Genomic DNA, 69,720 nt, shown 5'->3' with positions numbered 1-69,720 from the left:
TTTTTCCCACTTGCCTGCCTCAGCCTGGACCCCAAGTGATCCACTTTCCCCTCAGAAGCAACTAGGTTTCCCCACAGTTAACTTCAGCCTGGTTTTGGTTTTGTGGGTTTTTTTCCAATTACATTTGTTTTCATGCCATTTTGTGTCCTAGACTTTGACCATGACGTTTTGTTCTTCCTTACTTCCAGTCTTAGGGATGGTTTTAGCTCCAAGGCTACTGTCCTGCTGTGAGATCTCAGAGCAGAGAGGACATTTTTATGAGAGGAGACAGTGCACGATCCTTTCCCTCTCAGCACATTCTATGAACATGCACTGGGATGGGACCCAAAAAGCCCTGGATCATGAAAAAGTCTCTCCAGGAGTTTGCTGTCTCCCTCCTGCACAACAAAAGTCCCTTCCCTTCTCAGGGCCTCTGTTTTCATGCATATAAAACCTTGAATGTCACTGAAGGGATGCAATGTCTGAATTCATCAATTGCCTTTGGAAGTGCTCTGGGATGCTCTCATGGAAGGCAGAATAGGGAACAGGGCAGGTTGAAAATGAAAGAAACAAAGAGTGATGCTGGTGACCTGTAGCTGCAACCCAGCTTAGTTTCCTCTTCCCAGAGAAGTCCTGCAATGGATACTCCTTGATCTTGATCTGCCTCCCCTGAGTAGCTTAGCTTATGGAAAAGCCATTTGGGGTGGCTGGTGGATTCCCCTCAGCTGTGGCAGAGGTTTTGAGCCAGAAGGTTCTCTTGAGGGCTGCTGGCTTTCGAAACCTCTCCTGAGCTTGTAAGTGTGGAGTAAAACTGCATGCCATGCCAGTGAACAACAAATGATCCTCTGATCCATTTGGGACCCCGTGGGTCGGGGTCAGCCCCTTGCTGAGGAGCTGCTGCTGCTACTCTCCAGGTGCTTTGCTCTCCTGCACTTATACTGATCTCTGCAAATATGTGGCTTATTAAATGATCTGCTGGGTTCGTCTCTCCCTGCGGCTGCAGGCTCTATCATTTGCTTAGTCTGGAGAAAGGGGTCTGGCTGGAAAATTTACTGGAGGAGAAAAAAGTAATGGAGGAGCTGGGCACTCGTGAAGATCGCACTGCCATCCTGAGCGACATGGTCGATGAGGAGATGGCAAAGGTGCAACAAGACTCCATACTGTTCTCCGATGAAATTTTTTTCATTGAGCCACTGCTGAGTAATAGCTGAGAACCTCATCTCCTCTTCCTCCTCCCTCCCCCCTTCCCGTCACCTCCCCCCCCATGTGGTCACTCAGCAGATCCTCAGCTGGCTTGATGTGCTGACAGGGAAGACATCCATTTTCTGATGAGGCTAGAGAGCTCACTACTAAAAGCATTTCTGCCCTGCGGGCTCAAGGCAGGGGTGGGAGCCTGAAAAAGCCAAGGCCTGTCCTTGCCGTGTCCACAGGGACCAGTTATTGTAGGTAGGGGCTACCCTGTGGTGTGTGGGGTTTAGCAGGGGTGCTGGAGCACTGCCAGTTCACATATTGACCTGAAGCATGCAATGGTTCACTGGGAAAAGGAGGCCAAATTCAGCCCAAGGTTAATCATAGAAATGCCAATCCCTTCGTATAACCACGACTTGCACTAAGTTTCTGAGTCTCCCTTCCAGTGTCATCTGCGAGCCTGGACACAAGGCTGGCAGGTTCAAATGGGCTTTTTGGGTTCTGCTGCACACAGGGACAGAAAACCTTTTCCTTTTCTGTTTATGCAAACAAAGCCCCACCTCCTGCCATCAGCCAGAGCCCTGATTCTGAGTACTGGCACAGTGAGAGATGATGAATGCCTAATGTCTGCACAGTGCAAAATCCCTTCTCATCTTGGAGTAAACCCTAGAATAACCCCAACCACCTCTGCTTTCTTTCAAAACAGGTTAAACTAATATTTTTATTTCCAAGGAAGGTGTTAGGATCAGAGTTAGGAAAAGTTGGCTTTCACAAAGTTGTTGGTTAATTGTTGAAATAAAAATTGGTAATTAGGGGATAAAGAAAGTTGTTAATGAGTTGGTTGAGGGTTTCCACAGTTGAGCAATTGTGCATTGATCAGGTTTTAATTGTTGTAATTTATTCAAGGTTAAAAGTCATTAGTTACTGTGTTAATTATATTTATTGTTAATAAAAATCATTATAGGGATTGTGGTACAAAATGGGGAACAGGAGAATGTTCCAGAACCTCTATGAGGTAACCAAAGAGGGAGGTCCCCCGAACCTATGAGGTAATCAAAAGGGAGGGCTTCAGCCGTTATCTACATAAGGGTGGAAAAGAAGGACTTTTACTGGATGTACCCCGGAGCAGTCAGAAGACCCCAGACAACAGCCAAAGGACAAGGAGCCAACCAAAGGACTCTAGACATGGGATAGGCAAGCAGGATGCTCTGGCTGGGCGGGGAAAGGGGCAGCCGGGAGGCGGGCACTAGGGGGATAAAATGTGTCACCTGAGGCTGGGAGAGGAGCCTTTTATTTGCCCCGGCCTGCGTCAAGCTTTCAGTGCTGCTCCCTTTGTCTTGTGTGAGGCAACTAGCCACAAGTGGTCTCTTACTGTCTTTTATTTCTTGTTAATAAGTTTATTTTAAAGCTCAATCCTGAGCCCATTTTTAACAAAGGAGATCGTGTTCTCTTCTTGGTTACTCCTGTGGCCCATCTAAGGCCAAGAGCTGCCAGTGCACAATGGCAGTTACACACCACTGTAGCTGACAGCAGCGTGAAATCACCAAGAGCTTGTGTAAGAGCAGTAGGAATATTGTGGAGAGTGGGAGCTCATCGGCTGAGCATTAAGAGCTCCCAGCGGTGTGTTGAGCTTGGTTTGGTTTCCGCGGGCTCCTTGTGTTGTTCACTCCTGCCTCAACATTGATGCTCTAAATAAAGGTTTACAGGACTGTGGGTAAAAACAAGAAATGTGATATTATAATATAAGTGGTTTGCTGTCTCTTTCTTGTTTTAGGAGGGAGAGATCGGGCCAAATTGTTCGGCCAAAGTCAAGGTGACCTTTAAACCCCAAGAAGTGCTAGAGTATCAAAGTGTGGCTTACTGCAACATATCAGGTACAGCTCCTTTCCCCTGCTCCTCTCGCCCACAGTGAAGCCATGGTGCAAGCCCGAGCCTGTTGGGCTCCCACGTAACTGCTGGGAAGAGTCCGTGGTCAGCGGGGCAGTGCTGGCACATCCCCACTGTCCCTGCAGCTTCCAGGGAGTCTCCTGTGCAAGGCCAGGGCTCAGAGCACCTGTGTCTGGATTACTGATCCCAGAACAACCCAGGCAGTGCAGGGAGAAGCTTTCATGCCATGGCTTTGCCAGCATTTCCTCAAAGGCCAAAGAGCTACAGAGCAGAAGAGCTTTAGTGAATGAGCACTAAGTCCTTCTAGACCACTGACCTCCAGGATGGGTCCATTTTACATGGATCCATCATCAGGCAGTGGGAGCTGAGTTAGAAATGTGCTCCCTGACCCTGGATCACCTCCCACTGCCCAGACATCACCAGACCAGAGGTGGCTGAGGCCCGCAGAGCCTCGGGTGTTTGTGGAAGGACCACCCTTGGCCAGCACCTGCTTCTCTCCTGTGTGGGAATTGTCACCTTACAGCTCTCAGTCTGTGGAAATAGAACACAGTGCTGAGTGTCAGAAGTTGAGGGCTTTGGCAACAGAGTCCTGTGCTGCTGGGCCACCTACAAAACCCAATGTGCCAGGTAGCAATTGCCAAACTCTTTATGAGCTTTGTGCCTTCACTGGATGGATTTCAAAGCTCCTCTAAGTGCATGGGAAGGAACCCATAGAATCACGTTAAGTATGTTAAGGATGGAATGGACTTTAAAGATCCCCTAGTCCCAAGCCTCCTGCCATGGGCAGGGCTATCTGCCACTAGACCAGGTAGCTCCAAGCCCCATCCAGCCTGGCTTTGAACACTTTTGGGGCTGGAACCTCCACAAAGTCCCTGGGCAGCCTGTTCTAGTGTCTCACCACCCTCACAGTAAAAATTTCTTCCTAGTATCTAACCTAAATTTCCTTTTTTTCAGTCTGTACCCATTACTCCTTGTCCTGTCACTACAGGACATCAGAGATGTTTTAAACTCAGTGTCTCGGTTTGAAAGACAGGTGTCTGCTAAGGAAGGCAGAAGCCTCCCTTGGAGTGGCAGATGTAACCCCTTTCCCTCTGAGTTATTATAATTTTGAAATCAAGGGTCTTTAGGCAGAGATGTGGGAAAATAGGAATAACAGTTCTTTACTATATATATATATATATATATATATAACTAGTCAAACAAAACAACAACAACTATGACAGTAACAGCAAACACAAACCCAGTCCCGGCCTTCTCGGCTGTCAGGCTATTTCCCCTCGGGTGCAGTTCCGCTCACAGCCGGCAGGGATCGCTGGCGGCTCCCGGTGAGCAGGGCAGGTGCGATGGTTCCCCCGCGGCTGCAGGGGGCGCTCCGGAGCGAGTTCGGGGAGCACGCGGCTGCTCTGATGCCCTGGGATCCCGGGGAAGGATGGAACAAAGGAGCTTCAGAAACCGGTGGGCAGCTGGTCCCGGGTTCTCGGAAACAGCAGGCTGGACTGGTAGGCTGGAGCGGCAGGTACAAACACAAATCCCGGGTGGAAGACGAGATGTATCCAAAAGGGGAACCCCCCGGGGCTCCAGGCAGGCAGGGTGAGCACGGCTACAGCGTAGCGAAGGCTCGAAGCAGCAGCGGGGCGGGCGGCCACAGCCCAGCCTCCAGCAGGGCAGGGAAAAGCAGCTTTGGGATCCCCGGTGTTGTTCCCAGCAGAAAGGAAAGACGCCGAAAACGGGAACCAGCAGCTCTTCTCTCCGCGGCTTCTCTCTCCAGACGCTGAGAGCGAACTGAACTGCCCGCCAGGTGAGAACAAAAGCCTGGCCGGGCCCTTTTGTCTTTCTTAAGTATGGCTATCTCCTCTCAAGTATGGCCATTTATCTCCTAGCAACATGCTATGGGAAAAAATTCCTTTAACAGAAAAAAACTAGGACTAAACTGAAACCCCAACATTATCCACCCCGAATTTTTTTCCATACTAACATGTTACATGAAACTTAACTTTTTAACCATATAAATACAAGCATCACCTAAATTATATACATATGTACATGCTGATACTGATACAAGTACAGAGCCATGGGTAGTTCACCCTAAAACAAGGTCCCCTTGAGGTATGCATCGGGTCTCTCCATCCCTTTGCATCACCCACCAGGTACAACCTGGTCCCTGAGCAAAAACAACCCCACGGATGGGTTTGTCTTTGCTCAAGGCAGACTTTACCCAAACAGTTTTTCGAAGCATACCTCTCATGTGCACCACTGGAACCTTATCCCCATCTGTTGTTTGTAGGGGTTCGGATTGGGCAGGGCCGGCTCGGCTGGTGGAGCCTCGGGTGTTAACTAACCAGGTGGCTTTTGCTAAATGCACCTCCCAGTTTTTGAAACTCCCCCCACCCAGTGCCTTCAAGGTGGTTTTAAGCAGTCCATTACACCGCTCAACCTTCCCAGCTGCTGGTGCATGGTAAGGGATGTGGTACACCCACTCAATGCCATGTTCTCTAGCCCAGGTGTTTATAAGGCTGTTCTTGAAGTGAGTCCCATTGTCAGATTCAATCCTCTCAGGGGTACCATGCCTCCAAAGGACTTGCTTTTCAAGGCCCAGGATGGTGTTCCGGGCAGTAGCGTGAGGCACAGGGTAGGTCTCCAGCCATCCTGTGGTGGCTTCTACCATTGTGAGCACATGGCGCTTGCCTTGGCGGGTTTGAGGCAGTGTGATGTAATCAACCTGCCAGGCCTCCCCATACTTGTATTTGGACCACCGCCCACCATACCACAGGGGCTTCACCCGCTTGGCCTGCTTGATCGCAGCGCATGTCTCACAGTCATGGATCACCTGGGAGATACTGTCCATGGTTAGATCCACCCCTCGGTCTCGTGCCCACTTATAGGTGGCATCTCTGCCCTGATGGCCTGAGGCATCATGGGCCCATCGAGCTAGGAACAACTCTCCTTTATGTTGCCAATCCAGGTCTATCTGGGACACCTCTATTTTCGCAGCCTGATCTACCTGCTTGTTATTACGATGTTCTTCATTAGCCCGGCTCTTGGGAATGTGAGCATCTACATGACGGACCTTCACAGATAGCTTCTCTACTCGAGCGGCAATGTCTTTCCACTCCTCAGCAGCCCAGATTGGTTTTCCTCTGCGCTGCCATTTTGCCTTATTCCACCTTTCCAGCCAACCCCACAGAGCATTGGCTACCATCCATGAATCAGTGTAAAGGTAGAGCTTTGGCCACTTCTCTCTTTCAGCAATGTCCAGAGCTAATTGAACGGCTTTGAGTTCAGCAAATTGGCTCGATCCACCTTCTCCTTCCGTAGCCTGTGCAACTTGTCGTGTGGGGCTCCATACAGCGGCTTTCCATTTCCGGCTAGCGCCTACAATTCGGCAGGAACCATCAGTGAAGAGGGCATATTGTCTTTCACTCTCTGGTAGCTCGTTGTATGGTGGGGCTTCTTCAGCACGCGTCACCTGCTCCTCTTCTTCTTCAGAAGATAACCCAAAAGTCTCACCTTCTGGCCAGTTCGTAATTATTTCCAAGATCCCAGGGCGACTTGGGTTTCCAATTCGGGCGCGCTGCGTGATGAGGGCGATCCATTTGCTCCAAGTAGCATCAGTGGCGTGATGCGTGGAGGGAACCTTTCCTTTGAACATCCACCCCAGCACCGGTAGTCGGGGTGCCAGGAGGAGTTGTGCCTCAGTTCCAATTACCTCTGAGGCAGCTTGGACTCCTTCATAGGCTGCCAAGATTTCTTTCTCTGTGGGAGTGTAGTTGGCTTCGGACCCTCTGTAGCTTCGGCTCCAGAATCCCAGCGGTCGGCCACGAGTCTCACCAGGCACCTTCTGCCAGAGGCTCCAGGACAGACCATTGTTCCCGGCTGCAGAGTAGAGCACGTTCTTCACCTCTGGTCCTGTCCTGACTGGGCCAAGGGCTACGGCGTGAGCGATTTCCTGCTTGATCTGGGCAAAGGCTTGCTGCTGTTCAGGGCCCCAGTGGAAATCGTTCTTCTTGCGGGTAACCAGGTAAAGAGGACTCACAATCTGGCTGTACTCGGGAATGTGCATCCTCCAGAAACCTATGGCGCCTAGGAAAGCTTGTGTTTCCTTCTTGTTGGTTGGTGGAGACATCGCAGTGATCTTATTGATGACCTCAGTGGGAATCTGACGCCGTCCATCTTGCCACTTCACTCCCAGGAACTGGATCTCTCGGGCAGGCCCCTTGACTTTGCTCTTCTTGATGGCGAAACCAGCTTTTAGGAGAATTTGGATTATTCTCTCTCCTTTCTCAAACACTTCTGTTGCGGTGTTCCCCCACACAATGATGTCATCAATGTACTGCAGATGTTCTGGGGCCTCACCCTTTTCCAGTGCAGCCTGGATCAGTCCATGGCAGATGGTGGGACTGTGCTTCCACCCCTGGGGCAGTCGGTTCCAGGTGTACTGCACACCCCTCCAGGTGAAAGCAAACTGAGGCCTGCACTCTGCTGCCAGAGGAATGGAGAAAAATGCATTGGCAATGTCAATAGTGGCATACCACTTTGCTGCTTTGGACTCCAGCTCATACTGGAGCTCCAACATGTCGGGCACAGCAGCGCTCAGCGGTGGAGTCACTTCATTCAAGGCACGATAGTCCACAGTCAATCTCCATTCCCCATCAGACTTGCGCACAGGCCAAATGGGGCTGTTGAAGGGTGAGTGGGTCTTGCTGACCACCCCTTGGCTCTCCAGCTCACGAATCATCTTGTGGATGGGAATCACAGCATCTCGATTCGTCCGATACTGCCGGCGGTGCACTGTCGAGGTGGCAATTGGCACTCGTTGCTCTTCCACTTTCAGGAGCCCAACTGCAGAAGGATTCTCAGACAGTCCGGACAGGGTGTTCAACTGCCTAATGCCCTCTGCCTCCACAGCAGCAATCCCAAACGCCCACCTGAGTCCCTTTGGGTCTTTGTAATAGCCATTCCTCAGGAAGTCTATGCCCAGAATACACGGGGCCTCTGGGCCGGTCACAATCGGATGCTTTTGCCACTCCTTCCCAGTCAGGCTCACCTCAGCTTCCAAAAGGGTCAACTGCTGTGATCCCCCGGTCACCCCAGCAATGGATACAGGTTCTGCCCCCACATGTCCCGATGGCATTAAAGTACACTGTGCCCCAGTATCAACCAATGCATCATATTTTTGTGGCTCTGATGTGCCAGGCCATCGGATCCACACTGTCCAGAAAACCCGGTTCTCCCGTGCCTCTTCCTGGCTAGAGGCAGGGCCCCTCTAGCCCTGGTTATCATTCTTTCCCTGGGCATACATACTAGAGGTACCTTCGAGGGGATCTGACATATCATCCTCCTGTCTGTAATACCTGGCAGCTCGGTCACGGGAGGCTGAGGCTACTTTCACCTTAGCGGAACCCCCTCGGTTAGTGCCTCCCTCCTTGAGTTCACGCACCCGCGCTGCCAGGACAGAGGTAGGTTTCCCATCCCACCTTCTCATGTCTTCCCCATGCTCACACAGGAAAAACCACAGCTCAGCTCGTGGGGTGTACCCTCTCTCTCTAGCAGGGGGACGACGGGCTCTGACCTGGGGGCCTGTGACTCGCACTGGTGCCACACTGACCTTCCTCATCTCCTCCCTTATCTCCTTTATCTCCTCTTTGAGGTCCTGGACCACAGCAGAGACATGAGTTTTCAGTGGACCATTGACCATACTGTCATAATTCCTGAGCTTGTTGGCAACAGAGCCCACTGTTTCTCGGTTATTGTCAGCATCAATGGTTGCAATGAAGGTGGTGTATTGCGATGGCCCTAGTCTTGCCAGGTTCCACATCATCTGTCCTGTGCACCTGACCTTATCGGGGTCATTACCGTGCTGTCCATCCCTCCCAAAGAGTACCTCTAATACTGCCACCTCTCTTAGCTGTTGGATCCCTTCCTCAAGTGTCTTCCACTGCATTCTATGATGGTACTCCTGCATTCTCTCTTTGTGAATGAACCTTTCTCTCACACTCATTAAGAGCCGGTCCCAGAGAGAAAGGGGTCCTGGCTCCCTCACAAATACCTGGTTCACACCTGGGTCCTGGGTCAACGATCCCAGATACCTTGCCTCACCACTATCCAATTGCACACTTGTGCCCATGAGGTCCCAAACCCGAAGCAGCCAGGTGGTATAAGGCTCACGCCCCCTTCGCACAATGTCATCTCGCATACCACGGAGACTGTCGTACGACAGGGACTCAATGATGATTTCTGGCTCTGGCTCCCCTGCTGGTTGTGAGGGCCCTGGTTCCCCATCATCATTAACTGGTCGTACTGATTTGGTCTTACACTTCCTCCTTTGCACAGGGGCGACTGCTGCTGGCTGTACTTGTCCTTGGGGTTCAGCTGAAACCTGGGCGGTTGTAACATCTGTGGGTTCCACTGCTGCACCATCGGACTCACCCTCTTTGGGGCAGGGAGAGGTTTTTTCACTAGCTGAGGAGGTGTATTCCCTTAGCAATTGGCATATCCCCTGGTGCACCTGGCCCATCTCCTGGCGCACCTGGCCCATCTCCTGGCATATCTCCTTGCGCACCTGGCCCATCTCCTGGCACATCTCCTGCATCCCTTTCGCCAGTACCCCCACCCATTTCGGGTAGTCCATTTCTGAGGTGGGCTGTTGGGCGGTATCAGGCTGTGGGGCAGGGTCTCTAGTGTCTGGGGCTGTGTCAGGCTCTGGGGCTGAATCAGGCTCTGGGGTAGGATCTCTAGTGTCTGGGGCTGTGTCAGGTTCCGGGGCAGGATCAGGCTCTGGGGTAGGAACTCTACTCTCTGGGGCCATGTCAGGTTCTGGGGCAGGGTCAGGCTCCGGGGCAGGATCTCTAGTCTCTGGGGCTGGTGTCTGGGTAGTTATCCAAGCCAATCTCAACTTATCCTTGAATGCTAAATAGAGTAGGCCTACCAGCAGCAGGTGGTTAGTATTCAGAGGGAATCTAAACCCTTCAAAAATTGATGGGGTGGGTCCAAATAACTGGTTGAGGGGTTGGGGGAAAACTTCCCCTGGTGTCATTTCCTCACAGAAGGTACCATTGTTAACATAACCCCAAAAACATGAGCTCAGTGTGTGATAGCCGTTTATCCACGTGCCCACATTCCGGAGGAAGTTAAAAACCCATGAATTCCTCACCTTCTCGACCCATAGCACAAGCTGGATAACAGCAATGGTAGCCTTAGTGAGAGGACCCATATTCAAGTAGGGAGCTGCAAAGGGGAAGAATATAGCCACGGCCACATGCCACCCGAACCAGGGCAAAGTAGACCACATAGTGCTGCCTACCAAGGTTCCTATATCCAACACACAAACTTAAGTTATTCAGGAACTGTTATTCCTTTTTCACCTCTCTCTCTTAATGCCCTCAGGCCCCACGTTGGGCGCCAAGATCTGTCTCGGTTTGAAAGACAGGTGTCTGCTAAGGAAGGCAGAAGCCTCCCTTGGAGTGGCAGATGTAACCCCTTTCCCTCTGAGTTATTATAATTTTGAAATCAAGGGTCTTTAGGCAGAGATGTGGGAAAATAGGAATAACAGTTCTTTACTATATATATATATATATATATATATAACTAGTCAAACAAAACAACAACAACTATGACAGTAACAGCAAACACAAACCCAGTCCCGGCCTTCTCGGCTGTCAGGCTATTTCCCCTCGGGTGCAGTTCCGCTCACAGCCGGCAGGGATCGCTGGCGGCTCCCGGTGAGCAGGGCAGGTGCGATGGTTCCCCCGCGGCTGCAGGGGGCGCTCCGGAGCGAGTTCGGGGAGCACGCGGCTGCTCTGATGCCCTGGGATCCCGGGGAAGGATGGAACAAAGGAGCTTCAGAAACCGGTGGGCAGCTGGTCCCGGGTTCTCGGAAACAGCAGGCTGGACTGGTAGGCTGGAGCGGCAGGTACAAACACAAATCCCGGGTGGAAGACGAGATGTATCCAAAAGGGGAACCCCCCGGGGCTCCAGGCAGGCAGGGTGAGCACGGCTACAGCGTAGCGAAGGCTCGAAGCAGCAGCGGGGCGGGCGGCCACAGCCCAGCCTCCAGCAGGGCAGGGAAAAGCAGCTTTGGGATCCCCGGTGTTGTTCCCAGCAGAAAGGAAAGACGCCGAAAACGGGAACCAGCAGCTCTTCTCTCCGCGGCTTCTCTCTCCAGACGCTGAGAGCGAACTGAACTGCCCGCCAGGTGAGAACAAAAGCCTGGCCGGGCCCTTTTGTCTTTCTTAAGTATGGCTATCTCCTCTCAAGTATGGCCATTTATCTCCTAGCAACATGCTATGGGAAAAAATTCCTTTAACAGAAAAAAACTAGGACTAAACTGAAACCCCAACACTCAGCAAACTGGTGGCTAAATTAGAAACCAGCCCAAGGAATGGGTTAGAAATTGGAAGTCAGCCCTAAGGGATATCTCCTGAGGGAAGAAAAGGGTCCATATCTTCTCTTGGAGCATCAGGAGCTGGTTGCATCCAGCTCAGAGTCAGGGACTACCATTGAGGCAGCCTGGAAAATACAGGATAACAGAGAGAATTATTGTACTGAAATGGACATCCTTCCACAGGCTGTGAGACCAGGCTGCCCTTGAAGCTCAGATGGGAAGGCAAAGGACCCTGGGTTGAAGTCAGCTATCATACACTGAACCTTGGGAACATATATGTCAACACACCCCACGCTCATAGAGGTGAGTAGCAGGGTTGGGGTGGATCCTGATGCCTCCTGAGGCAGCAGCGAGCCTGGTGGACCTGTGGAATTCCTGGCAACTTGGGCAGTTGTGAGCAGGGAATATTTGATGTACTGCTCAAATCTGGAGGGGTCAGGAAGGCATGTCTGCTGTTCATGAAGCCCCAAACCCTGCTTTTTGGCAGCCTTCCTTGGCCATCAGCTGGGGAAAGCCTTGCCCCATGAAAGCAACACTGGGTCAAAAAGCTGCATGTGCAGAGGCTTTTGTTCCAGTCCCAGACACAAATCAGCTTTGTGCTCAGGCTGTCCAAAAGCAGCTGGAACAAACTGGCTGCATTTGAGTTCGAGTCCATTGAAAACAGTCCAGTGCCTCCTGCCTATTCCTGGCAGTCGGAGGAAAGCCATCCACTCTCCTGGCTCAGCACTGGTCAAGGGGGCTTGGGAGTGCTTTCTCTTGCTGAACAGTCCCTCACCACACTTCAGCCTTGGTGCATCTCTGGCTTTAGAAAAAGTGTTCCTGGAAATAAAGTAAAGGAATTTTCTACCTATTTGCCTCCACCCCAATATTGTCAAGTTTGCAAAACAAAAAAACAAAAAAACCAAAGAGAGCAACTGAAATAGGTAGGAAATGAGGTACTACATCATGCCAGACACTTTCAAAAGCTTGGCTGTGGAAGGAAAAGGTGGTGATGGTCTATACAGTTTCATGCTGGTGCCTCATTGTTTATCAACGAATTGTTTCCGTGATCTGAGAAAAGGCGAATGAGTAGATGGTACTGTTGGAGCTGTGCTAACCGGGGCAGCAGCAGCAGCTCTGTGGTGATTCACTACGCAGCTGCAATCACCTCACGTTGCTCCCAGGGCCAGGTCTGAATGAGCTTGGTGATGCTGACCAGAGGCGGACTGCTCTGGGATAACCCCAGGGTGACTCTGGTTATGTGAAGTTACCATTGCTTTGCATGAAAACCCAAAGGCAGAACTTGTCCTGTTGTATTTTTTTGTCTTCTGTCGTTCAGCAGCAGAAAGCATCTTCTGCCCTTTCCAGGTGTCAGTTGCTTCATTAGAAAATAACTCCCAAGAAGGGAAGATTCCACATGTAGTTCCATTTTGCTTTCTTGCTGCTGCAGGTGGATCTGATTAACAAGGGCCCTACTGATGCTCACTTCACCTTCATGCCTCCAACTGCACACGTGGCCTACTGCTTCGAGCTTGCGCCCAGGAAGGACATCATTGCACCAGACGAGAGACAGACTATTCAGATCTCCTTAAAAGCCACCCTGTTGGGGATGTTTGATGAAGAATTCGAGTTCAGTGTGGCTGGATCTCCTATGCCTGCAGCACTGAGAATCAAGTAAGGAGTCTGGGAGCTTGGTGGGCACATCTGTAGCTGACTCTGGGACATCCCCCACTTACCTCATTTTGGGGTGGAGCAGAGAAAAAAGGTGTTTCCTGAGGTCATAATCTCTGCTCTGATCCTGACATTGCCTTAGTGTGAGGATGCCTGCTGCCCTGTGTGGGTACCCAGGAGCTGGAGTGACTCCTCCCTGCAGGGATCTCCCTCTGCCTTGAACCATGGCAGGCAGTGGGATGGATCAGCTTTGGGCAGTAGCTGCTCCGGCATGTCCCACCTGAATAACAGCCAGCAAGGCCTCCAGGGCTTTGGAGATGGGCCAGCCTGGGTGATTGTGCGCCAGAAGCAGCATTTTAAAATCCTCTGATAATAATTGGTCCTAATGGGGCAGCAGCAGCCTCACCTCAGCTCTCATGCTCATGCATGGAGACAGGCTGAGCTCCCAACTCGTGTGCAGAGAGTGCTCTGGTACCTCCTTTCCACAGCCAGGAAAGGGCTGGTGTGGGACAGGGAACTCTGCAGCAGGGACTGTCACAAGAACTTGGCCTTCATTCCATGGGCTGGTGCCATTGCAAGAGATAATCCTTGCCTAGCAAAAGGGAGAAGGGGTGATAATAGGGGAGGCAGAGCTCACGTCTCAGAACCACAGCAGTGTGAGGGCTTGTCCCTGCTAGCCTGAGCCATGTGCGGGTGGGATAATGTAGTGTAAGCAGGAAAGCTGATGCTGGCTGCTCTGGAGCTTTGGAGCTAGGCTGCTGCTGTTGGGGGGCACTGGGTTAAGGCAGTAAAGAAATGAAAGCAATCTGCAGTTGATTGTACCTTGTATCGATAAGGGAAAATGGATGAAAGAGAACAAGAAGGTTATTACTAAGCGAGAGACAAGTGGTAAGTAGGTCTGCCCATAGTAGAGAAACAATTCTGCTGGCTTTGTTTTTGGAGGAAAAGTGCTGGGTTTTTATTTTGGAAATCAAGAGGGAACCTTTTAACATCAAATAATTGATTCTCCTCTGTCCCTCCCCCAAACAGGTCATGGGCTGTTATTGCATAAGCAGCTTTCTCCTTGAGCAAGGCGTCTCTTGTTGACATGTGTAGAGCAGAGCCAAGGGCAGTCCTGTGAATACAATAGAAGGCACAGTTCACTGGTGCTTGATTTTTAACCAGAAGCTAGAGTGGGCATTGATTGGCATCAACCATGAAATAAACTTGTGAGTGTTGCTTCAAGTGCTGATTTCAATGGGTGTTGGTGACTTTTGGAGCCTGTGTCTGCTGAGTTCAAGGGCAGGTGAGGTGGTGTGGTAGATTGAGGACACCCATGTTTGGTTGTTTAAACCATTGCTCTTGGCTGTGTCAGCTGATGCACTGGGGACAAGCTGGTCCTTTCCTCTTAAGATTCATCTGTTCACTGTGTAGGATTGCTGCTGCTCTTTTCAGAAGATGTTTGGGGCTCCCCTGGCTTCATGTCTCAAAACTCTGTCTGTAATTACTGTGTGGGTCCTGAGAAAGCTCCATGGAAACACCAGTTACAGCTAAGAAGTGGCAAATCAGGGAAGCTGTGGCTGGAAAGGCTGGTTACAGAAGTCCATCACATTTCAGATGGGGAAACTGGCACAGAGCCATGTCTGGGTGTGTGTTCAGGGTCCTTCGTGGGACCAGCAGCAACTCCAGGGCACTTCCTGCCTGCCCTGTGCCCAAAGCCCCATCAGGGGCTGTTGGCTGCTGACCACTTGGCTTTGGCTGCCTCCTGTCCACATGGACACTGTGCTGAGCAAATGGTGGTGTGTTGGTTTGAAACCCATGGTGCCCCTGACACCAGGTTTTCTGCCCCTGAGCCACGACAGGCGGATGCTTTGCAATTCCCTTTAACCAAGCCATTGCCTCCTCTGTCCTTGTTATTGCAGGGGGTGCATTGATGGACCGAATTTACACTTGGACGTCAAAGAGATCGACTTTGGTGACATTGCCTTTGGTGAGTGTTCCCTGGGCTTGGATGCAGTGTGAGGGGTCTGTGCATTCCAAAATTGAGCACGTAAGAGCATCCATCACTCACGTTCTGCCTCTTCAGGGTGTGAACTGCAGGGCTGCTGGTGCCTCAGGTAGCATTTTGCCATCGTCAGATCAAATAGAACCAAGGAATAGAATGTCGGTATGTTCTGGTGTGTCTCTGTCCTGGTTTAAAAGACAGATGTCTGCCAAGAAAGGCAGGAATCTTCATGGAATGGAAAGATGACCCCCTCCCTCCAAATTATTGTACCTTTGAAATTACAGGGCTTCCAGGCAAACATCTGGGAAAAGGAATAACAGGTCTTTACTAGAATAGATCAGGACAGCACAAACAACAACACAATAACAGAAGATTCCAACCCACCGAGTACTGTGTTTTCCTTTGGGTGTGATTATGATCCCAGGCAGGAGGAGCTGTTGATTCTGGTAGGGCAGTGATCCTCTCCCAGCTGGCATCGGCAGGGAAGGAAGCGGGGAAATCACTCCTTTTGCAAACTCAGGGGCAGCAGGCGATCTCGGCACTGCTGAACAGCAGCAGGCAGGAGGGGGGAAGGCAGGCAGGTTCGATCGTAGTGCCGAGTTGCAGCGTAGCGGAGTCCCGGGGCCGAGCACACAAGCTCCTGCAGCACCACGTGGCCGACCTTCCCGATCCCTGAGAGGAAGGAACGAAAGGTCCGCTCCCTGCGAAATCTCAGGTCCGAGTTCACAACCGCTCGTGGCATCACACCACAATTCCTGAAAAACCCCGAACGCAAAAGCCCACCCCCACAGCCAAAATCCTCCAAAACCTCTATCCCCCTTCCCAGACCAAGGGAAAAATTTGCTACGAAGCCTGAACTCATAACAATGAAGTTCATGAACTTTTTAAAGAAAATTCATTGCCTTCCTGAGCTGCTTCTTCCCCTCCCTGCATCAGCACTGAGGCACTTGTTAAGCTGCCTTTTGAATAAATGAAACAAGAAAGGCAGCAGGTAGAAACATGTTTCTGTAATAGGAGATTCATCCTGCTTGATCCAATTTCATTCCTAAGGTCCCTTCAGCTGAAGGCAGCTGTTGTGTCTTTGCTTCTTTTCAACTGTTGTCTGCATGTGGTGACCTCAGCCTCGTTTGAGGTTGTGACATCTGTGTTTGTCCTTTTTGTGCCCCTCTGCCTGTGTGCTGGAGTCACTGCTGGAGCCGGCAATGGTCACTGTTGATGGGCACGGAGGAGCTCTGGGCTGTGCCTGCTGTTGGTTTTTCCCCCCCACCTGTGTTCAAATGACTCTTGGTGAGAAGCCCGGGGAGAAGTCTCCTCTCCACAGAGCTGGCCAGCCAAGCCAGATGTCCACTGCAGAGCAGGTTGTGGCTGGTGTTTGTGCTCTGGGGGGCCACCCCCACCATGCATGGCTGTATCTCTGGCTTTCCAGTATGGAAAGCAAATCTCAGAGCTGAAGTGGGGTAAACCCTTGCAGGCAGCAATCACAGTGAGCAGCATGGGTGTGATGTCCCCATTTGTTGGGTAAGGTGCGATATGGTTCCTAACTGCGAATCTTGAAGAAAGGCTCAGGTTTGTCTCCAGTGGAGTGGGCCTGAGCTGTCACGTGCTCAGGCCCAAACCAAGAGATGCCTTAAGGATCCTGCAGAGAGAAACTGCATTAGGGTGCTTTGCAACACGTTCTGTTTCCTGATTCCATCCTCACTTTCTTTTGCTGTAGCTTCTTCTCAATGACAGCTCATTGCTGATACATCTTGATAACAGTGGCAGTGTTGGCAGACTTAGCAGGGAATTTTACAGCTTGAATTTTCAGAGGTAAGTGCTCAGTCTGGGTGCACACTCATCAGTGAGAAATAACTGGTGCTGGTTTGGAGCAGGTGAGGGAGCTTCTCCCCATGTGAAAGAGAGAAACTTGTGGTGTTCAGCAGGGCTAAGAGTGGGCATTTTCAAGGCAGCAGTCTGGGATCAGTGTCAAAGGGAACTAAGTGACGATTAATTCCTCATGCAGCTGCTCGGTGAGCTGTAGTTCAGATAACAAAAAGCTGAACTCAATAGCCAGAGATCTGCCAGGATGAACCACGCTTCTCATAGAGATATGATGGAACTCCTTTTATTCTATTGTCAGTCCCATAGTTATACTCTAATTCCCCAAGCACGCATAAGCAAGCTCCATACTATTGGATTACAGCTACTGTTCACATGGCCTTTAATAGCAAGCGATTGGTTAGAGATTAATATGCACGCGACTAACTAACATAAGTCTTCCTCTCTCTGTGGTCAGCATCGCCCTCCCCAACATCCTGTTGGCTTGCCACATCAGCATTGCTCCTCTCTTTTTTCCTTAGTCAAGGACAGTTCACTAATATAGCTTGGATTGTGCACGTATACATGTCCCTGTTCACTCAGCCATTTCTCTACAATTCCCCCTTTTTCTTCTTGCACAAGCCAAGCTCGATGAACAACTTTCTCTAAAGCTTTCCATATGCACCCCAAAACACAGCAAATTATTATTGCCACAATTACTAGTGTAGCTAGCAGACGTAATCCTTCTTGAACCAGATTTCCTAACCATCCTGTCAGACTGAGTGAGGACAGCCACTCAGAGAAGCTGTCTGTATGGATCTGTATCTTCTGAAAAGCATCTTGCAGTTCTGAGAGCTGTCGATGGATACTCTGGGAATGGTCTGATAGGTTCATACAACACATACCTTCAAACTCTTTGCAACCATGGCCGCGAGCTAGCAATAAAAAATCAATCACAGCTTGATTTTGTAGTACAGCATGCCTAATGCTATCTACATCAGTTGAAAGCTCATTTAATATATGGGAAGTCCTATTAAATTCCTTTTCTGACCAACAGGCCAACTTTTTCAGATTGTTATAGCCATGAGCTACAGCACCCCCTGGGTTAAAAATAGCCAATGGTATAAACGCACTCAAACTCATAATGTTTACCTTATCATTACAATCTTTATCAAATGTGGAAACACTACGCTGGTATCTATTCCACATCCTACTTTTCCAACTTTTCGATGCCGTAATGTTTTTCCGTGCTCGTATAGAAGGGGCAAACATAGTTAGCTTTCCCAGGTAGGAAGGACCCCCAATCAGACTATGTGGAATCCCATTCCATGCTCTATCTCCGCATATCAAAAACACTCCAGGAGGTAAAATCTTTCCTCCAGTTGTGTCAATAGACTCAGCTCCTCCCAATGTGGCCGGCACGTTCCAGCCTGGATGGAGTGTCCTGATACATTCTGTTTCCATGGAAAGGAGCCTATGCCCTGTCGTGCCTGGTAGTCCTCTGTCCGTTTCTCGCGCTTTCACTTGTCGGAGGAAAATAACTTTAAGGGATGGGACTATGCAACTGCACGAATTTATTGTTTAAAATAACAAACGCATCAGTCGAGGCGTGAGATTTTACAACACCTCCGAGTAATGGCGACTAGTCACAAGATTTAGGGTTACATCGTAATTTATAACTTTCTAATCCAATAGATACTTAAAACGACATTTTGTTTTAGATTAATGACCTATCACCTGTGGCACTCCTCACTGCATTGCAGCTATGTCTTGACCAATAACTTCTCATGTCACGTACACACAGTTGTCTCTCTTGTACCATCTACATTCTTAACTTAAGCTATATAAAATCACACTATTATATTTTAAAACCCTTCCCCAAAACACCCAGTGTACAATTTTACTTATAATGAGAGGAACACAAGTTTGTAATCCTTTTGCTTAAAGTCCACAAATCTCTGTCAATTAAGCCAGACCTAGTCTCTTCCAGGGTTGTAAATCAAAGCCTCCTTTAATTGCAGGAGTTTCTACTCGTCTGTCTCCCACAGTCCTCCCAAGGATCTCCATAGGAGAAAACCCCAGACCCATTGGCATATTGCATTGGAGGCACCACATTGGAACAGTTGGTCCATGGTGTTACGTTAACAAGAGTACTGGGAAGAAGGGACCCATAAAGCTGTAGCTCTTGAAGAGGCAAGTTTGCATTTTTTGTTAAATTGGCAATAATACGGGTTTGCTGCAAGGAGTGCCAATAACTAGACCAACAGCCTAAGCACTCACCCCAGTTTCTTTTGTTTTGCATTTGTTGCTCCACTTCTTCATTGATTTTCCCTATATCTGTCACCCATTTTTGAAATGTGTCCTCGAGTGAGATCCATGGCATGCCAATTAGACGTGCGAAATGGATCTGCTGCCGATGCCACGGCCAGACAGAAGTCTGTCTGGTTCGCCTGGTGAGCCCATGTTACCCACACATTTTCTCTTTCTGACACTGAAGTTATCACAGATTTACTCAGGGTGAAAGTACTTGAGAGGAGGAGCCATGTAGGGCACCATGCCTGGGTTACAGTGGTCTTTTTACTCACTTACAGACGTCTGATGGCTTCCTTCCCTGCCCACACTTCCAAGCTTCATACAAACTCATGTGGATCCCTGAATGAGCTAACTCTTATCTGTTGTGGTGGAATTCCAAACACAATAGACGCACACTGCCTAAAACTTCTTGTCTCAGGCACTTGATAACATTCTCCGCATAAACTACCTCGCTCATCTACATTCCAAGTTCCCCTAGTAAGCTCTTCCCCACAGCCCCCACAGCACAAGCGCAAGCACAAGCTATTATAACAGCATAAACAATTTTTGCAGCGATTAGCATGCACACTTGCTGACTGTTCCCAGACTCCGAGTGGTCGTACAAATGTGAGGTCGTCGGCCACCAAGCAAAGGTTCACTTCCCAAAGGTTGGGAACATCTGCTGTACATGCCACGTCCTGGCTCAGTTGCTCATGCACTCGCTGGAGCCGCTTTTGTCGACAGCGGGACTGGGAGCAGGCTTGGTCCATCTGCTAGGAACCCATATTGGTCCGGTATCTGTAGAAACACAGCTATAACCTCGATCGTTAAATAACAATGGAGCTGCCCCCCCCCATTGTCCCATCCATGGGTCTTTATAACAAATTTGTACCCCTGGGGTGGCTTGTAACCTAATACGTGCGACTACGGGGGGGCTGTTCGGCATCTCCTGCCAAACTCAAAAAATTTAGAGTGAACAGTACCTGTTGCAGCCTAATTACAGGATCCGTTTGCTCGGTACCCTTCTGTTTAGCTAAATACTCCTTGATTGTCCGATGGGCCCGTTCTTCAATAGCCTGTCCTGTAGACACATGAGGAATGCCGGTACTATGCTTTAACACCCCATAGCTGTAAAAACTTTCGCACTCGATCCCCCACGTAAGCAGGCCCATGATCAGTTTTTAAGGAGTCTGGTATACCCATGATGGCAAAACATGCAGTTAGGTGGCGAATCACATGGATTGCCTTCTCTCCTGCCTGTGCAGTAGCCCATTATCATTTTAGAAAAGGGATCTACAGTGACATGCATGTATTTTAAACGCCCGAATTCAGGCACGTTTGACATCCATCTGCCACAGTTCGCACGCCTGCAGCCCTCTTGGGTTCACTCCGAGGCCTAAACTTGAGCCGTGCTGGCTGCACTGTGGGCAGGCCCTCACAATCCTGTGTGCATCAGTGTTGGTAACGCGGAACTGTCTTTGCAAGGCCTTTGTGGATTGGTGGAACATAGCATGACTGTTATGGGCTGCTGCAAAAGAGTCCTGAGGTGCCTTCAATAGTGGGCTAACCAAGGCATTGGCTCAGGTATTGCCTTCGCCTAATCCTCAGTCAGAGAGGTGACTTCTGATGTGCAGTATACTGCATGGCTCAGTCCGATCATACTTGCCACACTTCAAAGAACAACTGTCCAAGTTGTGGGTTGCTGGGTGGTTTAATCAAAGCATCCTTGATTCTCATCACTACATCCACCACGTATAATGAATTGGATACCACATTCAATGGTTCTGTTCTCCACTGTATTAGTGCCCACGCTACTGCAGCTAATTCAAGTGTCTGTAAAGAGTCCTGATCAGTTCCATACACCAGGTGATGCTTCCATGTGGTCCCCTCTAGCCACATGCAGGCAGCTTTTCTACTTTGTTTGCCTGCATCAGTAAATACCGTACGTCCCTCTACAGGACGCTTGGACACCTTTGCAGTCTCAAGCCATAGTTGTTTTCCTAACATTTGGAGTCGTGCATCCTTTGGGTACCGATCAATAACATCTCCGGGGTAGGCCAGTAACGCCACTTGTAGCGGTTCAGAGTGTTGTAACATCCATTCTTTCGACTCTGCTTTCAGAGGTAAAGCTATGAATGCAGGTTCCATAGCACCAATTTTAAGAGTCCTAGTCCTGGCTTTGCAAATCAAGTGGGCAATTGCCGCTGTTCTGGCCCAAATGCTCATTGGAGGTGTGTGCGACGTAAACACCCATTCCAATAGGGCAAATTTGTCATCTGGAGTTTTCAGTCGCTTTGTTGTTGCTTTGTCGGGTGCTTGTGTTTGTTGCTGTTGTCGCTGCAGCCTGGCACTACAGATTGTGTTATCAACAGGGTCATTTCCCCCCTTTTCCTTTTGCCAGGCCGGCCACTGACAGAGCATTGCAAAAGGGGAAGCCTCTTGGTTAAATACAAGCACCCCTATGGGTTCATCTGGGAAGCAGTGATCAGCAAAGGCACCTGTTATCTTGTTCCCAAGATGCTGCAAACAGCAGCGCTGGTCGTCGCTAAGCTGGACAGGGCATTGAGGAGAGGTACCGTGTAATAGGGGCATTAGTGGAGCTATTTCATCATTCCGGAGCCCTGTTATGTTGCAGACCCATTGTAAGTCACCAGTTACGGTCTGAGCATCGTGTAGGCTGGTGACATCAGTGGCAAGAGTAACTTTTTGAGGGTGTACAGAGCTAGAGGTAAGCACCCATCCAAAATACTTCCAGGGGCTTGATTGTTTCACTTTTTCTGGTGCCACTATAAGATCTCTGTTCTGTAGCAACTGAGTGATGTAAGAAACATCTTCATCAGTAAAGGGTTGTTGCCGACAAAACAGAATATCATCCATATAATGGTAGATGATGGTGGCAGAAAAGTGCTCTCAAACTGGTTCCAATGCCCAATGCACGTATAACTGACACATAGTGGGAGAGTTTTTCATGCCTTGAGGCAGGACAATCCATTCATATCTTTCCGTTGGGGCGCTTTTATTGACAGAGGGCACTGTGAAAGCAAAGTGCACAGTATCTTCGGATCGTAAGGAAATAGTGAAAAACCAGTCCTTAAGATCAAAAACCAAAATTTCCCAGTCTCGAGGCAACATAGTAGGAGATGGCATGCCAGGCTGGAGGGCGCCCATAGGCCACATTTGTTCATTTACTGCTCGTAGATCATGCAAAAGGCGCCACCTTCCGGATTTTTTGGGAATTACAAAGATGGGTGTATTCCATGGACTGATGGAGGGCTTTATGTGGCCTGCTTGCAATTGTTCATGTATCAGGTGCTTAGCAATCTGGAGCCACTCTTCATTTAACGGCCACTGCTCTACCCATACAAATTTATCAGTTTTCCATGGAATTCTTGGGGTAGATGGCTGTTCTGCAGTGGCTGCACCTAAAAAGGTGTTGGCACATTTAATGTGGCCCCTATCTGGCTGAGGATGTCTCGTCCAATGAGACCTCCCAAGCCCCCTGGAAGGGTCATGACATATGGGCAAAGAGTAATTTCTTGCCCTTCTGGCAACTTTATTTTATTGCTTGCAAACTGCGCATGGGGGTGGTTTCTCCCCCTACACCTTGTACTGCATCAATTGCAGGGCACAGAGACCACCATCGAGACCACTTGTCTCTGCTGATGTTTGTAACATCAGTGCCTGTATCCATCATTGCAGTAATTTGATGTGCCTTGGTGTCATTTAACATGGTAATAGTGACCATGGTCCAAAGTTTCATTTGCTGTACAAAATTGATGACTGTTTCCCCGGTGGACCCAAAGCCACGGTCTTTGCGATAAGGACGAGTATGAATTTCTTCTCCTGCGGGCTTGTCTATAAACATGAGCTTGTTGTCCGCTTTAACGGACAACAATCCGTTGTCCCGCTTTAACGGTAAGAGGGGGAAACAAGGTATAAGCGCAAATCATAATTTCTCCAGTGTAATCAGCATCAATGACTCCTGGTAAGACTATTAGTACAGCAAGTCCTGTTGATGATCTCCCTGATAGCAATGCTCCAAATGAACTGTCCACTTCTACCACAGGGCCAAAAACACCTGTGGGAATTTTGTGGACAGTGCTGTCCTTTAAGGTGATATTCACTGCTGCTGCCAAATCGACTCCCAGGCTTCCCCTGGTGGTGGGGGGGGGAAGGTCTTGAACACTGATGCCTGACCGACTACTTGTGTCGGAGTGTGGTAAGGCCTCACACTGGATTTCCTGTTTTTTGACCTCTTGCATACGGTTGTAGAATGGGTATCCTTTTGGCATTGGTCACACCATACAGCCACCTTGCAAATGCGATGAAAATGTCCTTTTTGGCCACAGTGAAAGCAAATTCCTGACTCTTCTCCTTGTGATTTAATGCCCATCTTTGTAACTGCAGTGGCCAGGAGCTTCGTAGCAGGTTTTATGGCCTCTGCTACCATACTGGCCATAACTTGTCCTTGTTGTTGTTGCACTGCTCGACTGGCTAGCTTGAGCATATCACTTACTTCCGCACCCCTTGGAAGGGTGGTGAGGACACGTTTCGTATTTGGATTTGCTCCTTCAAAGACCAACAACTTAAACATACTCTGCTTTGCGTCCTCTGTCATGTCTGATTGGCTGGCCAGAGCTTGCCAAAGCCTATCGATGAAATGCGAGTATCCTTCAGAATGGCCTTGTTGGATGGTGGCGAAGCTGGGTTGAGGCCGGGAATCAGGTACTGCGTTGAAGGCTTGGCGGGCAAGCTATGCTGACAGATGATGTACGAGCAACGGGTATTGAAGCGGCACTTGTAAATGTCCATATACTCCAGACCCGGTCAACATGTCTGGGTTAATACCGTATAGAGGTTCATTCTGCTGTTGCGGACGATTGGCCTCCATCTGTGCTAGTCTTTTCCACTCTCGCTCCCAGTGAAGGAACTGGGAAGGTGTCAACAGAAACCTTGCCAGGTTAGTGCTGTCTATAGGAGAGTTGGTATCTGCTGTAAAAATCCAATCCAAGGCCATGCGGGTGGCCTCAGATTTTATTCCATGATCTGTTACAGACTTCTTGGCTTGTTGTAAAATTTTTCAGCAATGCTGCTCATATCGTCATTCACCATTCTGGAATATGATGGGGCAGGCAATTTGCTCTGCCGCTTCCCAGTCTCCCTCCAGGATAGCACCTTTTATAATTCCAGACCACCTCTGTCCCAATTGAGAAGTAGTGGAAGCGCCTGTGACACAGGGTGGAGGTGGTGTGTTATCAAAGTCGGGAGGTGGAGTGGAGGGCTCTACTTGAGCCCATTCCTGTAGTTGCAGGGCTGTCTGGGCCACACCCTTTCGGGACACAGTGGGACCCTGTTGTGGCTCGTGCTTCCGATGGAGCTTTTCTTCCATAGAAGACAGAGCACAATCAAAGTGTGGTTTCATTTGATGCATTGCCTCTTCTACTTGATGAGCCCATCTTTCCAATGCTTGTGGGTTCTCACAAGATCCTGGGGGATGAGCAGGTAGCTCATTTGTCGCCTCTGTCATTGGTATGTCATCATCTGGCAGAGGAACAGTCTGTGGCTCTGGCCGAAAAACAGTCTGTGGCAGAGAAGCAGTCTGTGGTCCGGGATGAATCTCTGCTGGCAGCGGAGGTGGAGGGGGTGGGCAAGCAGGGTAGAGGCGCGCTTGACAAGAAGGACCGCCCGTTGCTCTGCCCATTGACTGGTTGACTGTAACTTCCGCGTTTGCCTTCAGTTTGCTCTGAGGCGCGGTGGCGGTAACTTCCTCTTTTGGCTCTGATTGCAAGAGCTCTTTCTCCTGCTCCCGCAGGAGCTCACTGACAGTCTCAAAGTGCTTCTCTGCTTTCTGCCCTTTTATCGCGCTTGGGCTTTTAAACAGTCCACTCAGCCCCCTGCGCTGCATAGCTCGGGCAGGAGTGACAACCCCAGCCGGTGTTGCAATTGCCTCCACCGCAGCTGCAGCTACTTTTGACTCGGCTTGCATATTTTTCAAGGCATTTATAACAGTTCTCCAGGTGGGCCCTAAGTTTGTCATTTCTTTCCCTTTTCCCTGGATTGTACAGTCTCACAGGTGATCCCCTACTTCCCTCCACTTGGCTGCATCGAAGAGGAGGGGGGGACTCTCAAATGTCCATGCTCCCGTGTAGGTACAAAAATGCTGTTAGCGAGGATTTTCTTTCTATTTTCTAAGTCCATGAGAGACTTTTCTCTCTCACAGAAGAGGTAGCAGGGAATGTAAACAACCAAGCCACCTGCAACCTTGAAAAGTCTTGTTTATGGTACAGTAGAAAAATATTTTGACAATGGATGTTTTAGGATTTTAGCCAATCACCCCCAAGGGGTGGCTGGTCTCTTGTCCAATTAGACTATGAAGAAAAAAGTCTATAAAAGAGTTTGTAAAATAATTAAAGAAATCAATCCTGCTGCACAATTCCTGCCTGCTGGATCTTCTCCTCCTCCCTATGGCTGCAGGACACGGTGATATACCGTAGGAACCAGGCCGGCGGTAATACTCCCGCGCCCATAAAACGAGCTTATTTAGATCCTTTTCCTTGACCTCCTCCCCTCGCTTAGTGAGGATACTGAGGAGTAATTCCTGTGCTGCTGCAAACTCTAAATCCATGCTAGCAGGGTATCATGGAGGGAAGGTAGCGACCCTTCTTACTGGCCTGACCGACGTCCTTTGATTCGCGGTTGACACTCTCTGCCTGCAGCGTCTCTGTCGCTCGTCATCGTCACCCTTCTTTCAGTGATCAGCGAGCATATCTTCCTCTGAGGAACGGTCCCTGGTCGGACGCCAGAAATAGCCAGAGATCTGCCAGGATGAACCACGCTTCTCATAGAGATATGATGGAACTCCGTTTATTCTATTGTCAGTCCCATAGTTATACCCTAATTCTCCAAGCATGCATAAGCAAGCTCCATACTATTGGATTACAGCTACTGTTCACGCGGCCTTTAATAGCAAGTGATTGGTTAGAGATTAATATGCACGCGACTAACTAACGTAAGTCTTTCTCTTTCTATGGTCAGCATCGCCCTCCCCAACATCCTGTTGGCTTGCCACATCAGCATTGCCCCTCTCTTTTTTCCCTAGTCAAGAACAGTTCACTAATATAGCTTGGATTGTGCACGTATACATGTCCCTGTTCACTCAGCCATTTCTCTACAAAACTCCAAGCACACTTTCATCCTACCAAGATATTCACACCAGGAGTCACGATGTAATTGGTGCCTGAATGGATATTTGTGTCCTTTTCGTAGGCCTTCCCTACACCAAAAACTTTTGCCTCACTAACACCTCTTCGGCGTCCCTGACATTCAAGCTCTGCATTCCGGACGATGGTTCAGGGCCTGTTGTTACCTGCTATGACCAAATGCACAACAATACTGACCCATCCTGGAGGAAGGGAATTCATTTTTATGTGGAGCCAAAGGAGTTTACAATGACTCCCAGCCAAGGGACCATCCTCCCCCAGGGACACCAGGATACTGAGGTATGGGAAGAGTCCAGCTGGTGGGGCTGAAACTTCACTGGAGTGTGGGAGTGCTTTAGCTCTGCCAGCTTTGAGCATCGTGTGCGTGAGAGACCTGTGTGGATACAAAAATGCTGCTAGCAAGAATTTTCTTGCTATTTTCTAAGTCTGTGAGAGACTTTTCTCTCTCACAGAAGATAGTAGCAGAGTTCTATAAACAATGAAACACCTGCAACTTTGAGAAGCCTTGTTTATACTATAGTAGAAAAATATTTTGACAATGGATGTTTTAGGATTCTAGCCAATCATCCTCCACCAAGGGGTGGCTGATCTCTTGTCCAATTAGACTATGAAGAAAAAAGTCTATAAAAGGGTTTGTAAAATAATTAAAGAAATCAATCTTGCTGCACAATTCCTGCCTGCTGGATTTTCTCTCCTCCTCCCTACGGCTGCAGGACACAGTAATATTTTACGGCATTAATAGACCTGCACCGATGTGAGGCCTCTGTTAGCTGGGTTACTGGGGATGCTCCTGAAGGAGCTGTTTTGTCTCCAAAATCACAAGCTGAAACCGTGTACCAGATGATCAGTACAGAAGCCGTTCTTGTACTTTTGAGAGAGATTTCTTTGATTGAAAGTGGGTAGAGGAAGGATGAGGACAGGAGGTGGCTATTAGAGAGATGTTACTGTATAAAGCAGTTTGCTTTTCTTCCTGGTCTCATTTCTCCTCTCCTGGAGCAGATGAGCAGATGAGTTGTGTTCACTGCAAGGATCTCCAGGGGAGACAGAAAAAACTGCAGCCATGAACTGCCCAGCACCTGCTGGGCCACACTTTGCCTTCAATTTCTTGCTGTAAAGCTGGACTAGTTCTGTTCAAGTCAGCAGACTTCCTCTGCGTTTATGTCATTGCAGTCAGATGAAAAATTGGCCCCTTAATTTGAATACAGTGGTGCACAGAGCTTTACTCTAATGTTTCAATTTAGCTGACCTATGCCCTGATAGAAGGGTGTGTTTAACAAATCCGGTATTGCCAGAAGGCTTGTGTTACTCCCAGAGACTGTGCTCTACACATGGACCAGCAGAAGAATTAAGGCAAAATCCTCCCCTTCCATGCCATGAAACAAGAACTGGAGGACACCACACATGGGCAATGAGCTTTTGCAAGGAGGAATTTACTGCTCTTCTCTTCCACCAGGTGACCCTGTGTTCCAACACTGTGATGGAATACTACCAGTGTATCCTGGTGGTCATGGAGGGTGTTGGTGAGGGAGTGTTGGCACTGAACGTCATGGGCAGGTATCAGCATTTCCCTGGTCTCCCCCAGTGCCTTGGGGTGACCTTATGATGTGTATCCCATATCGCTGCCTATGCCCCGAAATAAATTCCTGTGCCTTTCTATGCCTCTAAACTGAGCCTGAGAGAGGGAAGGAAAAAAACTGAGCAAAACTTTTTCAAAGCAGTTTGCAGCTTGTTCAAGGTCACACACAGATAGCAATTTGTTTCCCAGCTGCAGCAGGGAAGGGAGGAAGCACCCGGCTTGCTGCGCCCAAGGCAGTTTTTTTTTGGCGAGTTGTTCAGCTGCTTTGTTCTCCGGAGAGAGACCGAAGTTGAATTTTTCCTTCCCTGGAATTTCGGATTTTCTCCCTTTTCTACTGGACTGCTTGATTGCTTTAACATCAGAGCACATCGGGAGGACTTTCCACCGGGCACAGAGGGCCTGGCCCTGGGCCAAGCCGCAGCTCCGAGGAGACCAAAGGCAGGACTCTAACACTTTCCCAGGTTTTTCCTCCACAGCAAAAGATTTTATTATTTAGCATTATTTTCCTTTCCCGTGTGTTTGTTAAATAAATAGTTTTATCTCCTTCACTTTCCTTCGAGGAAAATTTATTTTTTCCCGACCCTGGTGGGGGAGGGGTGATTGTGCCTTCTCTCAGAGGATATATTTCTAAATTTGGCCAAACCGGAACACCCAGCACACTGCCATGCACAGGCTTCGCTGGCTGCAGCTCCCAAGGAGAAGTGTTGCTTAATGACCTTGTGTTCTGTCCAGCTGGACATGAGAACAGCAGTACTTGGAAAGCAGCCTGTGGTGAAAAGCACCCCTGCTTCCACCCCAGCATGACCCTGGGCCTTTTTCTAAAAGGAACAGGAATGGTATAATTTATTGGCCTGGTTTTTGGTGCTTGAGGTGGAACAAATTTCCCGAGGGCCTCTTCTCCTTTTTCCTGCAAGAGGTGGAGTTGTGCTGGGTTGTGAGCACCCTGCAGCATTGGTTTGGGGAGCAGCTTGCCGAGAGTCAGGGTCTGGTTCTGTTAATGAGGGCACTTGCCAGTGGGGAAGTGGCTCACAGCGAGGGTGGTTGAGGGCAAGATCTTATGAAGGGAAAACAGCCCTTAATGTGGCAGGTCAGCTCTAGTTTTTCTCCTTCCCTCTGCTTCCCATTTTGAGCTTTACTGTTCTCAGGCTTAACCCAGAAGTTGTTCTTGCTGCAGCCAAATTCCATCCTGCTATGCTGCTGTGGACATCAGTTTAATGACAAGAGGGATGCAGCTCCCTCTCCCAGGCAGAGCCGTCTGGTCAGTGCCTGGGCAGCAGTTTTGTCAAGCAAGTGCAAATGGGGACAGTCAGTGTAGAGAGCCGTGGGGTGAAGGACCAAGGGAGCTGTAGGAGGTGGGAGAGGGTGATCACCCACTCTGTAGGGCAGGTGGTGGCTTGTGCCCTCCAAGGCTGGGGCAAGCCAGCTGACTTCTCAGGCCAGGGCAACAGCGCCATGGGAGAGAAGGGAGTTCTTTTTACTGAGACACTGTAGTCTTGTGTTCTTTGAGCCTTGGTGAGCACTGGTCCTTGTTGGCAAGGCTCCCCCAGAGCTCATGGATCACTGGGACTGTTACAGGAGTCCTTTCAAGCCTTCTTGGGTAAAGGAGGGGCTGAGGCAGCTGTGGGACAAGTGCTCTGCCTGGGGCACTTGGCAGCCTCTGGGTGCTGCCTTTCAGGGTTTGCCCTTCCTTGACAAGACATGTTTGAGTGGGAAGACTTTGAAAGCAATTTATCACTGTAGGGCTGTTAAATGTTGATTTGACAGAGACAAATGTGTTACGCTCCATTTCACAACCTTCAGGGGTAAACGTTCTCCATTCTCAGTATCTCTGATTCCCTTGGGGTCATCTCTTTCCCCAGATGCATCGTTCCTAAGCTGACAGCGTGCCCCTACATCCTGTGCTACGATGAGTGCCATCTGAAGGAGCCATACGAGAGGAAGTTCCTCATTGTGAATAACAGCCACATTCCTGGCTGCTACGGGCTTATTGCCCAGGTTTGGCATCGCATCCACCTCCTCCTCTCCAATATTATTGAGGAGATTATTGGGGGAAAAAAAGGGTTTGGTTTGCTGGTTTCTATTCAGTCTTAAAGATCTGCTGAGAACAAGATCCTACCTGAATGTAAACTTTAGGGTGCAGTTTAACCTCCTGAGGAAGCAGTTCATGTTCTAGTCTTCGGGATGTGGGAGATCTTAGAGGGTTGTGAAAAGCTGCTGCATTCACAGACACCAACGCCTGTGCTGGCAGCCTCCTTGCAGGACCCCCTGAGAATGCTAAACCTACAATTCTTGCATCTTGTTTGTGCCTTTCACCTTTTTCCTGGGGATTTTTAGAAGTGTGTGTGAGTTGCCATTGTGGTGGATGTTAAGGACTTTAAAGTTTCTTCAGAGGTCCCTCTGAAGTTGCATTTGATTCTGTCCCTTCTAGAAACGCAAGGAAGATACTCCTGTGTTCTACTCCAGCTCCGAGCCCTGTGGGATTGTCCAGCCTTTCAGCATAGCAGAGATTCCAGTTACAATCGAAGCCCAAAAATTGGGCAAGTATGACACCAGTGTCCTTATTGGCGTGTTCGGGGATGAAGGAAACTTGCTGGTGAGTGCAAGGGGAGACGTGTGCCTTTGTGCAACTCATCCTGGCAGGGTGCAAAGCGTACAGGGATTCTTCCAGAGAAAACAGGCACAGGCTGGTATGGAGAAGGACAGAAGGGATTGGTGGCATACACAGCTCATGCCTTATAGGTGGTAATCTCAGTGTCTGACACAGCATATAGTTCATCTAAGCTGGAATCAAGGATAATTTTAGTTAATTAATCTTTAAAATGCCATTAACTTTGGAAACATCTGTTTAAAAATGTCATGTCATCTCTCTGAGCACAAAAGAGAATGTCAGAAGATTTCTGGAAACCTTGAGCTTTCTGTAAAAGAAAGGAAAGCTGGCATTTGGAAAGTAGTTGCAAGGATCCAAACATATTAAGACATACGGAAATGATGATGCCAAATCCCCTGGATGGCACCATCACACTGGGCCAGTATTACAGCTGGTGGTGGGGTCCGTGGCTCTGACCCAGGAAGAGGTGACTGGTCCGGAGAGATGGTCCCGAAAGGGATCGCCGTCCCGAGGCCCAGTGTCTTCCCTCAGCTGCTGGCAGGAGGGCCCTTGCAGGGGCTGTCAGCTCTTTAGTGATTGTCAGCTCGTGACTTCAGCTCAGCTCTGCAGGGCAGCCTCCAGGCCAAACCAAACCAGAGAGAGACGAGAAGGCCCGTGTGGCTGGTTCCGCACAGAGGTAGCTTTATTGTTGGTTCCCTCTGGCGAAGGGGAAAGCCAGGGACGAGCTCTCTCCCCCACAGAGCCAGGGGGCTTCCTTTTATAGGGATACAGGGGATCAGCAGGGGACCAATGGGTTACAGAGGGTCTGGGACAGACCAATGGGTTACAGAAAGATCTGCATAGTGTCTCCCAAAGGATTGTGGGTCCACTTTTCCTCGCCATGACCAAGAAGTGGCTGCCTTTTCAGGGAGTCCTGCTGGGCAATTGCAAAATCTCTTGTCTCAGCAGAGATCCCTCCAGGGCAAGGGCTGGGCATATCCCACAGGCCAGTGTGGCACTGCATGTAAGTCAGTCAACAGGAGGGCCAGGCAGTGCAGGCTGTGGCAGGGAGCCTGAAGTTTGACAAAACAGTTGCTTTTAACTATCACGCTCCTTACCTTAAAGAGGAGGGTTTCTCCCCACTAGAATAACCAGTTGTTTAACTGTCAGCCTGGTCTTAATTACAGATTTCTTGAAAAGCTTTTACCTTTGGGCCAATAATTTGTAGTTTGAAGCTTTCTCTTACCTTAATCCTTTTTAATTTGGAGGTGAATGTATAGGGATTCCTTGTGGAACAGGGGCGTATGATAGCCCAGGAGAGTTGGGGCAACCCAGGACTGCTGCAGAAGCACCCCTGAAGGGGCCTCAGGCTGCAGATAGGCCAGAAAGACACCTGGCAGCAGGCAGCCTTGAACAGCCTTGGGAAAAGTTACATGCTGGTCGGCTCCCCTGCTGCTTAGAGGCTGTCCTGTGGAAATAGTGCGTGAAGCTTTGTAGATATAAGTGAGTGTAAGTAAACAATAAAGGAAGCACGATGCTCAAATAGTATTGGTGTTCGTATCGTGACTTTGGCCGGCTCCCCTGCGCTCGGAACCACCCCCCCCCCCCGCTAAAGGTGAATGTGTCTTTTTTTTTTCCCCCAAAAGCCCAGTATTTCAGCTGGAGAGTGGTAGTTGTCCCTAAAGAAATAACTTGAGCAGGATTGAGCTGTTTAAGCTTTTTAGCTTTCCCTGTTGTGGTTTGGTTTGGTTTTTTTTTCAAATCTTTCTTGCCTACTTTCTGGAACAGAGACAGGTGTTACGGAGCACTGGAACGCGGGCGGATATCTACCCAAGTCCAAGACTGATAGAATTTGTCATGATCCCAGCGCTATGTTGTAGTACACAAACCTTTCACCTCGTCAATGAGGGTTTTGTTGCTGCAGACTTCAGGATGGCGGTCGTACCCCCCCACAGGGTCCCCAAGTGCAGGATCTCAAAGATTGAGTAATAGTTTTGGGCGCAGATTAATGCAAAATACAGTAACAGGATGAATCACCCCAGAACAAACATTTTGGAGGAAAACACCAGGTCCTGTCAGCATCTCCTGGAAAATGCTACATTGCCGTTATAAACATATTTTTCTTTGCAATGATGACATCAGAAGGGCAGATTATCAGACACTGTTTCTGGTCCACATTAAGACCTGGAAATGAAGACAGTCTCCAAGCTATTAACACCTCAAATTGTTCATTGGGAGCAATCTGATGACCAGGGAAATATAGCTACTCCCATACTGTTTTCCATCTTGTCTTCTCTTCTAGCCTCATTCCCTGCTTTTGTTGGTTCAAATTCACAAACGGGGGCTACCGTTTCCATTGGCTCTACTGGACCATGGAATGTTACAGACCACCTGAGGAGGAGGGCCAGAGCCTCACATCTGTCAGTAGCTCCAAGGACGAAGAGGATTCCCAGAGCCCCTGTTTCAGCTGCAGCCACGGTCAATGGAGCTGCAGCCAGACGAGTCAGCTCACATGGTGGTGCAAGGCTTCTCCAGCGTTCGGCAGGTGAGGTCCCCACCAAGGGCTGAGCCTGGGGAACCATCAGATCCCCTCCCCTGGGCTTGTTCCACAGTCCCTTGACATTTGCCTGAGGGAATGAGCAGGGGCCTTCAAGAAACTGGCTTAAGGCCACACGTTTCCATGGCAGCACCAGTTGCTTTCCTTGCTGGCCACCATCAGGCCAGCTACGGCTTTATCGTGATTTCACATCTACCAAAACCCAGTGCTGATCCCAAAATAGGGGTGGAAGGAAATACTGCTCTTTTGGGCAAACAGTGTTGCATGCTGAGTCAGCAAGGAAAGACAGAGAAATAAGTTACACTTAGACTAGGAGCCCAAGAAGAAAGTGAATTAAACAAGTGCCAAGTGGTTTATCTGGGGTATGCACAGAGTAAGACAAAAGCTGTGTGAGAAGGGAGGGAGGGTCTCCCAAGTGCCTTTTGTGGCTGTTGGGGTGCAGTGTTAGAGACAATTGAGTGCAGAATAAATAAGCTGGAAGAAAAGGGGGCAGTGACCATAACTCTGGGGCAGGAATAGGGCCCGTGGTGGGTGGTGAGCCAATTTGCTGGATGCCAGCAGCCACTGGTGACAAGTGTCTCTTGCAGGCAGGAGGTGCAGGATTACGTGCTGTGTGAAGCCACCATTGGGGAAAGCACAACCGCAGAGCCAATAACAGAAACAGTCCTTACTTGTGAGTTTATTGATCTCTCTATAGAAGTATCAGCCAAAGAATTCCCTTTCTGAGTGGAGAAGGTAAGTCTCTGGACTGCAACCTGGCATTTAACAGCACAGCTGAGGAGGGTGTGTGCTTGTGTTAAAGCCCCTCTTTTTACCCTTCCTGAGGCACTTTGTAAAGTGAGTGAGGATGCTTTTAGAGATGAGACTGGTGTTTAACTTCCCCAAAGTAAAATTGCAGTAACAGCTGCACTGCCAAGGGGGATCGTGGCCACTTACAGAGAAATACCAGTTTCTCTGCTCACTATAAAGGGAGATTTTTGAAGATCCTCTAAGGCAGGGTGATGTCTAAACACTGATACTGTAGGGAAGCTGGGGAAAATGGGAATTCCTGTGAATTCCTCAGGCTTACAAGGAAAAACCCATCATCTCCTGTGTCTCTTTGCCTTCTCTGCTGTTGGCATGAATTCTTTATGGTATAGCTATATGGTATAGCTCTGTGCCCCCAAGCCTCACCTGCCTCAAAGGACCCCCAGACATCCTGCAGCTGCAGTGATGATAACACTGGGGCAGAGCAGGTGCCCTTTAGTCTCTGGATCCCAACTCCTGCATCATCTTTCCCTCTCCTGCAAGTTGTCTGAAAAAGAGATGTTTCATTATTTGGTTTCTGTAGTTTCAGGCCTCTCCTCTGGTTCCCAGGCTTCCACTGAATCACAGAATCCCTTGAACAGGCAGTTCAGATGTAATTAGAAGCTTTTCAGCTCTCCCTGATTCTGCCTGGCTTCTGCTCAATGCCACACACATTGATTTATCACATACTATAGCACAGCACCTGTTTGGTATCAGTACATCCAGAACTAGTTTCCCAAACTCTCTGGTTTCTTTAAACCATGCAGGAAGCCCAGCACAATGCATAGACAGGAAAGAAGAGCCTAGGCTGATCAGAGCTTTGAAGCCACAGACACCTTGTCCCTGTAGCAAGGGCAGCAGGACACATGTTGCAGATGAACTGCTTTTATGAGGCTGCTAGAGCCAATAAGGTTGTAAGAAATGACTGTACGTGAGTGAAGATCATCTAGTGCTGTTCTGCTCAATAGAGAGACAAAACTAGAGACAAATGCTCTGGATTCCCTTTCTGCTTTAGATCTTGTTCAAGCAGCTGCCTCCTCTCAGGGGCCTATTCCCTCATCTGTATGTGGGAGTGTTTCCCTGTCCCCCAGAGGATGCTGTGGTTTCTAAACATGAAAAGCATCTGCTATAAAGAAAAATCTCCTGGAAGGGTAGAAGCAAATAGAAAGGGTAATAGAGATGGATGAACTTCTGGGGCTGAAAAATGTGAAATGCAGCAGAAGCAGGAGGAGGTCTGTGGCCACTTGAGGTTGTTTTTCCTTGTCTCCCTCCCTTGCTGGACAGGAGGTGCTATGAGCATTCAGGGATTCTTTGTTGGCATAGCAAAGTCTCCAGAAGGCAGCTGGGGAGAAATACCACTCCTTCCACCCAGTGTTCTAAAGCTCTGGGCTACATGGTACAACAAAGTTATCAAGAGTTGCTCTGTTACATAACACAACTCCCGAATGTGAGATAGGGTTAGAGGCTGGTAACACCAGGGGGGTTCCCTTGGAGTCCCTAGGGATCACTTTCTCTGCCGCTCCTTCCTCGGCAGCGGGGGTCTCCTCATGCTCTTTCCCTGCCCCAGTGTGGGAGGCTGAGCCTGCTGGAGCATGTCTATCTGCCGTAGAGTCTCTTTCAGCATCTGTGCATCCCTGCACAGCTCCTTTAGATGCTGCTGTCCCCTAAATCCAGGCAGACCGGGCTGCATTTGCCGGCTGCCAGTGTGAGGGGAAGAAAGAGCAAGAGTTCATTAGGGCTTGACCTGAAATGATGTTTTGGCGTTTCTGCTTCTTCTCACAGCTTTGGCAGGTGAGCAGCATCTCTGTCCCTGCCGCCTGCTGGCCCTTGGAATGCACACATGAGCCCAGGTATCACTTCTGGTGAACCCAAGTGGCCGCGTCAGTTTGAAAGGGCAGCTGTTGTTTCACTGTTACCTTTCTAGGCTGGTTACAGCTCCTCCTGCCTGTACTACAGCCTGTGCTTGAAGACACAGAACTACCGTCCTGGAGAAAAGGCATCAAAAGCTTGACAAAGGCTGAAGAGAACACTCTGATTACCCCTTTTCCCAAGAGGGTTCTTTAGCTGAAGTTGCTAAACAGGACCAGACTTGACACCCCGGCATGGGTTTGTGATTGTTTTATTTCTCGAGCCCTCAGTCCTGCATGGGACTCGGTAATCGGGTGCTGCAGAGGCTCTGGCAAGGCATCAAAGACGCCTGCCCCGCACCCAAGGGTGGCGCAAGATCTCCTCCAGCGCTGGCCTGTCCGCAGGGTGCTTGGACAAACACCAGCGGATCAGATGTTGGCACTCTGGGGAGAGAAACCAGAAAGCGCCGGTCACTTGCAGAAGGCTCCTGCCCAGCTGCTCCCGGCGCCTCCAGGGCCCGGGCTATGCTGCGTGTGCTCAGAGCTGTGCCAGCCTCCCGGCTGACTCTGCCCTTTGCGGGACAGTGGCACGGCAGGACACGCGCCACCTCCTTCAGCCAAGCAGGCCACACCGACCACGGCGTCACGGGCTGCCTCCTGCGGCCAGCTCTTGAGGGCAGATGGGCCTCCCGCGCAGCTGCGTGAGGGCCACGCTGGGCTGCGCGGTGCCATCTGCCAAAGCCTGCCTTCTTGAGGCCAGACACCAACCTGGAGAGACCTGCTGCCAGAAGAAGAGCTGCCCCGACACGATGTCACGGTCCTCCTGGAAGGGCATGTTCCCGCAGACCATGACGTACAGCAGCACACCCAGGGACCAGATGGTTGCCGAATGGCCGTGGTAGCAGCCAAGGCAGATCCACTCGGGTGGGCTGTACATGTGTGTTCCTAGGGGAGACAGGTGGCGCTGTCCAGGTGCAGGCTGCTGGCTTCCAGAGCCTGGTGCCAGCCTCCTGGCGGAAGCAGGGGCTGCACCGGTGGCCACAACTTCCCCCCGAGGCCACCGGGCGTTCCCCAGCCAATTGGCCAAAGCCAAGAAACCGTTCTGCAAGGCAAACAAGGCCAGCGGAGCAGCCCAAGCCCTTGCGGGCCTGCCAAGCCGAGCGGCCGGGGCCTGGCTTTGGCAGCCCCCCTCTGTGGGCAGGGCTGGCAGCTGGCTCCTGGGGCACAGCATCTGCCCCGTGCCAAAGGGCAGCCGGCAGCCGGCTGAATGCCGCAGCCCACAGCCCAGGAGGGAATGGGGCCGTGCAGTGCCTGGCACTGGGAGCAGGGCCTGGCCTGTGGGCTCACCGGCAAATCGCGTGAAGGCCTGCTCCTGGAGGAAGGTGCCGCAACCGAAGTCGATGAGCTTCAGGTCGCCGCTCTCCGGGTCCACGAGGAGATTCTCTGGCTTGATGTCCCGGTGCAGGACGCCGCAGGCGGTGCAGTGCCGCACGGCCTCCAGCACCTGGCAGAAAAGCCAGCGCGCCATCTCCTCGCACAGGAACCCCTGCTCCAGCAGGAAGGCCAGGAGATCCTGCGATGGCTCCGGACGCTCCATCACCAGCAGGAAGCTGTCAGGCAGCTCAAACCAGTCGAGGAGCTGGATGATGTTGTGGCAGCCAGAGCCCACCTTCTCCATGAGCACGATCTCCATGGGAACACGGGTGCCGTCGGGCTGTGAGGAGGAGACAGTGCCTCCAGCAGGCCTGATACTGCCCTGTGGCTCCGCTGCCTCGTGCCTGGGATGCCCCAGTGCCCCCTTGGGCAGCCTCCCTGGTGCTTGGGCTTCCTCCCGCCCAGGGGATGCTTCGGGGGTGCCCCCCTGCCCGGCCCCATCACCAGTGTTTGGCATCCCCGGGCCCGCGATGCTCCGGCTCGCACGCTGAGCCCACGCCCGCTCCCCCCGCCCTGCGCCGCCTCCCGCCCTGGGGCCCCGGCCTTATCCCTGCCCGCCACGCCCCGCTCTGTCGCGGTGGCCCCGCTCACTCACCAGCTCGTACCACCGCAGGACGCTCTCCCGGGCCACGCGTTTGATGGCCACCTGCAAGCCCACGAGAGACGGGGCTGAGCTCAAGCCCTGCCCCGCCCCGCCCCTGGCCCTCCTCCCGCGCCCCGCCGTCTCGGCCACTTTACCGGACTCCCGTCTGAGAGGCGGATGCCCGAGAAAACGGTGCCGAAGCCACCGCTGCCCAGCTGAGGGCCCAGCTGGTACAGCTCCTGCAGCTTCTTCTTTTGCCCTGCGACCGAGACCGAGCCATCAGCCTTGCGCCCAGGGCCCCCCCGGCCAAGTGCCCGCGAGTAAAGCGAGCCGAGCCACCGCGGGCCACGTTGCTCTGACCTGCTTCCTGCTGCGCGCCGGGCAGCGGCCACCGCCTTGCAGCCGTCGGGCAGGGGAGCGGCAGAGCTGGGGCAGGGGAGCGCGCAGAGGCGGCTGCAGGAGCCGGAGGGCAGCGGGGCAGGGCGTCACCGTCGCTGTCCCCGGCGTCGTGGGCTGGACTCTGCTGTTGAGGACTGCCGGGGCTACAGCCCGAGGACTCGCACAGGGGGGTGTCAGGAGCAGCTGCAAACCAGGGAGGGGTTTTTTGAAGCCGTGGCATCAGAAGCACTGGAAACAGCCAGAGACTCTGCTGCTCTCAAGGGCCCTGGCCTGGCCTGTGGATGCCCCTCAAGAGCCCCGAGGGAGCCTCAGACAGCTCCTCAGAAGATCTCACCTGCTACCAGAAAGGCCTTCCTGGTAGTCGGTGGCCGTCTTGGAGCAGCTTCCTGGAGATGGAGGAACCTCCTGGGTCTCTTGAGGGTCATCTCTGCCACCAGGCACGGGCTGTTGCCAGCTGGCACAGCCGGCACAGCGTCCTGGGAGCTGTGGGCCGGCAACTGCTGGCTCCAGCTCACTTGCTGCTCCGCCACCTGCTCCTGAGAAGGCTCCCCTGGATCGGGCTGGGCTCCCACTTGGACTTCTGGGCTTTCCCTGGCCACGTCAGTTGTCAGGGTTGCGCCCGTATTGTTGAAGTCCGTGAGTCCAAGGGAGCTGGGAGACCTGTCCACAGGCTCTGCACCTTCTGCAGGCTGACAGGTCTCACTGAGCGTCTGTGGGGGATAGAAGCTGTCAGAGATAGCGGAGGCTCGTGGCAGGATGGAGGATCTCTGACAGCCTGAGCTTCTTGCCTGGATGGTGGGTCCCTCATGGTGTGCCGTCCTTGCAAGGGTTGAGGCTCTCCCAGGGATGGATAATCTTGCTGGGAGCGGCCTCTTGAAGGGATGGAGGCTCCTGGAGGAGCTGGACGAGCCACAGCAGGGCAGGTGGCCTCGCTTCACCAGCTCCTCCAGTTCTTTCCACAATGCCTGCCACATCCCAGAGTAGAGCAGCACCCATGTCCCATTGCGAGCCCAGAGCAGCAGCATCAGTTCCTGCAGCTCCTGGGCCACTGCCACGCAGGGGCCGCAGCTGCAGGGGCTGTCCAGAGGGCTCGCGGGAGCACGTGGCCGCTTGCGAGGGGTCACCCGAGGCCTGGAGGACCTGGGAGCCACAGGGGCTCCTCGCTTCCTCCGTGAGCCTCTGGGCTGCACCCCTGGGCGCTTGCGCCTCTTCGATGTCCGTGCCTGCCGCCTCCGTGGTTGCCAGTGGCCAACGGCCCACCAGACAGCCACAGTGGCCAGCAGCAGGACAAGCACAATCACCAGGACGCCACCGTCACACATGGCTCCGGCGCGTCCCATCGCGACTGCACTGGCAGCTGCAGGTGCTGGCAGTGTTACATAGCGACTGCGCGGTGATGTCACAGTGCTGTGGGCCAGGACAGCCGGGTGACATCCCAGCCCTGCCTCTCGCCAGCGCTCAGCCCCTTTGTGCCGTCACAGCCCTGTGCCCACCTCAGGGATCAGCAGAACCAGCGCATCTCTAAAGATGCACATGGCCAGAAAAAGCCTGGCAGTAAGAACAGCTCAGCCTGCTGCAGTGAGTCATTCCCTGCAGCAAGTGGCACATCAGGAAGAGTGCTGCTGCCACCAGTGTCAAGCCCATGGCTCCCAGGACACTGCAGCAGTACCAACTGGAAACACTCTCTGTGCCTGAGAAATCTTCCAGAGACAAAGGGAGTTGAAGTTCCTGTGTCTCTGGGGAGCTCTCCTGAACTGGCTGTCGAGGGCAGGAAGAGTTTTCTGTAACAGCTCACCGACTTCTGCGTTGCCTCTGTTCTAAATAAGTCAGGATTTCCCAAGGAGTGCTCATAGTGCTCCCACTGCTCTGGTTTTGACGGGCATAGGGCTCCTTTTTTCCCAATTGCTGGCACACGCTGGGTTCAGATTCATGATGGGAATGCTGTGGATCAAACATGAGTGGTTTGGTTTCTGCTGAGCAGGGCTTGCCCTCTTCAAGGATTTTGCAGTGTCCCTTGGTACAGTGCATGTTTTCCACTGGGAAGGGAGGGAGGAGTGTTGAAGACAGAGGCAAAGAATGCATTAAACACCTGTGCTGTGTCCCTGTCCCTGTTTGTGAGGTGACCATCCACATCCTGGAAGGGGACAATGTTATTTCTACAATGTTTTTTTCCATTAATATATTTAAAAACACTCTTTATTGTGCCCCACACTTCTGGCCACCTTCCTCTCCAGCTGAGCTTTCACTGCACCAAAGTTCTCCCTACAGTGGCAAGAGACATCTCTGTGGAAGGAATGAGGAGGAGGTGTCTTTACAAACTATCTGTGGGCATGATGGTAGATAAAGCCAGATACTGATAGGTGAAAGAAGCAAAGGGAGGAACCATAAATTCCATAGGAATTCCACTAATTGACACAGACTGTTACTCACTCAAGACTCTGCTAATCCCTGGATTTAGAGAAAAAGAACAGAGACACAAGGAAAAGAATGAGGGTGGGGGGTGCACATTAGAAAGGGGGTTTGTATTAAGCCATTCGGGAAGTCTGTACCTCTCAAGTACCTCAGCCAGTGGGGAAGGAGAGAGGAAAATGCAGCCGGGAAATCAGGAGAAAAAGGAAGCTGCGTCCTCTAACAATTTGAGAGATCCCATGGGAAATGCCCATGGCCTCTCCCTTTATTCGAATAAAGTAACAGGATTGCTCTGTCTCTTGTTTGGACATAAACCTGTGGTGTTTGTGGATTAATTTTCCTGACATCTGTATTCTTCTGCTGACCTTGCTTCCACTGGGCACACAGCTTTCTTTTCCATCCTCTTTCCCAGAGAAGATGCCTTCTGCCTCGTCTGCTTGGATTCCGACATTTGGGACTCTCCTACTCCTGTGCCCTTAGGAGGTGATGTTTCAAAATTGACCAGCACTGATGGACCCCAGCACCTGCAAAAGCATTGTCCCTGGAGACCCTGCTTACCAGTTCCCTGAGCAGTCTGAAGTCTGCTCTCCTCATGCCCCGAACTGAGGTTTTGCTGGCCCTTTTCCTCTTGTCAGAGGTTGGAAAGTCGATTTATCTGTGGTCACTGTGGCCAAGACGGCCACCAGTCCCCACTTGGCTCAGGGCACGTGGGACTCAGACGGCGGCCTGGCTCCAGGGGGGCTGAGCTGGAGAGTCCTGGGCTGTGGGGGGCTCCCCCCTTACCTGGGAGGAGGCTCCCTGGGGAGGAAGAAGGGTCTGGCATGAGCCACAAGGCCCCTGGCCAAAGGACAGTAGCAGGGGACATGTCCGTAGCAGATGCTGTCTGGGAGGAGCTGTGGCAAGGAGTGGGTGTGGGGCTGGGGCTGTCACAGAGCTCAGAGAGGGTGTTCCCCCAGCCCAGCAGGCAGAAAGCCGCTGGCTCACAGCAGGAGCCAAGTTCCAGGTCACCAGAAACAGCCCCCTCCCTCACCAGTGCTCCCAGCCTCCCAGAAAGGTTGGTTATGCTCATGATTGCTGCCAAGGTTCCCCATGAGAACAGGGCTGGACACCCTAAAAAGGGGGGTGAGCACCCCAGGGGCAAAGTCAGGGCAGGGGGGAATGAGTGGGATGAGTGTGAGAGGACCACCTCTACCCCTCCCATCCTGCGCCAGGGAGCAGGGACCTTCCTGGGACAGCTCCAAGAGGATATTCAGTACCATCCTTGCCTGGGACAGGGGTGCCAAGGAGATCCAGGAGGGATCAGTGTCCAGCTCTGTGTCCTGGGACACCCTGCACCCTGTTCCCCACAGCCCTGATTTTCAGGAAGGAGCCACAGGAGTCTCCTGGCCATTGATGGATTTTTCTTTCAGGAATTCACTGTGGAGCTCGTTTCTCTTTTTTTTTCCTCTTTCTGAGCTCCTGTAAACACGGCATACAGCTGGAAGGGGCGGGGCGGAGAAGACCCAGCTGGGGAAGTCTTGAGGGGTTCTGTGTCTCTGGCACCCTGCTTTCCTCCTCTCCCTTTCGTGGAGGTGTGGGCTGGCAACGGAGCATCTTCCCCGGGTGGCCGCGGTGCCCCGAATCCCTGCCCTGAGTGGAGGGACAACACTGGGCGTCTCTGGTCTGCCCCACGCAGCCAGGGTGTCCCACAGAGCTCCTCCAAACCCCTGCTCTTGGCCGCCAGGGGCCTAATTAGTGACGTATTAACGAGGGACGAACTAAGGGCGCTAATTAGGGAAGGGAGGGCGGGGAGCCGGTCCCACCAGGACGGTGGGCGTGGCCAAGGCCTCAGCGGCGCCGAGGGGGCGTGGTCTGAGCGGGGGCGGGGCCAGCGCTGAGGGGAAAAAGGGCGGGGAAAAGGCTCGGTGCTGCTGAGGGGAAGCGTCGGGAAGGAGGGGATGGAGGGATATTGTTGGGAAAAAGGGAGACACAAGAGCTCTTGGGGGCCTGAAACCACTAACAGTGGTGGAGGGGAGCCCAACACACTCCTCCTATGTATCCCTATCCTTTACACAGGGGAAGCCGTGGCTGAAATCCAGGAAAAACAGCGCTGTGGATCCAAGGAATCAGAAGCAGGATCTGTGTGGAGGGTGTCCCTCACGGGAGGCACATGAATCGAATTGAGCGAGGCTGAGGCAGGAGGGTCACGCCGAGCAGAGAAGGGCGTCCATGCCAAGGCCCAGGGCAGCCCTGTCCCGGGAAGTGCGCAGGGAGCGGATCCTTGAGCTGCTGCACGTTCGCGCTGCCCTCGCTCAGCCGGGAGCCCCCTCGTTGCCCAGGGGGAGCTGGTGGCAGTGGGGAGTGGGAGAGGGAAAGATCTGTCCTACACCTCCATGGACTCTGATGCCGCATTCCTGGACTGCGCCAAATGGCTGCCCTGTTGGGAACAGAACCAGAGACTTCCCATCAACATCCTGATTTACTGCTCCAGAAAAAGAAAAATCCCAAACATTAATTCCAAGGGGGATAATTTAATATCTCCTCGGCATCTGGAGATCTATTACCTGAATCCAGTCATGAGTTTCCTTCAGGTCTCCTCCCTCGGGACCAGTTAAACAGGAGGTGGGGTTAAACCCTTCCCCCCTACTTAATTCTAAATCCTCCTGTTCCATGAGAGGCTCTTTTGGTCAACAAAGCCTTAACTTGATGTGAAGCTTAAGGGTTAGAGAGCCTCCTGCCGTCCTCAGTTACCATGAAAACCGTGGCTGCACAATTTTGCAAACGATGGGGCCACCCCTCGCCGAGGGGTCTAACATTTCAGAAGAACGGGCCATCGGTCTTCAAGTACCGCCCCGTGGTGTTCTTGCACTAGAACTCCTCTGGCGTGGTCCTGTTCAACATCCACATAAAATGCAAATACTTCTTCCCTGTTTGGAAGGGCTAGGGCAGGAGCCTCAGTTCATCTGCTTTTTAACACTTTAAAATTCTGCCAGGTTCTCACCTTGAAGGATAGCAGTGTTATAGGGAAACATCCGTGGCTCCAAAAGACCTGCCTTTAACAGGGACTCAGTAAAAGGCTGTAACCCCTTCCTTCCCTCCTGAAAGAGGGTATTGCTTTTTAAACACCACTTGTCCTGGTGGCTTCAAAGTGATTTGGAGAGGTTCCATATCTAATTTTCCACATTTCCCTGGGTCTACTTCAGCATAGGTCTTCTCAGGCATTTGACAGACAGTTACAGCAGTGGTAGCTTCCTTATCACCTTTCACAATAGTAATTTACATTCCCAGTTTAGCCATCAAATCCCTTCCCAGTAAATTACAATCACAATCAGGAAGAAACAGAAATTCATGCCTTTCAAACCTATCCCCCGCATTTACCAATAGTGGTTGAATAAAATGCAGCTGCTTCTCTATCCCACTTGGTCCCTGAATAATCAAAGAACTTCTTGACACTTTCCCCCCTTAGGCCTAAAGTTGCAAGTGGATCGAGAGGTCCCGTGTGTCCCAGGGAACTGACTTGCTCTCTGTCTGCACCAACCCTGCCTGTTAGCAAGGGCCCCAGTGTGGTGAGTCCCTGGTACGATGGGAGCCCCTGACACCCCTACCAATCCATTTCCATCAAACGGTGGCTCTGCGGTCACTCCCGCGTCCAGTGTCCTTCTGCCCTGCAGATGGCACTGATCCCTTCCCCATCGCGGTTTCGATCGGCTCTGCTCTGTGCTGCCCACCCCGTCCCCTGGATCCTGGGGGTCCCCTTGATCCCTGAGGTTTATAACCCAAATCCTCCACCCTGGCCCCACAAGCCAATCTGGTGCAGGGTCATCTGCTGGATCCCTGCCACCTGTGTCCTAGGGGCTCTTGGTGTCTTGTACTGGCTTCCCCCTCCAGTTAGGCCAGGGTGGGACTGTAGGAACAATACCTCCTTGTTTTCCCTGCCCTGGAAGCTGGGGATACAAGGGACCTCCTACTTTGTGGCACTGTCTGCCACTCCCAGGGTCACACAGAGATACCCAGGGACATGCTGGAATGACACTTCCTTGCTCCATGGCGGCTCCCAGTGTCTTTCAGTGGCATCAGTAGGAGCTGAAGATGGCCTGGATACGCTCCCCAGCTGGTGGCCACCCTGGGCCACCCATCTTCATCGAGGGTGTCCCCAGCACTGTGGCACTGCCAGTATGTCCTGTCATCCATGCTGGAAGCCAGCTCGTGGATGGAGACCACAACCATGGGGCCCCAGGACGTTTGGAAGTAGCCAGGAAGATGGAGTGGGCTCCAGGCTGGGTGGTGGGATGCCCAACCCCACTGCCACAGCCCCTCTGGCTCTCACCTAAAGGTTTCAGGGTTCTCCTCTGCCACCACCTCCAGCACCCTGAGCAGCATGGAGCCACCTGGGACCCTTACTGAGGTGGAGTAGTGGAAGTATTTTCCCTGAACTGTGTTGGCAGAAGAGGAGGACAAGGATGTGCAGAGCCATCTGTCCCAAGGTCATGGCTGTGAGGACAAGAGAACAGCCGGGGAACATGGTGGGATGGCACCTGGCACCACCTTGCCCATCCAGGGCACCCTGAGAGCCAGCAGTGCCGAGCCTGCAGTGCCTGGTCCTCTGAGACCAAGTGCGTGGTCCTCCCTTTCCCTTCCCAGCCCCTCATCTCCTCCCCTCCCTGCCTTGCTGGGCTCTCCTCACTGCCTCCTCTTTGACCTCCTGGAGCAGCTGCTTATGGATGGACTCTCAGTGGAGACCCCCAGACAGGTCCATGGCAGGACGCTGGGGTTTGGCACCTTGTCGGGATTGAGGGGTCCCTCCAGGCACTGAAGCAACTGGAAGACCAGTTGTTACGGGGCCACTGGAAGGACAGGTGTGGCCACCATGTTTGCACTGGGGGCGGGAGGTCACTGGGATCCCACGTCCTGTCCGCAGTCTTTCTCCCAGCTTTTCGTGGGTGGCGGACACTCAGCTCAGCCCTCCACGGCTGTGCAGCCCACCAGGGCCAGCAGGACTGCAATGCCCAAAGCCATGGCAAGCATCTTCTCAGGACAGGCTGACCCCCTCAAGATGGCAGAATCCTGTGGGAATTGGGCTCTCTGGGCATCCTCTCTGCTTTTAGCTGTTGCCAGTGTCCTTGTCCCACAGACCCTGGCTCTGCCAAGTACCACCAGCTTCTCTGGGTGCTGAAGGGTGTCCAATGGAGGAGGCAGAGTGGTGCGAGGGACAGTGATCTTCCATTTGGGATTGCTGGGGACAGCTTGGACCAGAACAATATCCATGAGGCTGTGGCATTGGATGGGATTCATCCCAGTATGTCCCAGAAGGAACCCCCTAAATCATCTACCCAAGCTCCTGAAAGCCCAAGGAGGTCCATGCTGGCTCAATGCTCTCCAGCTGTATGCGACTTGACAGCAAGTGCTTGGACTTTCCAGGAAACTCCAGCCCTCTTAATCTAATCTTGATAGCAGGAAAAATGGTGGAGAAGGTCATGCTTGGCACTACTGGGAAGTGATGGGAAGGACAGTGCCAGTGTCAGCCGTGGGCAGCGTGAGATAACAGAGGGAAATTCTGGTCTAACTGATTGATTATCCTGCTGCCATAAGGTCACCTGTCTCATGGGTGATGGGAAGGCATTGCAGGTTGTATTTCAGGATTTTAAGAGGAGTTTTGATCCTGTCCCTCACAGAATCCTTCTGGAGCAGGTGTCCAGATGTGAGATGAGCAGGGACAGGGTGTGCTGGGTGAAGAACTGGCTGATGTACTGGTTTTCAATGGGATAGGATCCATTTTCTTCCCAGGAAGTGGAACAGAGTTGGATTTGGATTCAGGATGGGAATGCAGTGGATAGCATGCGGGTGGTTTGGATGTTGCTGAGCAGGGCTTGCTCTCCCCAAGGACTTTACAGTGTCCCATTGGGCAATCCATGTCCCATGCTCTGCAAGCAAGGAGGTGACACCACCATTGTTCCCCTCCTCATCCCTATGTCCTACTTAGACAAGAATCTTCCACCCACTCTGCTCCAGAGGGCCCTCAAGTGCCCACAGGGAGTCCCTTTCTTCCTCCTGTGGCACTGGAGAGCGCTGAGGTGGGCACAGGGCTGTGACGGCACAAAGGGGCTGAGCGCTGGCGAGAGGCAGGGCTGGGATGTCACCTGGCTGTCCTGGCCCACAGCACTGTGACATCACCGCGCAGTCGCTATGTAACACTGCCAGCACCTGCAGCTGCCAGTGCAGTCGCGATGGGATGCGCCGGAGCCATGTGTGACGGTGGCGTCCTGGTGATTGTGCTTGTCCTGCTGCTGGCCACTGTGGCTGTCTGGTGGGCCGTTGGCCACTGGCAACCAGGGAGGCGGCAGGCACGGACATCGAAGAGGCGCAAGCGCCCGGGGGTGCAGCCCAGAGGCTCACGGAGGAAGCGAGGAGCCCCTGTGGCTCCCAGGTCCTCCAGGCCTCGGGTGACCCCTCGCAAGCGGCCACGTGCTCCCGCGAGCCCTCTGGACAGCCCCTGCAGCTGCGGCCCCTGCGTGGCAGTGGCCCAGGAGCTGCAGGAACTGATGCTGCTGCTCTGGGCTCGCAATGGGACATGGGTGCCGCTCTGCTCTGGGATGTGGCAGGCATTGTGGAAAGAACTGGAGGAGCTGGTGAAGCGAGGCCACCTGCCCTGCTGTGGCTCGTCCAGCTCCTCCAGGAGCCTCCATCCCTTCAAGAGGCCGCTCCCAGCAAGATTATCCATCCCTGGGAGAGCCTCAACCCTTGCAAGGACGGCACACCATGAGGGACCCACCATCCAGGCAAGAAGCTCAGGCTGTCAGAGATCCTCCATCCTGCCACGAGCCTCCGCTATCTCTGACAGCTTCTATCCCCCACAGACGCTCAGTGAGACCTGTCAGCCTGCAGAAGGTGCAGAGCCTGTGGACAGGTCTCCCAGCTCCCTTGGACTCACGGACTTCAACAATACGGGCGCAACCCTGACAACTGACGTGGCCAGGGAAAGCCCAGAAGTCCAAGTGGGAGCCCAGCCCGATCCAGGGGAGCCTTCTCAGGAGCAGGTGGCGGAGCAGCAAGTGAGCTGGAGCCAGCAGTTGCCGGCCCACAGCTCCCAGGACGCTGTGCCGGCTGTGCCAGCTGGCAACAGCCCGTGCCTGGTGGCAGAGATGACCCTCAAGAGACCCAGGAGGTTCCTCCATCTCCAGGAAGCTGCTCCAAGACGGCCACCGACTACCAGGAAGGCCTTTCTGGTAGCAGGTGAGATCTTCTGAGGAGCTGTCTGAGGCTCCCTCGGGGCTCTTGAGGGGCATCCACAGGCCAGGCCAGGGCCCTTGAGAGCAGCAGAGTCTCTGGCTGTTTCCAGTGCTTCTGATGCCACGGCTTCAAAAAACCCCTCCCTGGTTTGCAGCTGCTCCTGACACCCCCCTGTGCGAGTCCTCGGGCTGTAGCCCCGGCAGTCCTCAACAGCAGAGTCCAGCCCACGACGCCGGGGACAGCGACGGTGACGCCCTGCCCCGCTGCCCTCCGGCTCCTGCAGCCGCCTCTGCGCGCTCCCCTGCCCCAGCTCTGCCGCTCCCCTGCCCGACGGCTGCAAGGCGGTGGCCGCTGCCCGGCGCGCAGCAGGAAGCAGGTCAGAGCAACGTGGCCCGCGGTGGCTCGGCTCGCTTTACTCGCGGGCACTTGGCCGGGGGGGCCCTGGGCGCAAGGCTGATGGCTCGGTCTCGGTCGCAGGGCAAAAGAAGAAGCTGCAGGAGCTGTACCAGCTGGGCCCTCAGCTGGGCAGCGGTGGCTTCGGCACCGTTTTCTCGGGCATCCGCCTCTCAGACGGGAGTCCGGTAAAGTGGCCGAGACGGCGGGGCGCGGGAGGAGGGCCAGGGGCGGGGCGGGGCAGGGCTTGAGCTCAGCCCCGTCTCTCGTGGGCTTGCAGGTGGCCATCAAACGCGTGGCCCGGGAGAGCGTCCTGCGGTGGTACGAGCTGGTGAGTGAGCGGGGCCACCGCGACAGAGCGGGGCGTGGCGGGCAGGGATAAGGCCGGGGCCCCAGGGCGGGAGGCGGCGCAGGGCGGGGGGAGCGGGCGTGGGCTCAGCGTGCGAGCCGGAGCATCGCGGGCCCGGGGATGCCAAACACTGGTGATGGGGCCGGGCAGGGGGGCACCCCCGAAGCATCCCCTGGGCGGGAGGAAGCCCAAGCACCAGGGAGGCTGCCCAAGGGGGCACTGGGGCATCCCAGGCACGAGGCAGCGGAGCCACAGGGCAGTATCAGGCCTGCTGGAGGCACTGTCTCCTCCTCACAGCCCGACGGCACCCGTGTTCCCATGGAGATCGTGCTCATGGAGAAGGTGGGCTCTGGCTGCCACAACATCATCCAGCTCCTCGACTGGTTTGAGCTGCCTGACAGCTTCCTGCTGGTGATGGAGCGTCCGGAGCCATCGCAGGATCTCCTGGCCTTCCTGCTGGAGCAGGGGTTCCTGTGCGAGGAGATGGCGCGCTGGCTTTTCTGCCAGGTGCTGGAGGCCGTGCGGCACTGCACCGCCTGCGGCGTCCTGCACCGGGACATCAAGCCAGAGAATCTCCTCGTGGACCCGGAGAGCGGCGACCTGAAGCTCATCGACTTCGGTTGCGGCACCTTCCTCCAGGAGCAGGCCTTCACGCGATTTGCCGGTGAGCCCACAGGCCAGGCCCTGCTCCCAGTGCCAGGCACTGCACGGCCCCATTCCCTCCTGGGCTGTGGGCTGCGGCATTCAGCCGGCTGCCGGCTGCCCTTTGGCACGGGGCAGATGCTGTGCCCCAGGAGCCAGCTGCCAGCCCTGCCCACAGAGGGGGGCTGCCAAAGCCAGGCCCCGGCCGCTCGGCTTGGCAGGCCCGCAAGGGCTTGGGCTGCTCCGCTGGCCTTGTTTGCCTTGCAGAACGGTTTCTTGGCTTTGGCCAATTGGCTGGGGAACGCCCGGTGGCCTCGGGGGGAAGTTGTGGCCACTGGTGCAGCCCCTGCTTCCGCCAGGAGGCTGGCACCAGGCTCTGGAAGCCAGCAGCCTGCACCTGGACAGCGCCACCTGTCTCCCCTAGGAACACACATGTACAGCCCACCCGAGTGGATCTGCCTTGGCTGCTACCACGGCCATTCGGCAACCATCTGGTCCCTGGGTGTGCTGCTGTACGTCATGGTCTGCGGGAACATGCCCTTCCAGGAGGACCGTGACATCGTGTCGGGGCAGCTCTTCTTCTGGCAGCAGGTCTCTCCAGGTTGGTGTCTGGCCTCAAGAAGGCAGGCTTTGGCAGATGGCACCGCGCAGCCCAGCGTGGCCCTCACGCAGCTGCGCGGGAGGCCCATCTGCCCTCAAGAGCTGGCCGCAGGAGGCAGCCCGTGACGACGTGGTCGGTGTGGCCTGCTTGGCTGAAGGAGGTGGCGTGTGTCCTGCCGTGCCACTGTCCCGCAAAGGGCAGAGTCAGCCGGGAGGCTGGCACAGCTCTGAGCACACGCAGCATAGCCCGGGCCCTGGAGGCGCCGGGAGCAGCTGGGCAGGAGCCTTCTGCAAGTGACCGGCGCTTTCTGGTTTCTCTCCCCAGAGTGCCAACATCTGATCCGCTGGTGTTTGTCCAAGCACCCTGCGGACAGGCCAGCGCTGGAGGAGATCTTGCGCCACCCTTGGGTGCGGGGCAGGCGTCTTTGATGCCTTGCCAGAGCCTCTGCAGCACCCGATTACCGAGTCCCATGCAGGACTGAGGGCTCGAGAAATAAAACAATCACAAACCCATGCCGGGGTGTCAAGTCTGGTCCTGTTTAGCAACTTCAGCTAAAGAACCCTCTTGGGAAAAGGGGTAATCAGAGTGTTCCCTTCAGCCTTTGTCAAGCTTTTGATGCCTTTTCTCCAGGACGGTAGTTCTGTGTCTTCAAGCACAGGCTGTAGTACAGGCAGGAGGAGCTGTAACCAGCCTAGAAAGGTAACAGTGAAACAACAGCTGCCCTTTCAAACTGACGCGGCCACTTGGGTTCACCAGAAGTGATACCTGGGCTCATGTGTGCATTCCAAGGGCCAGCAGGTGGCAGGGACAGAGATGCTGCTCACCTGCCAAAGCTGTGAGAAGAAGCAGAAACGCCAAAACATCATTTCAGGTCAAGCCCTAATGAACTCTTGCTCTTTCTTCCCCTCACACTGGCAGCAGGCAAATGCAGCCCGGTCTGCCTGGATTTAGGGGACAGCAGCATCTAAAGGAGCTGTGCAGGGATGCACAGATGCTGAAAGAGACTCTACGGCAGATAGACATGCTCCAGCAGGCTCAGCCTCCCACACTGGGGCAGGGAAAGAGCATGAGGAGACCCCCGCTGCCGAGGAAGGAGCGGCAGAGAAAGTGATCCCTAGGGACTCCAAGGGAACCCCCCTGGTGTTACCAGCCTCTAACCCCATCTCACATTCGGGAGTTGTGTTATGTAACAGAGCAACTCTTGATAACTTTGTTGTACCATGTAGCCCAGAGCTTTAGAACACTGGGTGGAAGGAGTGGTATTTCTCCCCAGCTGCCTTCTGGAGACTTTGCTATGCCAACAAAGAATCCCTGAATGCTCATAGCACCTCCTGTCCAGCAAGGGAGGGAGACAAGGAAAAACAACCTCAAGTGGCCACAGACCTCCTCCTGCTTCTGCTGCATTTCACATTTTTCAGCCCCAGAAGTTCATCCATCTCTATTACCCTTTCTATTTGCTTCTACCCTTCCAGGAGATTTTTCTTTATAGCAGATGCTTTTCATGTTTAGAAACCACAGCATCCTCTGGGGGACAGGGAAACACTCCCACATACAGATGAGGGAATAGGCCCCTGAGAGGAGGCAGCTGCTTGAACAAGATCTAAAGCAGAAAGGGAATCCAGAGCATTTGTCTCTAGTTTTGTCTCTCTATTGAGCAGAACAGCACTAGATGATCTTCACTCATGTACAGTCATTTCTTACAACCTTATTGGCTCTAGCAGCCTCATAAAAGCAGTTCATCTGCAACATGTGTCCTGCTGCCCTTGCTACAGGGACAAGGTGTCTGTGGCTTCAAAGCTCTGATCAGCCTAGGCTCTTCTTTCCTGTCTATGCATTGTGCTGGGCTTCCTGCATGGTTTAAAGAAACCAGAGAGTTTGGGAAACTAGTTCTGGATGTACTGATACCAAACAGGTGCTGTGCTATAGTATGTGATAAATCAATGTGTGTGGCATTGAGCAGAAGCCAGGCAGAATCAGGGAGAGCTGAAAAGCTTCTAATTACATCTGAACTGCCTGTTCAAGGGATTCTGTGATTCAGTGGAAGCCTGGGAACCAGAGGAGAGGCCTGAAACTACAGAAACCAAATAATGAAACATCTCTTTTTCAGACAACTTGCAGGAGAGGGAAAGATGATGCAGGAGTTGGGATCCAGAGACTAAAGGGCACCTGCTCTGCCCCAGTGTTATCATCACTGCAGCTGCAGGATGTCTGGGGGTCCTTTGAGGCAGGTGAGGCTTGGGGGCACAGAACTATACCATATAGCTATACCATAAAGCATTCATGCCAACAGCAGAGAAGGCAAAGAGACACAGGAGATGATGGGTTTTTCCTTGTAAGCCTGAGGAATTCACAGGAATTCCCATTTTCCCCAGCTTCCCTACAGTATCAGTGTTTAGACATCACCCTGCCTTAGAGGATCTTCAAAAATCTCCCTTTATAGTGAGCAGAGAAACTGGTATTTCTCTGTAAGTGGCCACGATCCCCCTTGGCAGTGCAGCTGTTACTGCAATTTTACTTTGGGGAAGTTAAACACCAGTCTCATCTCTAAAAGCATCCTCACTCACTTTACAAAGTGCCTCAGGAAGGGTAAAAAGAGGGGCTTTAACACAAGCACACACCCTCAGCTGTGCTGTTAAATGCCAGGTTGCAGTCCAGAGACTTACCTTCTCCACTCAGAAAGGGAATTCTTTGGCTGATACTTCTATAGAGAGATCAATAAACTCACAAGTAAGGACTGTTTCTGTTATTGGCTCTGCGGTTGTGCTTTCCCCAATGGTGGCTTCACACAGCACGTAATCCTGCACCTCCTGCCTGCAAGAGACACTTGTCACCAGTGGCTGCTGGCATCCAGCAAATTGGCTCACCACCCACCACGGGCCCTATTCCTGCCCCAGAGTTATGGTCACTGCCCCCTTTTCTTCCAGCTTATTTATTCTGCACTCAATTGTCTCTAACACTGCACCCCAACAGCCACAAAAGGCACTTGGGAGACCCTCCCTCCCTTCTCACACAGCTTTTGTCTTACTCTGTGCATACCCCAGATAAACCACTTGGCACTTGTTTAATTCACTTTCTTCTTGGGCTCCTAGTCTAAGTGTAACTTATTTCTCTGTCTTTCCTTGCTGACTCAGCATGCAACACTGTTTGCCCAAAAGAGCAGTATTTCCTTCCACCCCTATTTTGGGATCAGCACTGGGTTTTGGTAGATGTGAAATCACGATAAAGCCGTAGCTGGCCTGATGGTGGCCAGCAAGGAAAGCAACTGGTGCTGCCATGGAAACGTGTGGCCTTAAGCCAGTTTCTTGAAGGCCCCTGCTCATTCCCTCAGGCAAATGTCAAGGGACTGTGGAACAAGCCCAGGGGAGGGGATCTGATGGTTCCCCAGGCTCAGCCCTTGGTGGGGACCTCACCTGCCGAACGCTGGAGAAGCCTTGCACCACCATGTGAGCTGACTCGTCTGGCTGCAGCTCCATTGACCGTGGCTGCAGCTGAAACAGGGGCTCTGGGAATCCTCTTCGTCCTTGGAGCTACTGACAGATGTGAGGCTCTGGCCCTCCTCCTCAGGTGGTCTGTAACATTCCATGGTCCAGTAGAGCCAATGGAAACGGTAGCCCCCGTTTGTGAATTTGAACCAACAAAAGCAGGGAATGAGGCTAGAAGAGAAGACAAGATGGAAAACAGTATGGGAGTAGCTATATTTCCCTGGTCATCAGATTGCTCCCAATGAACAATTTGAGGTGTTAATAGCTTGGAGACTGTCTTCATTTCCAGGTCTTAATGTGGACCAGAAACAGTGTCTGATAATCTGCCCTTCTGATGTCATCATTGCAAAGAATAATATGTTTATAACGGCAATGTAGCATTTTCCAGGAGATGCTGACAGGACCTGGTGTTTTCCTCCAAAATGTTTGTTCTGGGGTGATTCATCCTGTTACTGTATTTTGCATTAATCTGCGCCCAAAACTATTACTCAATCTTTGAGATCCTGCACTTGGGGACCCTGTAGGGGGGGTACGACCGCCATCCTGAAGTCTGCAGCAACAAAACCCTCATTGACGAGGTGAAAGGTTTGTGTACTACAACGTAGCGCTGGGATCATGACAAATTCTATCAGTCTTGGACTTGGGTAGATATCCGCCCGCGTTCCAGTGCTCCGTAACACCTGTCTCTGTTCCAGAAAGTAGGCAAGAAAGATTTGAAAAAAAAACCAAACCAAACCACAACAGGGAAAGCTAAAAAGCTTAAACAGCTCAATCCTGCTCAAGTTATTTCTTTAGGGACAACTACCACTCTCCAGCTGAAATACTGGGCTTTTGGGGGAAAAAAAAAAGACACATTCACCTTTAGCGGGGGGGGGGGGGGGGGTGGTTCCGAGCGCAGGGGAGCCGGCCAAAGTCACGATACGAACACCAATACTATTTGAGCATCGTGCTTCCTTTATTGTTTACTTACACTCACTTATATCTACAAAGCTTCACGCACTATTTCCACAGGACAGCCTCTAAGCAGCAGGGGAGCCGACCAGCATGTAACTTTTCCCAAGGCTGTTCAAGGCTGCCTGCTGCCAGGTGTCTTTCTGGCCTATCTGCAGCCTGAGGCCCCTTCAGGGGTGCTTCTGCAGCAGTCCTGGGTTGCCCCAACTCTCCTGGGCTATCATACGCCCCTGTTCCACAAGGAATCCCTATACATTCACCTCCAAATTAAAAAGGATTAAGGTAAGAGAAAGCTTCAAACTACAAATTATTGGCCCAAAGGTAAAAGCTTTTCAAGAAATCTGTAATTAAGACCAGGCTGACAGTTAAACAACTGGTTATTCTAGTGGGGAGAAACCCTCCTCTTTAAGGTAAGGAGCGTGATAGTTAAAAGCAACTGTTTTGTCAAACTTCAGGCTCCCTGCCACAGCCTGCACTGCCTGGCCCTCCTGTTGACTGACTTACATGCAGTGCCACACTGGCCTGTGGGATATGCCCAGCCCTTGCCCTGGAGGGATCTCTGCTGAGACAAGAGATTTTGCAATTGCCCAGCAGGACTCCCTGAAAAGGCAGCCACTTCTTGGTCATGGCGAGGAAAAGTGGACCCACAATCCTTTGGGAGACACTATGCAGATCTTTCTGTAACCCATTGGTCTGTCCCAGACCCTCTGTAACCCATTGGTCCCCTGCTGATCCCCTGTATCCCTATAAAAGGAAGCCCCCTGGCTCTGTGGGGGAGAGAGCTCGTCCCTGGCTTTCCCCTTCGCCAGAGGGAACCAACAATAAAGCTACCTCTGTGCGGAACCAGCCACACGGGCCTTCTCGTCTCTCTCTGGTTTGGTTTGGCCTGGAGGCTGCCCTGCAGAGCTGAGCTGAAGTCACGAGCTGACAATCACTAAAGAGCTGACAGCCCCTGCAAGGGCCCTCCTGCCAGCAGCTGAGGGAAGACACTGGGCCTCGGGACGGCGATCCCTTTCGGGACCATCTCTCCGGACCAGTCACCTCTTCCTGGGTCAGAGCCACGGACCCCACCACCAGCTGTAATACTGGCCCAGTGTGATGGTGCCATCCAGGGGATTTGGCATCATCATTTCCGTATGTCTTAATATGTTTGGATCCTTGCAACTACTTTCCAAATGCCAGCTTTCCTTTCTTTTACAGAAAGCTCAAGGTTTCCAGAAATCTTCTGACATTCTCTTTTGTGCTCAGAGAGATGACATGACATTTTTAAACAGATGTTTCCAAAGTTAATGGCATTTTAAAGATTAATTAACTAAAATTATCCTTGATTCCAGCTTAGATGAACTATATGCTGTGTCAGACACTGAGATTACCACCTATAAGGCATGAGCTGTGTATGCCACCAATCCCTTCTGTCCTTCTCCATACCAGCCTGTGCCTGTTTTCTCTGGAAGAATCCCTGTACGCTTTGCACCCTGCCAGGATGAGTTGCACAAAGGCACACGTCTCCCCTTGCACTCACCAGCAAGTTTCCTTCATCCCCGAACACGCCAATAAGGACACTGGTGTCATACTTGCCCAATTTTTGGGCTTCGATTGTAACTGGAATCTCTGCTATGCTGAAAGGCTGGACAATCCCACAGGGCTCGGAGCTGGAGTAGAACACAGGAGTATCTTCCTTGCGTTTCTAGAAGGGACAGAATCAAATGCAACTTCAGAGGGACCTCTGAAGAAACTTTAAAGTCCTTAACATCCACCACAATGGCAACTCACACACACTTCTAAAAATCCCCAGGAAAAAGGTGAAAGGCACAAACAAGATGCAAGAATTGTAGGTTTAGCATTCTCAGGGGGTCCTGCAAGGAGGCTGCCAGCACAGGCGTTGGTGTCTGTGAATGCAGCAGCTTTTCACAACCCTCTAAGATCTCCCACATCCCGAAGACTAGAACATGAACTGCTTCCTCAGGAGGTTAAACTGCACCCTAAAGTTTACATTCAGGTAGGATCTTGTTCTCAGCAGATCTTTAAGACTGAATAGAAACCAGCAAACCAAACCCTTTTTTTCCCCCAATAATCTCCTCAATAATATTGGAGAGGAGGAGGTGGATGCGATGCCAAACCTGGGCAATAAGCCCGTAGCAGCCAGGAATGTGGCTGTTATTCACAATGAGGAACTTCCTCTCGTATGGCTCCTTCAGATGGCACTCATCGTAGCACAGGATGTAGGGGCACGCTGTCAGCTTAGGAACGATGCATCTGGGGAAAGAGATGACCCCAAGGGAATCAGAGATACTGAGAATGGAGAACGTTTACCCCTGAAGGTTGTGAAATGGAGCGTAACACATTTGTCTCTGTCAAATCAACATTTAACAGCCCTACAGTGATAAATTGCCTTCAAAGTCTTCCCACTCAAACATGTCTTGTCAAGGAGGGGCAAACCCTGAAAGGCAGCACCCAGAGGCTGCCAAGTGCCCCAGGCAGAGCACTTGTCCCACAGCTGCCTCAGCCCCTCCTTTACCCAAGAAGGCTTGAAAGGACTCCTGTAACAGTCCCAGTGATCCATGAGCTCTGGGGGAGCCTTGCCAACAAGGACCAGTGCTCACCAAGGCTCAAAGAACACAAGACTACAGTGTCTCAGTAAAAAGAACTCCCTTCTCTCCCATGGCGCTGTTGCCCTGGCCTGAGAAGTCAGCTGGCTTGCCCCAGCCTTGGAGGGCACAAGCCACCACCTGCCCTACAGAGTGGGTGATCACCCTCTCCCACCTCCTACAGCTCCCTTGGTCCTTCACCCCACGGCTCTCTACACTGACTGTCCCCATTTGCACTTGCTTGACAAAACTGCTGCCCAGGCACTGACCAGACGGCTCTGCCTGGGAGAGGGAGCTGCATCCCTCTTGTCATTAAACTGATGTCCACAGCAGCATAGCAGGATGGAATTTGGCTGCAGCAAGAACAACTTCTGGGTTAAGCCTGAGAACAGTAAAGCTCAAAATGGGAAGCAGAGGGAAGGAGAAAAACTAGAGCTGACCTGCCACATTAAGGGCTGTTTTCCCTTCATAAGATCTTGCCCTCACCACCCTCGCTGTGAGCCACTTCCCCACTGGCAAGTGCCCTCATTAACAGAACCAGACCCTGACTCTCGGCAAGCTGCTCCCCAAACCAATGCTGCAGGGTGCTCACAACCCAGCACAACTCCACCTCTTGCAGGAAAAAGGAGAAGAGGCCCTCGGGAAATTTGTTCCACCTCAAGCACCAAAAACCAGGCCAATAAATTATACCATTCCTGTTCCTTTTAGAAAAAGGCCCAGGGTCATGCTGGGGTGGAAGCAGGGGTGCTTTTCACCACAGGCTGCTTTCTAAGTACTGCTGTTCTCATGTCCAGCTGGGCAGAACACAAGGTCATTAAGCAACACTTCTCCTTGGGAGCTGCAGCCAGCGAAGCCTGTGCATGGCAGTGTGCTGGGTGTTCCGGTTTGGCCAAATTTAGAAATATATCCTCTGAGAGAAGGCACAATCACCCCTCCCCCACCAGGGTCAGGAAAATAAATTTTCCTCGAAGGAAAGTGAAGGAGATAAAACTATTTATTTAACAAACACACGGGAAAGGAAAATAATGCTAAATAATAAAATCTTTTGCTGTGGAGGAAAAACCTGGGAAAGTGTTAGAGTCCTGCCTTTGGTCTCCTCGGAGCTGCGGCTTGGCCCAGGGCCAGGCCCTCTGTGCCCGGTGGAAAGTCCTCCCGATGTGCTCTGATGTTAAAGCAATCAAGCAGTCCAGTAGAAAAGGGAGAAAATCCGAAATTCCAGGGAAGGAAAAATTCAACTCTCGGTCTCTCTCCGGAGAACAAAGCAGCTGAACAACTGGCCAGAAGTGATACCTGGGTTCATGTGTGCATTCCAAGGGCCAGCAGGCGGCAGGGACAGAGATGCTGCTCACCTGCCAAAGCTGTGAGAAGAAGCAGAAACGCCAAAACATCATTTCAGGTCAAGCCCTAATGAACTCTTGCTCTTTCTTCCCCTCACACTGGCAGCAGGCAAATGCAGCCCGGTCTGCCTGGATTTAGGGGACAGCAGCATCTAAAGGAGCTGTGCAGGGGTACGCAGATGCCAAAAGAGACTCTAGGACAGATGGACACGCTCCAGCAGGCTCAGCCTCCCAAGCTGGGGCAGGGAAAGAGCGGGAGGGGACCCCCGCTGCCGAGGAAGGAGCGGCAGAGAAAGTGATCCCTAGGGACTCCAAGGGAACCCCCCTGGTGTTACCAGCCTCTAACCCCGTCTCACATTCGGGAGTTGTGTTATGTAACAGAGCAACTCTTGATAACTTTGTTGTACCATGTAGCCCAGAGCTTTAGAACACTGGGTGGAAGGAGTGGTATTTCTCCCCAGCTGCCTTCTGGAGACTTTGCTATGCCAACAAAGAATCCCTGAATGCTCATAGCACCTCCTGTCCAGCAAGGGAGGGTTCTCCCTGCACTTGTGCACCCCAATACGGTATATTTTTGTCAGCTCTGAATTTTCCCTTCTCCCCCTTCAGGATGAGAAAAAAGCCTGACTTTGTCTCTTAGCTTTCCTGCTCATTCACAACTGAAAGCTGTTGACATCCTGGACTTGCTCCCATGGTGTTGGGCCCATTGTGCCCCTCCCAAATATCTTCCTCTACCGTAAAAACAACTGATGGAGATGGAAAGTGCAGTAACGAGTCTAGTTACAGGAATAGGCCCGGGTGCCAGCTACAAATCTGTGCTACCTTCTGTCTACTGCCCTGACCTACTGAAACAGGGGTCGGTAAAAAAAAGGGTTTTTTCATAAATGCGCCTGCTCTTTCATTTTTCTTTTCTTTTCTGAGGGCTGCCAACCCTCTTGTGCCCTGAGTGGCTCTCCAAGTCTCTACCCAAAGTCCTGACCCGAGCTGTGATGCTTCCAGCCAGGATCCCACCGTGAGGGGATGGCGAGAGTCCTATGTGTCAGCCCTGGTCTGGAGGGTGAGCTGGGGGTGACAATTATCCCTTTTCCGATGGCCTGTGAGCAGTGACTGCCAATTCTCCAAGGGCTGTGGCACGTTTCCTCCGGGAGCGGGAGGTCCATTGTTACAAAGCTTCCATTTTTACAGAGGAAACATCTTCAGTTTCATTTTCTCCCTGTAGTGGAAGAAGAAACATCACTTACAGCTACTATTGTAAATAAACCAAAAGCATTTCAGACAGATTTGTTAAGTAGAAGTTTCTACTCCTCAAGGCACAGCCCCACTCTTTTTACAAGGTTTCCATTGAATGCAATGTGGAATCTGCTCAAGTAGGAACTGCTGGGTGATGCTTATTGAGATGTATTTTTTCTTTAGGATGCGACTGTCTCCAAACTGGAGGATATTTAACAAACGGTAAGTAAATCGGTGTTGTCTCATTTAAGGTATGGAATGGCAGAGCGATGCAAAGAACTGGTAGAAGCAGGATATGATGTTTGCCAACCAGACAAAGAAAATGTGACTCTTCTTCACTGGGCAGCAACAAACAACAGATAGGAGCTGGTGAAGTAAGCCGGGAGTCCCTGTGACAGTAACACAGCGTATTCTGCCACTGTTACCTATAATCGCTTTGTTGCTTTTGTACTTGAAGACAGAGGAACGCACTGCCTGAGAAGAAAAGGGCAGACAGCCCGGTTTCTTTAGATGTGAAATCATGTAGTACATGAAATCATGAAATGTTCCCGGGTTTGTTTTTTTTTAACAAAGTGTCCTGTTTTAAAAGTTAAATGTCTGCTAAGGAAGTGGGAACCTTCCTGGAATGGCAAGAAGACTGCTCTCTCCAAATCATTATAACTTCGAAAATTATGGGGCTTAAAAAATATAGGAAAGGAGTAGCAGTTCTTTAGTACAGAACATGCCCGGAACAAAGCCCAGCACAAACCCAGGAGGTTCCCCCGCCGAGGGTCGTGGTTGCCCTTTGCTGTAGTTCCGGCCACGCCCGGCAGGGGCCGCTGGCGGCTGCGGCGGGCGCGGGGCGGGGCCGGGATCCCGCGCGGCCGGCGGGGGGCGGGGCTAAGGCCGCTGCGGCCGGCGGGGGGCGGGGCCAGGGGCACGCGCGGCCGGCAGGGGGCGCTCCGCTGCACGCTCGGACCCTCAGCGGGGCGGGGGCAGCGGCGGCTCGGACACAACGGAGCCGAGGGAGCGATTCCCCGGGCACTCAGGGCACGGCGGGCACAGCCCGGCTCCAGGCGGAACACCGTGCACCGTCTGTGCATTCCCGAGCGGCAGGGAGGCAGGGAAAGCAGGCACATTCGATCACATTGCCGAATTGCAGCGTAGCAAAGTCCCGAAGCCGAATGCACAAAAGCTCCCTCAGCAACCACGCAAGCGACTGCCGTGATCCGGAAGGGAAGCAGGCAGTTTTACACCCCAGTCACTAAATTCCAGGATTCCCGTAAGTCTCGGGCAGAGCGTACACCTTTTGCACGATGTGCGACTGCCTGGGCAGCCTTTAAAAACACGTGCCCTAAAGCAAAGCCCTCCATCCTCCCCAAGGTTTCCCGGCTGCCAAATCCTAAAGTTACAGCGACAATCTTCTTGGTGCAAAAGATCATGGGATAGATACCTTATGGTTAGGAATCCCCACCCAAGCCGGTGTCCTTCCAGGGAGTTGGAGAGAGAGGGAAAGTCCTCCCCGAGCCTCCTTTTCTCCAGGCTGAGCCCCCCCATTTGCCTCAGCCGCTTCTCCTCAGACTTGTGCTCCAGAGCCTGCCCCAGCTCAATTCCCTTCTCTGGACACGCTCCAGCACCTCAAAATTTTTCTTGCAGTGAGGGACCCAAAACTGACCCCACGATTCGAGGTGGGGCCTCAGCGGTGCCCAAAACAGGGGGACGGACAGTCATTGCCCTGGTCCTGCTGGCCGCACTGTTGCTGACCCAGGCCAGGATGCCAATGTCCTTCTTGGCCACGTGGGCACACCTGGGCTCGTGTTCAGCAGCTCTTGGCCAGCACCCCCAGGTCTTTTTCTGCGGGGCCATTGGAAATTGCACAGAACGGTCAGCGCAATGTGGGGAGTTTAGTAACAACTCCAGGCAACCCAGTCTGATTTAGGGACTCTGTGGCCGCTTTGCTTACAAGTCAAGGCGGCCCAGTTCCCTTTAAGGGCTCTGTGGCCGCCTAAAGAAACCAGCCCGTAGCGCTGCAGGGGGATGTTGTGAGCCAAGCGCAGGTGCAAACGATGTCCTTGGACACCAATTCCCACTCTTCCAGAACGTTTGGGTTTATGTAGTGATCCCTCCTGCCCGGTGGCCGAAGCGCCTTCTGCGCGCCCGCGTTGCCGGCCGTGCTGGCGGCGCAGCCACGGAGAAACGGCCGCTCCGCGCGGGCCCCGCGGCCGCCGCTCCCCAGGGCACGACCGAACGCTCCCCGCGCGCAGCGGGACAGGGGGCGGAGCCTGCGCCGCTCGCGCCGCTCGGGCCGCGGGCGCAGCGCGCGCCACCAATGGGGAGCCGCGGGACGGGCGGGGCTCGGCGGGGATTGGCCGGGGCCGCGGGGCGGGGGCGGGGCCCGCAGGGGCCGGTGCCGCTGAGGGGCCGTTGGTGCGACAGAACGGGAGCGGCGGCGGCGGGGTGGGTGCGGGAGCGGGTTCTGGTTCTTGTTCTGGTTCTGGTGGGGGAGTGATCCCCCGGTGAGGGAGTGACCGGCCCCCGGCGGGGGACTGACAGAGCCCCGGTGAAGGATTGGCCCCAGGCGTCTGGGTGGGTGCGTTCCTTCCTTACCGTGTGTGGGATCGGGCCTGGAAGGGAGCCAGCCGTGTGGGTAAAGGGGAGCGGCGAGCCGCCTTCCCCTCACATCGCTTCTGAAAGAAGCCTACGGGCTACTAGAGGGAGTGGCCTTCAAATGGGACAGTGGGGATTCGGATTACATATTAGATTTTTTTTTTTTGCTGTTGGGGTGGTCAGGCGTTGGAACAGGTTGCCCAGGGAGGTGGTGGTTGCAGAGGGTACGGTCAGGCTCAGTCAATGTGCAGAGAATGGATCAGGTTGGCGGCGATGAGGCACGTCGGGCCAGGAAGTCAGTCCGTAGTCCAGATTATAGGATGATGATCTTTACCATAAGAAGTGTTTGATCAGACCAAAAGAAAGCTGTAGTGCATGTTGCACAGAGAGATGTGCCGAGTAAGGTGTTGCCGAGTAAGTAATTCTCGATTCCCACTGAATTTTTGCTCGGATAGGATTCTGTCTTGTTTTCTGTGGTGTAAATGACATATATAGAGCAAAGAGTCTGGGCAAAAGCATCCAATTGACAAGGTGCAGTACAGGTAATGTTATAGCAGTATCAATTTGTCAAATTGAGAAAGGCAGTTAAGTTTATAGGACTTTATTTCCAGAGGTTTATGAGAATGTGGTGAAACTTGCTTTTTTCTTTTGCCTGTATGTGTAAGTAATGAGCTGTATATTATCTATGCATCTCAAAAGAAATTTCCAGTTAGCAGCAAGTTTAATGGATTACTTTGATATCATTGCAGTGCTCCAAGCAGTGTCCCACTAATGTCACCCTTGAAAACTGGAATGTGAGGGACCAAGAGCTTGCTCATCTTCATGCCTCGGTCCCTTTATTGCATGCATGGCAGTGCTGTTAAATTTGTTTCTTCCAGAATAAAAAAAAAAATAATAAAAAATTGGAGGATTGTTGGGGGTGTGTATTGGATTAACTTTTGTTCTGATATTTCCTATTTATTGCTACTCTGTGGTCAATATCACCTCTCAAGTTTGAAGATCACCTATGAAATCTCTGTAATATGTTGGGAATTTCAAATATAGAAGTGTCAATATTTACAAAATATTGGGTTAACTAAAATCGAATGGGAAACCACAGCCAAAGCTTATGGTAATTACTTGGAGCAGTAACCAAGTTGTTTGGTTGGATGATTGTAGGAAGAAAAGTTACAAATGCTCCCTTGAGGAGGGCACAAGAGGCTGAGCAACTCCCAGACTGCCTTAGATCTGCCTAAGGAAAAGAATCCATGCCAGTGCTGTGGTGTATAACCATTGTGGATTGTCAGCATTCCATTTCCGGATGGAATGGAGTGGGGAGAGGGGAACTTGCAATACCTCTGGGAAGGGAGGATGCCTTCCCACCTGGGAAAGCTCTGTCACAAATGGCATTTCTGAGCTCAGGGCTCCATCTCTGCAGCATAAGGGTGGTTGCAAAGGAATGGGATTGCTCGGTTCCAGTTTCACTCTGACCGTGAGAATGTCAACAGGAGAATGTGCTGTTGCCTCGTGGTGGCAGCCAAACTATTTCCTGCTCTTCCTTAGCAGTCTGAGGTTCTGATCATGTGTTAACCGAGAGCTGCACTGCCTCAATTGGTTCTATTCAATAATGCAGAGCCTTCACTCAAGGTTAGAAGTGATGTGCAGTTGAAGATAAAACTGTAATAGCATCTTTTTTCTGCTTTATTTCCTACAAGATAAAGTCTCAATGTGTGTATCAAATCAAAAACTGGCTTTACTTTTAGATGATGGATACAGATCTATGTTATGGCTACTGGACAGGTAATGAAACTATTTATTTTAAATTATACTATCCAAACTTTAAAAATATATTTTCCATTAAAAATGCAAAAAATTTTTGCCATCCGAGGTAATGTAAAATACGTGTTTTATCATCTTCCTGTATTATAAATCAAAACAACAAAAACTATCTAATAAGTATATGTTGCACCAGCTACATCTCTATAAAGTAGCCTGGAAAGATTGGAGAATAAGTACAAGAATAAACCAAAGGAGAGGTCTTCTGAGTAGAGGAAGTGAAAACAGGAAACAGATGAGTTCCGAAGGGAAAAATATTAAAGAGAGAAACAATTGCCAATGTTTCTGCAAAAATAAAAAAGGACAAAGATGTGTGGTTACATCTTGTAGCTAGACGATATTGAGAATTGTTTTGTATATATTAAAATACTAATCTGGACAGAGACGATGTGTAAGCCAGGTTATGAACTAGTAAGAGTTGTAAGAGTTGTGAGGCATAGTCATGATAAAAGTTGTGAGAATAAGCTTAAACAAACTCTGTGTCCACTATAAAAGAGTTACAAAAGATATGATGTATTCATAGCTGGCATAGAGCAGTCAAGTTATGAAGCCTTTCTTGTTTAAGCAGGATATAGAAAAGAGAAGGCCTCCAGTAAGGCAATCCCACAAGCCAGAGGCAGAGCAGAGATTGTCCTGGAGCCACCAGTCCCCCAACCAAGGTTCCAAGAAGGATGTGGCAGTACCATAGGAGAAGACTTTTGGTGTGGTGCTGGAAAAATTGCTCCAGCAGCAAAGGAAGCTGTTCCCATCTGCCGGGCACTTAGAGCCATCAGCAATGGAGAAGAAGGATGAAGAAGAATTCCACACGTCAGATACTCCTGGCAGGAGACTTGACCATATCTGGTGCCTCTGTGAGAGGTGCAGGACTAGAGATGCAGGAAGCCCTTTGGACAAGACTCGCTGCTCCCTCAGAGCCGCAGCTCTCAGAAGAACCGTCTCATTGCTGAGGATGCACCTGTCCAGGAAGAGCCTTGCAGAGGAATAGGAGTCCAGCTCATTGCAGTAAGGGAATGGCTGAGGGATGTTTCCCAGGAGGAACTTTGCTGGAGGTGCCAGTTCCAGTCTGTGACTCGCAGGATGCTGAAGCGCTGCCATAGGAGAAGGCGTTTGGCATGGTGCTAGAGAAGGTCCTTGAGCAGCAAAGGCAGATGGTTGCAGCTCCAGGGAATTCCAGGTCGTCAGCAGTGGAGGAGCAGGATGAGGAAGACGTCCACGCTTGGGCTACTTGTGGCAAGAGCCTCCATCCCTGCCCGAGCGTGGGTGAGAGTTGCCGGAGCGCAGACGGAGGAAGGCCTTTGGACAGATGCAAGGTAAGAATGATGCATGGTCCCCAGTCGTGGTGTAAACAGAAACATCTCTTCGAAGCATCTCTAGCTTTTGAAATAGTTTCACATTCCGGTTTGAATTGCGTGAGCCTGGAAAGCCAATAGTCTAAATGTTCAGATGTCTGGTACCCAATAGTAGACATGAACTCAAGTCTCTCATAGAAACATCAGGCTTTTTCCTTAAGCCAAGTGCTGGGAGGGGAATTTCTTCTGCAAAACTGCTCTGCTTCTGCTGCTTGTTCCATTTTAGAAAGTTTCCTGCTTTGGCCCTGCCTTGATTGAATAGTCCTTTGTCTTCTAACTAGAAGCTCCAGGTTTTCTTCTTACAAGTTGTCTTTGTTTTCTTTGTCCACAGACAGGAGTCCCTGCTCTCCCAGAGCCCTGTTGATCATCAGAACCTGCTTGTGGCTGAGGATGCAGATGGCCACGAAAGGCCTAGAAGTAAAATCGGCAGCAAGGTCGTGTGCAAGAAGATTTTCCCAGAGAAAAGCATCCTAGGAGCAGCAAGTGTCCTGGAGGTGCCAGTTGCCAGTATATGACTCCTAGGATGCTGTGGCGCTGCCAAAGGTGAAGAGGCTCAGAGAGCTGCCAGACATGATCCTCCAGCTGGAAAGGCAGATGTTTGGAGCTCCAGGGAATTCCCTGACGTCAGCAGTGGAGGAGCAGGATGAGGAAGATGTCCACGCTTGGGCTACTTGTGGCAAGAGTGTCCAAGGCTCCCAGTGCCTCCGTGAGAGCGGCAGGACTGGAGACGGAGGAAGGCCTTTGGACAGGTGCAAGGTAAGAATGATGCATGGTCCCCAGTTGTGGTGAGTACAGAAACATTTCTTCGAAGCATCTCTAGCTTTTGAAATAGTTTGACATTCCGGTTTGAATTGCGTGAGCCTGGAAAGCCAGTAGTCTAAATGTTCAGATGTCTGCTATCCAATAGTAGACATGAACTCAAGTCTCTCATAGAAACATCATGCTTTTTCCTTAAGCCAAGTGCTGGGAGGGGAATTTCTTCTGCAAAACTGCTGTGCTTCTGCTGCTTGTTCCATTTTAGAAAGTTTCCTCCCTTGGCCCTGCCTTGATTGAATAGTCCTTTCTCTTCTAACTAGAAGCTCCAGGTTTTCTTCTTACAAGTTGTCTTTGTTTTCTTTGTCCACAGACAGGAGTCCCTGCTCTCCCAGAGCCATGTCGATCATCAGAAGCTTCTTGTGGCTGAGAATGCAGATGGCCACGAAAGGCCTAGGAGTAAAAACTGGAGCAAGGACGTGTGCAAGAAGATTTTCCTAGAGGAAAGCATCCTAGGAGCAGCAAGTGTCCTGGAGGTGCCAGTTGCCAGTATATGACTCCTAGGATGCTGTGGCGCTGCCAAAGGCAAAGAGGCTCAGAGAGCTGCCAGACACGATCCTCGAGCAGCAAAGGCAGGTGTTTGCAGCTCCAGGGAATTCCCTGCCGTCAGCAGTGGAGGAGCAGGATGAGGAAGATCTCGACGCTTGGGCTACTTGTGGCAAGAGTGTCCAAGGCTCCCAGTGCCTCCGTGGGAGCTGCGGGACTGGAGGCGGAGGAAGGCCTTTGGGCAGGACTGGCTGCTCCCTCAGAGCCGCGGCTCTCAGCAGAACCGTCTCATTGCTGAGGATGCACCTGTCCAGGAAGAGCATTGCAGAGGAGTAGGAGTCCAGCTCATTGCAGTAAGGGAATGGCTGAGGGATGTTTCCCAGGAGCAACTTTGCTGAAGGTGCCAGTTCCAGTCCGTGACTTGCAGGATGCTGCAGCACTGCCATAGGAGAAGGCGTTTGGCATGATGCTAGAGAAGATCCTTGAGCAGCAAATGCAAGTGTTTGCAGCTCCAGGGAATTCCTAGATGTCAGCAGTGGAAGATCAGGATGAGGAATATCTCCAGGCTTGGGCTACTTGTGGCAAGAGCCTCCATCCCTGCCCGAGCTTGGGTGAGAGTTGCCAGAGCGCAGACGGAGGAAGGCCTTTGGACAGGTGCAAGGTAAGAATGAGGCATGGTCGGCAGTCGTGGTGTAAACAGAAACATTTCTTGCAATCATCCCTACTGTTAGAGTAGTTTCACTTTCCGGTTTGAATAGCGTGAGCCTGGAAAGCCAATAGTCTAAGTGTTCAGATGTCTGGTACCCTATAGTAGACATGAACTCATGTCTCTCATAGAAACATCAGGCTTTTTCCTTAAGCCAAGTGCTGGGAGGGGAATTTCTTCTGCAAAACTACTGTGCTTCTGCTGCTTGTTCCATTTTAGAAAGTTTCCTCCTTTGGCCCTGCCTTGATTGAATAGTCCTTTTTCTTCTAACTAGAAGCTCCAGGTTTTCTTCTTACAAGTTGTCTTTGTTTTCTTTGTCCACAGACAGGAGTCCCTGCTCTCCCAGAGCCATGTCGATCATCAGAAGCTTCTTGTGGCTGAGAATGCAGATGGCCACGAAAGGCCTAGGAGTAAAAACTGGAGCAAGGACGTGTGCAAGAAGATTTTCCTAGAGGAAAGCATCCTAGGAGCAGCAAGTGTCCTGGAGGTGCCAGTTGCCAGTATATGACTCCTAGGATGCTGTGGCGCTGCCAAAGGCAAAGAGGCTCAGAGATCTGCCAGACACGATCCTCCAGCAGGAAAGGCAGATGTTGGGAGCACCAGGGAATTCCCTGACGTCAGCAGTGGAGGAGCAGGATGAGGAAGATGTCCACGCTTGGGCTACTTGTGGCAAGAGTGTCCAAGGCTCCCAGTGCCTCCGTGGGAGCTGCAGGACTGGTGACGGAGGACAACCATTGGGCAGGACTGGCTGCTCCCTCAGAGCTGTGGCTCTCAGCAGAACCGTCTCATTGCTGAGGATGCACCTGTCCAGGAAGAGCATTGCAGAGGAGTAGGAGTCCAGCTCATTGCAGTAAGGGAATGGCTGAGGGATGTTTCCCAGGAGCAACTTTGCTGGAGGTGCCAGTTCCAGTCCGTGGCTCGCAGGATGCTGCAGCACTGCCATAGGAGAAGGGGTTTTGCATGGTGCTAGAGAAGATCCTCGAGCAGCAAAGGCAGGTGTTTGCAGCTCCAGGGAATACCCTGACGTCAGCAGTGGAGTAGCAGGATGAGGAAGATGTCCACGCTTGGGCTACTTGTGGCAAGAGCCTCCATCCCTGCCCTTGCCTGGGTGAGAGTTGCCGGAGCGCAGATGGAGGAAGGCCTTTGGACAGGTGCAAGGTAAGAATGATGCATGGTCGGCAGTCGTGGTGTAAACAGAAACATTTCTTGCAATCATCCTTACTGTTAGAGTAGTTTCACTTTCCGGTTTGAATAGCGTGAGCCTGGAAAGCCAATAGTCTAAATGTTCAGATGTCTGGTACCCAGTAGTAGACATGAACTCAAGTCTCTCATAGAAACATGAGGTTTTTTCCTTAAGCCAAGTGCTGGGAAGGGAATTTCTTCTGCAAAAGTACTGTGCTTCTGCTGCTTGTTCCATTTTAGAAAGTTTCCTCCCTTGGCCCTGCCTTGATTGAATAGTCCTTTGTCTTCTATCTAGAAGCTCCAGGTTTTCTTCTTACAAGTTGTCTTTGTTTTCTTTGTCCACAGACAGGAGTCCCTGCTCTCCCAGAGCCATGTCGATCATCAGAAGCTGCTTGTGGCTGCGGATGCAGATGGCCACGAAAGGCCTAGAAGTAAAAACTGGAGCAATGTCGTGTCCAAGAAGATTTTCCCAGAGAAAAGCATCCTAGGAGCAGCAAGTGTCCTGTAGCTGCCAGTTTCCAGTATATGACTCTCAGGATGCTGTGGCGCTGCCAAAGGCGAAGAGGCTCAGAGAGCTGCCAGACACGATCCTCGAGCAGGAAAGGCCGATTTTAGGAGCTCCAGGGAATTCCCTGACGTCAGCAGTGGAGGAGCAGGATGAGGAAGATGTCCACGCTTGGGCTACTTGTGGCAAGAGTGTCCAAGGCTCCCAGTGCCTCCGTGGGAGCTGCAGGAGTGGAGTCAGAGGAAGGCCTTTTGACAGGACTGGCTGCTCCCTCAGAGCCATGGCTCTCAGCAGAACCGTCTCATTGCTGAGGATGCACCTGTCCAGGAAGAGCCTTGCAGAGGAGTAGGAGTCCAGCTCATTGCAGTAAGGGAATGGCTGAATGATGTTTCCCAGGAGCAACTATGCTGAAGGTGCCAGTTCCAGTCCATGGCTCGCAGGATGCTGCAGCACTGCCATAGGAGAAGGGGTTTGGCATGGTGCTAGAGAAGGTCCTCGAGCAGCAAAGGCAGGTGTTTGCAGCTCCAGGGAATACCCTGATGTCAGCAGTGGAGTAGCAGGATGAGGAAGATGTCCACGCTTGGGCTACTTGTGGCAAGAGCCTCCATCCTTGCCCTTGCCTGGGTGAGAGTTGCCGGAGCGCAGACGGAGGAAGGCCTTTGGACAGGTGCAAGGTAAGAATGATGCATGGTCGGCAGTCGTGGTGTAAACAGAAACATTTCTTGCAATCATCCCTACTGTTAGAGTAGTTTCCGGTTTGAATAGCGTGAGCCTGGAAAGCCAATAGTCCAAATGTTCAGATGTCTGGTACCCAATAGTAGACATGAACTCAAGTCTCTCATAGAAACATCAGGCGTTTTCCTTAAGCCAAGTGCTGGGAGGGGAATTTCTTCTGCAAAACTGCTCTGCTTCTGCTGCTTGTTCCATTTTAGAAAGTTTCCTGC

The 69,720-nt window shown here is 51.9% G+C and overlaps 2 protein-coding genes across 2 annotated transcripts; one reads left to right on the top strand and one right to left on the bottom strand.

Moving 5' to 3' along the window:
• Positions 1 to 36,070: 36,070 nt before the first annotated feature.
• Positions 36,071 to 37,796, bottom strand: LOC138100577 (serine/threonine-protein kinase pim-1-like). Its single transcript, XM_068998446.1, has 4 exons — positions 37,760 to 37,796; positions 37,078 to 37,444; positions 36,499 to 36,675; positions 36,071 to 36,174 (listed from the first exon to the last, which is right to left on the bottom strand). The coding sequence occupies exons 2-4, from the start codon at positions 37,421 to 37,423 to the stop codon at positions 36,071 to 36,073; spliced, it is 627 nt and encodes a 208-aa protein (XP_068854547.1). The 5' UTR covers positions 37,424 to 37,444; positions 37,760 to 37,796.
• Positions 37,797 to 48,448: 10,652 nt separating this feature from the next.
• LOC138100575 (serine/threonine-protein kinase pim-1-like) lies at positions 48,449 to 50,174 on the top strand. The gene is made up of 4 exons (XM_068998443.1): positions 48,449 to 48,485; positions 48,801 to 49,167; positions 49,570 to 49,746; positions 50,071 to 50,174. The coding sequence occupies exons 2-4, from the start codon at positions 48,822 to 48,824 to the stop codon at positions 50,172 to 50,174; spliced, it is 627 nt and encodes a 208-aa protein (XP_068854544.1). The 5' UTR covers positions 48,449 to 48,485; positions 48,801 to 48,821.
• Positions 50,175 to 69,720: the final 19,546 nt, after the last annotated feature.

Source organism: Aphelocoma coerulescens, unplaced genomic scaffold (genome assembly GCF_041296385.1).
Source record: "Aphelocoma coerulescens isolate FSJ_1873_10779 unplaced genomic scaffold, UR_Acoe_1.0 HiC_scaffold_113, whole genome shotgun sequence".
NCBI lineage: Eukaryota > Metazoa > Chordata > Aves > Passeriformes > Corvidae > Aphelocoma > Aphelocoma coerulescens.
This window is presented reverse-complemented; position numbering and strand designations above follow the sequence as displayed.

Excerpts from the sequence above, each read along its gene's own strand:
- LOC138100577 (XM_068998446.1), bottom strand. The coding sequence starts at position 37,423 with ATGGAGATCGTGCTCATGGAGAAGGTGGGCTCTGGCTGCCACAACATC. Across the intron at positions 36,676-37,077 it reads GGCCTTCACGCGATTTGCCG|GAACACACATGTACAGCCCA; the intron begins GTGAGCCCACAG and ends TGTCTCCCCTAG. Across the intron at positions 36,175-36,498 it reads CTGGCAGCAGGTCTCTCCAG|AGTGCCAACATCTGATCCGC; the intron begins GTTGGTGTCTGG and ends TTCTCTCCCCAG.
- LOC138100575 (XM_068998443.1), top strand. The coding sequence starts at position 48,822 with ATGGAGATCGTGCTCATGGAGAAGGTGGGCTCTGGCTGCCACAACATC. Across the intron at positions 49,168-49,569 it reads GGCCTTCACGCGATTTGCCG|GAACACACATGTACAGCCCA; the intron begins GTGAGCCCACAG and ends TGTCTCCCCTAG. Across the intron at positions 49,747-50,070 it reads CTGGCAGCAGGTCTCTCCAG|AGTGCCAACATCTGATCCGC; the intron begins GTTGGTGTCTGG and ends TTCTCTCCCCAG.